At 38.7% G+C, this 72,089-nt stretch overlaps 1 protein-coding gene across 1 annotated transcript; it reads right to left on the bottom strand.

Annotated features, from left to right (window-relative positions):
- Nucleotides 1-12,290: 12,290 nt before the first annotated feature.
- On the bottom strand, nt 12,291-61,647 carry LOC139687533 (glutamate-gated chloride channel-like). Its single transcript, XM_071584734.1, has 9 exons — nt 61,287-61,647; nt 40,210-40,307; nt 19,743-19,846; nt 17,614-17,680; nt 16,539-16,692; nt 16,349-16,431; nt 15,241-15,375; nt 14,687-15,087; nt 12,291-13,309 (listed from the first exon to the last, which is right to left on the bottom strand). Exons 1-9 carry the CDS (start codon nt 61,358-61,360, stop codon nt 13,088-13,090), a joined length of 1,338 nt encoding a protein of 445 aa, XP_071440835.1. The 5' UTR covers nt 61,361-61,647; the 3' UTR covers nt 12,291-13,087.
- Nucleotides 61,648-72,089: the final 10,442 nt, after the last annotated feature.

The raw sequence follows: 72,089 nt of genomic DNA, 5'->3' as shown, positions 1-72,089 counted from the left end.
TGGTGAATATTTGTAATGACATTTGTTTATTAGTCATACTTGACCAAACTGAAGTAATTGAACTTTAAAATTACCATGTCGAAAAACAATGCAATCCAATTAAAAGTTTGGATTCTTATTTAAAATTCCTTGATAAATAGATTCCCAAATTTGGCTAAATATATTTATGAAGTCATTTAAAAATATCTTCATGGAAAAACTGAATTTTGCATCTTTTTGAAATAATATGTGAGTATATACTCGTTAGGAAATAAAATCATGGTTGTGATGTCGGTAAAACTTTTATGAATCTGAATTACCTATATATTTAAGTTGCAAGTTGATGTGTGGTGAAGTGTAAGCATCTTAAGCAAATGCCCCAATTAAGGGAATTTTTTTTTCATCATATGGACATCAGCCCAAGGTGTCTTTCTAGAAGCTGGCAATGTCATTCCCTATTTAGACTCATTATCTTGATGTATTGGGTACACTAACCCTCATTTCATCATTTCTACTACTCCCACCTATTGGACTAAGGTCTTTTATTTCATAGATTTTCCCACACAGTCTGATTCAGACAGCTTATTTTTTCTAATAGCCTGTCCCATTTTTGCATATCTAGTTATACAATAAATAGGTACCAAAAACACCAGGGACTTGTATAACTCTATGATTTGTTTTCATTACACATTTTTATTATGGATAGCAAATGGGTATTGACTAGACCCACTACTTGACCCAGGTCTAAGCATTTACATGGTCTTACTTCTTGGATAGAAACTCTAGGCTTGTGGTTGCCAAGGGAAAAAACTCAGTGGGCAATTTTGATGAAAAATTCTCCCAAAGTTATCTCTTGTCTATTGGGATTTCATAATAAATTACAAATTGTAAGTTTAATGAATCTCACAGTGTTCACAATGTTTTGTCTAGTGGCATTGCCCATTTTATGTTGCAGCGTGAGGAATAGAGTAGGGAGGGCAGTGTGGGTGGGGAAGCACTGACTAAGATCTAAAAAAGGGAATGAGTGATGAATAGATAGCGATAAACTGCAGTGAAATATCATGCATTAGTATCCCTAAGCCTTCCATTGCAAGAAATCTAAATCCTTTTTCCCCCATCCTGTGTGCTGTGGTAAGAAAGTCACTCAAGAGACATTGTCCCTTTGGCTTTTTTTAATTTTCCTATTCAAGATAAGTACAATGTTCTTCCATCTTTACAGTACTAATCAGAGTGGTCAGTCATATTCTCCAAAGGACCTTGTGCTCTTGCAAATGATAACTTATTTTAGCAAGATATAGAGAAACATGCATTATGTATTCATTGAAAAGTATTGGGTGAGTATGATTACTTGAAAGACTATAGGTATGCAATAAAAGGTGATGTTCCAATATCCCCTATTACACATCATTGTGGTGGACCAATGGATATGGCAAAATTGTATATGGGTTAAAGAAAAGATAATAAAATACAGTTACATATACTACCTTGATCAAAAGGTTCCCGGAATAACCACCGTGTGGCGCTCCCATCGTTCCGATTTGAGTTCTGTTTTTTTTTGTTAAATTGGTACATCTGTTGTTGATATTCCCTTTAAATCTTAGTGTCATAACTTGACATTTGCAAAAGTTACGTAGCCAAGAGTACATCTATCTCTGTGTGTGTTGGCGATTTTTTACAATTTCAGAAATGGATTTAAATTTGCAACAACGAACTTGGATTAAATTTTGCGTAAAAAACGGATTTAGTGGCGCACGGACGTTGGAAATGTTGGAAAAGTGTTTCGGCAACGATTCTCTAAAAAAAACGGTCGTTTACCAGTGGCACGAGCGGTTCAGAAGTGGTCGTGAGTCAATCGAAGATGATGAACGCAGTGGCAGACCATCGACATCGAAAGTCGGTGAAAAAATGGATAAAGTAAAAGAAATGTTGGTCAATAACCGCAAATTAACCATCAGAGAAATAGCGGAGGACTTGAACATTGCCTATGGATCCGCCCAAGACATTGTGGTTAATGATTTGGGTTTCCGTCGTGTAGCAGCAAAGTTGGTTCCAAAAGACCTCAATTTCATGCAAAAAAGAGACCGTGTTGACGTCGCAAAAGACATGATTTGCGAGGCTGAATCCGATCCCACATTCATCAAAAGGATCATTACTGGAGACGAGACGTGGGTTTATGAGTACGACACGCAATCCAGACATCAGGCAAGTGAATGGCGTTCACCAAATGAGCCGAGACCAAAAAAACCACGTCGTTTTCAGTCAAAAAAGAAGGCAATGCTGACGGTTTTCATGGATTACAACGGTGTAGTGCATCATGAATTTTTGCCAGAAGGCCAGACAGTAAACAAAGAGTATTATTTGGGCGTTATGAGACGTTTGCGTGAAGCAATTCGCCGAAAGAGACCAGAAATGTGGGCAGAAAACTCGTGGATTTTGCACCATGATAACGCACCGTCGCACAGTGCTATCATTATTCGTAATTTTTTGACGAAAAATGCAACAAATACCATCCAACAGCCACCGAATTCACCTGATTTGGCTCCCTGTGACTTCTTTCTGTTCAATCGAGTTAAAAAACCATTACGGGGAACGCGTTTTAGCAGCCGAGAGGAAGTAATGGAAAAATCGCAGGAAGCACTGATGGACATACCAAAAACCGAATATAAAAATGTTTCGAGGATTGGATCAAGCGCTGGCATAAGTGTGTTGCAGTCGATGGGGATTACTTTGAAGGGGACAATATAGATTTAGATGAATAAACTTGTATTTTTAATTTTCTGAATAAATTCCGGGAAATTTTTGATCAAGGTAGTATATCAGTACTTTTAATTCTCTAGTACTCTTTAATGAATAGAGATCAAGTTAATGACTTCACCTTACATTTTTACATTTTTTTATTAACATAAGGATTGATCATAAAGGTATGAAACATTTCTGACCCTATTAATGAAATTCATGTAGAATAATTGTATTAATAGGAATTTGAGGAATTAAAAATGTAAAAAGAGCATTAGTGTATGTTTTTTACATCTGAAATGCAATCATTGAAAACATTAGTTTCTCACCAGTCTACTCATTGCGATGCTATCCACGTGAATAGGAAGATATATACTATTGTATACCCACCACCTAAAAGCTTGCATTTAAATTGCAAAAGGCAAATTCTGAGGGATTTGGTGGGATTCAAATTGAAAAGTCGATATTTGGATACAAATGAAGTGGGAGGTGTGTAAGGCCATTTCCTTTTTTTGGGCTTTACCATTAAAAACAGCAATGCACCAAAGCAAAAGGCTTAGCCTTGAGCTCAGAATTATAGGAGAAATATGATGGCACTAAAAAAAATTACCTTGAAAACTAATAGTTATTCATGTCAGAGTCCATCAATAAAACAATGGTTAAAAATATGTGGCGATACCTAAAATCTAATTCAATTTTCCAATATATGTTGAGATATAAGATAATACTCATACACATGGATATTTATGCATATATATATATATATATATATATATATATATATATATATATATATATATATATATATATATATATATATATATATATATATATATATATATATATATATATATACAGTCTCTCAAATTCATCCTCAAAGACCTATTCCCCATCCTCAAAAATCACAGCACTTCCTCCAACCTTCTTCCCAAATGCCCCTCTGTCACCTTCAAACGTCCCGCCAACCTAGCAGATATCCTCAAATCCACCAGGCCGCTCTCAAAATCCCCTCACACCCCCAGAGCCATACCCACTCCATGTCATCGAGCAAGATGCAAAACCTGCCCTATTTTCACCACTCCATCCCACCATTTAACTCTCTCCTGCCCTTCCCCTATTCCTCTTGCACTTCCAAGAATGTTGTTTATCTTCTAACCTGTAAACTCTGCCCGTCCTTTTACATAGGCCAATGTTCCACACCACTTAACATTAGGATTAATAACCACCGCGCCTCGTGCAATCCCTCCTCCCCGTCCGCGGGTCTCCCCATCCCTAAACATGCTTCCCATCATAATACCCCTTCCAACCAGTGTTACAATGTTTCCGTCCTAGCGTCCCTTCCCACATCCGATAACCCTATAGAATTAAAAACTCTTGAAATGGCATTCATTTACATCTGTATGGCCTATCAGCATCTGGGCCTCAATGTCGTTCACTGATGGGAGTGACCTAAAATTGTTACTTTGTGGAAGCGATGCATATCGGAGGGTGAACACTGTGTTTTTCTGCATGAGTTTTGGTGTACTTGGCCTTTGTTTTGACTTGCGAAGTCTTGATCAATACTTTGTAGGTTGAAACCTAGGTCTCGTATGTTGCAATAGTTGCAGTGAGCATGTTGTACTATTTTCCGATTTTGTGTCAATTCCACCTCCTCCCTCTCCCTCATTGCCTATCTCCGCTCCCCTCTAGCCTCTCCTCTCCCTTTCCTCTCCCCAACCATTCCTCTCACCCCTCCTCCGCCTCCCGTTCTCCCCTTTCCCTGGCCCCCTTCCCTTTCTCTTGCACCCCTCACCTCTACAATTCCAGCAGTCATTACTTCTATATCTTCAGATGAAGACGGAGTGTTTCCCTCGAAATATCAAGAAATAACGTGTGAGTGTTCTTCTTTTTTTTGTGTTTCCATATTTCTATATTGTGTGTTACTGTGTATTGTACTATTCGGCACTTTCGTGTTACGTCTACAAAAGCATATATATATATATATATATATATATATATATATATATATATATATATATATATATATATATATATATATAGTATATTAGGAAAAGGGATAGGGACACAAATAAAGGACAAACACAGGAGAGGTAGGGAATGCTGAGTCAAGCAGATCACAAGTGCAACAATATTTCCTTGACTGGGACTCAAGCACCAGATCTTTCAACTTGCCAGGTCGATGCTCTAATCAATTGAGCTCTCGAGGAAACGTAATTTACACTGAAATCTGTGGAGGTCATGTAACCAAGTGCCCAAGTTCTTTGGCCAGGGGATGGGGTTAGGGAGCTGTTTCACCCAGCAAAGGAGAAATGATTGTAGCTAAAGCAGTCATACAATGTCGTAAAGGATAGGAACAATGCGTTTTGTGGCAGTGCCACAAGTGTGTCACTATGTGTTTTACAGTGATGGGTGCCATTGCCGTCAAGGTTACCCAGCTTATTAGTCCCATAGGTCCTATACTGAGGTAGATCCCATAGTCCAAAGCCACTTAATCTGATGCCAACTCACCAGGTTAAACAGAAATACCAAAAAAAGAAGACAGTTGCAAATAATGCGCATAGACAAAGATGGAGAGCAAAACCAATGGGGAAATCTAGCGTAGATATACCACTTTATTGTTATGATCAAGCAAATGGTTAAGTGATAATGGAATAAATCCGTTTTTCTCATGATATTTACTATTGAGCATGGCAATACATTTTGATAAGTCAACCTAAAAGCTCAAAACAAATGAAAAATAAACCCCATTTTAGGACACCAGGGCCATGAATTGGAAGTAGTATTTTGGATTTTAACTATGGAGGTTTCATGTAGGGAAGGGCTTTTCTGAAAATCATCATTTCATCAAGGGAACGAACACTTTGAAGTATTCCTAGAGCCAAAAGAGATTGTAATAATGAGGTTCGCACAAGCTAGCAAGATGCGCCTGGAACAGATGCCACCTTGCAGTGCACGTATGTAAACGTTGGTTGCAGAAATATGACAACTGCGTGTTGCAAAGTTAAACTGTCGGTAACGTTTGTTTATTCAACGACCAATGTTTATTTGTATTTTCTTCGTGTGAATAAAAAGGTGCATGAAATCTTAGTTTTATAGTCACTATATTGTTTAAAGTAGAGGGACCTTGTTGCAGAGTATGATGTTGGGTTTTGTTTTGTTAGGAGAGACAAGATATTATTTGGCAGTTGTGACCGTTCAAAACCTACCCTTAAGAGTAGATTACTTATAATAATAATTGTTGAAAGGTGGAGGCTTCAGGTTTTACATAGAATATTAGCTATGGAACTTGATGAAAAGTAATTAATTTCAATTGGCTGAATTGCAGTATATTTAGTTACAATGGTTGAGGGAGCTATTTTCCTCATGAATGATCAGGCAGTTTTAAATTTATTTTGACAGCGATCAATAAAACCTCCAGTGGCATTGCATTTAACCAATGTTAGCTCCTTATAGTATTCCCTATTGAGCTCATTGTAAATTTTAAGGCTATCATTAGTTGACTTACTTTTAGCATCATGATAGTACCACAACAGATTTCCTCTTAACTGTACAAGTTCAGGTGTAAGTCAATTGTTTTGTTTATTAATTGACTTAAGCTTAATTAATTTTAGTGATAATGCTTAATTGAATATTAAAATTAATGCAACAATTTCAGAGCGTAAAAATCATTCGCCTTGACTGGGACTCGAACCCAGATCCCTCAATATCCGGTCGAGTGCTTTAGCCACTTAAGCTACCGAGGCGTCTTCTTAAACTCTGAAATTTTTTTTTTTGGGGCTTTTAAAGGAACTAGATGTTATGACGAAATACCGTACATACAATGTCACATGCATTCGTAGTCGTGCGCGAGGCGCCACTGTCCACGAGGTTAAAAACCAACTTTAAACACGTATGGTGTTTTCCCTTTGACAAATTCCAAAGAAACTGCGGGAGATGCCGCAACAGTAACTTTTAACGGAGTCATCCGCTAATGTGCATTTTAATGCAACAATTTCATTAATGTTTCTAAGGACAAGCTTAAGCTCTAAGAATTTCTCAACAACCACCTCATCTGACCTGGTTGCACTATTAATCAGTTCTTCACATACAGTCATGGGAGCCGTAAGCTTGGAAGAAAGTCTTCCCTGAATGATAATTCTCACTGTGAAAGTTATTGATGGGGAATTTCTAACAAAGATATTTAACTGTGTCATCAGACGTAGTATCAGGATTAACCCACCCAACATGCAAATGTAACTTACATGGGTTACCTGAGAAGGTTGATTCCTCCTTTATGAAAAAATTATTCCTGATCACGGCATTCAGCTTTTTCCACTTACAAATTAAGATTTAAACATTAAACATTGTTTCCCATGATTGAAACTTGACATTTTCATTAAGTAATGAACCATAAGGTGGATGTAAATGAGATGATTACTTCTTGACAAGTGCAAAATGGTTGGCCGGTTACAGAACTTCCATGCTAGTAAAAAAATAAGGAAATTCTCAATCCTACTTGCTGTAATTAATTTATCATTTCCAGAGTCATTTTTATGATTTATTTTTATCTAGGTTTCGCATATTTTGAAAACCTTCAAAATTGTGATAAATTTAACCCTATCTTAGAACTCCTCTCACCTATGTCAATTGGGTCAAAATTTCTAGAACCATATAGTTTTTCTATCCCACATGATTGGCACAACATTCATTCGTATCAGTACTTAGCAGCCATAATATTGATTGACCAAAACAAATAACTCCAACCTGCCTTAATGAGTCACTTAATTTCATTTTAATTCTGTATATTCAAGTCCCTGCATAAAGGATCACTTTCTTCCCACTCTTCCTTCATTCTATTAATGCATTAGAAGGCAATGGTGCCTAAAAGATATCCATTATTGCTTCATTTTCTTCATGTGGTTCTCAACACTATCATCTATCGATTCAAACTTAAGCATGAAAGTCATATAGGTATTGTTTGTCTCTTTCCTGTAGCTTTAATCAGTGGATGTTTCAAGACTGGAATGATACAGCTGAAATGCTTTGCCCAATAAAAGCTATTCAAGTGGATGCTTGTAGGTGTTATTTTAAATTAAATTAAAACTATAAAAATCGATGTGCAGGTTCATTTGATAGATGACGGTAGAGCTTACCTCACATTAAGCCCTATTTATCATACCAAATTCACATCATTTGAGTATGGAAGGTAGTTTCTTTTCTTGGACCGCCAATGGTTTCCTAGGGAGATCTGGTATCCAAAATACTTACACAGTTTGGGTGAACCTGAGGGTCGCCAGAGGCATGCATCACTCTCTGCTCAGTAGCAAAGGTCTCTCTACTCACTGGACCACCATTCCCTAAGAAAAAGAATAACTTTCGGTGACATGGCCAATTTAAGATTTTTGGGATGAAAATAGATGTTATTTTAAGAATATTAGCAGAAAAAGATATTGCCAAAAGAAGAATTTGTCAAAGAGAGGGAAATGATGAATAGGACACCAAGTGGAACTGTAAAGAAAAGGTTGTCGATGCAAAGTGCACTAATTAAAGATTGCCTCAATACATCTCCTGCTCCTACTGAAACTTTTAGCTGGAAATAGGTCTCTGAATCTGAAATAGTGAGATTAGTTACCAAATTTAAGGGATCAAAAAGTAGAGATGTGTATGGTCTCTCTAATGATATTATTAAGCTCATTTTTTATCAAATTTCTCTCCCACTTCCAATAAACTGTAGGAGATGCTGCGATAATAACTTTTAAAGGAGTCATCTGCCATATGTGCATTACAATGTAACAATTTTAGAGTGTAAAAATCATTCACCTTGACCCTCATGGACTGTGGAGCATTGCACATGACTGCAAATGCCTGTTACAATTGTATTCATGTCATTTTGCCTCAATATCTTGTTCCTTTTGAGCCCCCAAAAATTTGAAGGGTAAGAGGATGCCTTGATAGCTAAATTGGCTAAAGCACTTGGCCGGACATTGAGGGGTCTGGGTTTCAATCCCAGTCAAGGCGAATGATTGTTACACTCTGAAATTGTTGCGCTGTTCCTTCCCACTGTCTGTGGCCATTAATTCCTCTTTCTGGTGTGGACCTGATATCCTAAAATACTTCAAGGTAATATCAAGGCAATTTATAAGCAGGGTGGTAAATAAGACCCAAAAAATGACAATCCCATTTCCATTATTCCTGTGATTGGCAAAGTCATTGGGGATATTGATCATGCCCAAATACTTACATATTTAGAAAGTAAGAACTTACTCGGTTCTTCACAATTTAGATTTAAACCAGGAAAGTCTATGGGGCAAGCTGTGGAAAATGTCTTAAAACAAGTAGTTTGCGCTTTCAAAGATAGGTTGTGCTTATCTCTCTCATTGTTAGACCTCTTCTCAGCACCACCCAATCCTCATTAAAAAATTACCCTATTATATGGCATCCAGAGTTCTGAACTAAAATTCATTACCTCATATTTAAGAAACCATAGACAAATGGTAGAAATAAAAGTTGAAATTTCTGCAAATAAAAAAATGGTGTCCCCCAGAGGTCTATATTTGGCCCACTGCCATTTTTTCTGATCATCAATGAATTACCAAGTGACATACCTACTGATTATATTCTGTATGCTAACAACACTATACACTTTAATAAATAAATATAAAAATCCTGAAAAGGCATGTGAAGAAATGAAAGATGTGCAACAACAAGCTAGTGGCAGGTTCTCATCTATTCTAACTATTTTAAAACTGGGAAAAAACACTATCTTACCTTAGAATAGCTTACATAGCTCATTGCATTTTTCGAAAGTCACCTAAGTTATGGCCTAAGACTTAAAGGACATGGAAGAGACAAAAAACCTCCGCTTATGTTACAAAAGAAAGCAGTTAGAATTATAAACAATTCTGACCATAGTGATCACTATTACATACTATTTGATAGGCTAGGAGTGATGATGGTATTTAAATTATACATTTCACAATACTTAATTCATGTAAAAGATAATATATGTAAATAACTTTGTATTAAGAGGCATATATACACAGCCATAATACAAGGTCAAGAAATATGTTAGATAGAACCCAATGCAGATTGTGCAAAACCTTCAACCAACCGAATAACCTAGCCTTAAAATTCTATAACAAACTTCCCCATAATGCAAGAATGATTAGCTGTATGCAATAAAAAAAATAAATGAGGATTGTTTGATTTTGAAACCCTTGTATTCTTTAAGGGAATATTTTTAACTAAAATTTTTAAGTATGGCATTATAATACAGGGAGGAGCAGAATGGACTCCCTGATTTGGCGGGTAAATTGTAAAAAAGCCAACCAAGATAATTAAAAAAAATTTTATATCTGAAAACTGCATTCAATTTCATTTTATTTTCATTATGTTTTGAAAATTATTTCATACAGCTGATGACCTTGGTGAGCGATGCACATGTTGAGTCGATCAAAAATGTTTTTTAAAACTCTTCTCAGCATTTCTTGCATTATTCTTGCAATGACATCTGTAATAGCCTCCTTAAGAGCTTCCAAGGTCCATGGTCAAACTTTGCAAACCTCAGCTTTGAGATATCCTCATAGAAAAAAATTCACATGGGCTCAAATCCAGGGAACATCCCCTCATAAGGAGATCCAGGAAATTGTTCTTGCATGATTTTGCGTGAATGACGGGCGGTATGAGCTGTGGCACCATCCAGTTGAAATTGAAAGGCTTCTGTGCCATATTCCTCACTATACTCATCCATTTTGTGGGGTAAAAAATTCTCCAGCATCTCACAGTAGCGTACGGAGTTCACAGCAACAGTTGAACCTCGAGATTCAAAAAAGTAAGGGCCAATAATGCCTATCGAGGAAACTGCTCATCAAGATTTCACTTTGGGGCTATGAAGAGGTCTTAGGTGAAGTTTGCAAGGGTTGTTAATCGCCCAGTAATGAAAGTTTTGCTTATTTACTGAAGCGGAGAGATGAAAATGCACTTCATCGCTAGGCCACAGAATAGTGATGGGTTGCACAGAGGTTGAGATTGCGTTGCAAGCATCAGGACATTTCACTCAGTCTTCTGCACTCAATTCTTGAACAACCATTAACTTGTAGGGGTGTAAATGAAGGTCAGAGTGTAAAATTTGCCTTACCGCTCTGAGTGATATTCCAAGAGCAGCAGCATGTTTCCATGCAAAGCGAGATGGAAACTGTTCAATGGATGCTCTAACTGCCACAATGTTTTCAAGTGTCTGCACACTTTTAGGTCACCCAGCTAGTTTTCTAGGAAGTGCATATCCTGTCGCCCGTACATTAGTAATCCATTTCCTAATAATGGTGAATCAAGCCAAACTGCCAACGAAAAACCCTTTGCGTTGCCACCACATTATCATTATTTTTAAATAACGTTTCTGTGACAAAGCCTTGATGTTCATCAAACCACTGCATGGTAATTAATAAAAATGGGGTTGTTTACCTCAGTTAACGTTACCATTCTCAATCTGCAAATTTACCTGCAAGCTCTTCAGTGATTTTTTGAAGTCTGGTCTCAGAAATAGCCCATTAAATCCTCAAATAATAAAAGTGCTGTTAAACTATTTGAATGTGGGAAAGCAATGGTTGATGAATTATATCTGACTTATTGCCAATCCTTCTGGCTTTGTGAGTTACATGTGAGAAGTGAGGCATTGGAATATTCATTGGGATTTGAATTTCACTCCACATAAATGATTTTCATGCATATAAAATGTACATATGAGTGAATGTATGTATCTTGCATGTGTATATTGTTTTGTTGTGAGCAAGTCCACATAAAGTGTAACCAGTAAATGGATTAAATTTATAAATGAGAGTTCAATGTATAATTAACTCTCATGGGTCCATAATCATTCATGTTTTATAACTTATTCCTTTCCCATCCTACTATCCAGCTTCAAATAGTTGTGACTTTATTGGGAATGATATAATTGTGTGGTAATGAACATGCATGAGCCATAAACAATGAGGATTTGAATGAAACATGGGAGCATGACATATACTATTTATGAACTATAAATATGAAAGTTCCATGAGAAAAAATAGTATATATTGCATACATTATAATAGGTCAAGGTCATTAAAATATAGGGATGCACTCGAATTTTTTAATCTGATTTCAATGAGTTCATTCAAGGTTATGTACTGTTTAATGACAATATGCAAGGAAAATGCTATGAAGTGGATATTTTGCAAATATTCCCATGTTTATTAGCTGATGGAAACATAGGTACTCTACAAAGATAAACAACCAGTTGATACTTACCTAAAATTGCCTCAGTATTAGATTGAGATAGAGTATCGGAATGAAAAATGATTTCCACATTCAATTGAGGGAAATTGATTATTCTTCTGAGTCTAATTTTGCCACAGAGTAACTTTTCTGAGGCCAATTACACGTAGACTCATCTGAAATAACATACATCATCTCTTAAAACTATGGAACATAGTACTCTCATTAATTCTTTCCAATGTTCCCTCATTCTCATTCAGCCAAGTTGGATTTAGAGTGTGCCATTTAGAAATGATAGATTCAACTTTGTAAATAACTTTTATTCATATTGAGACATCTTTTTATTTACAGATGAAGAAAGAAATAGATATGAACAATTTGGACTAATTCCTAATTTAACCATGAATGAATGTATGAATGAAAGTTGTACATCTTCCAAATCCTTTTTTAGAGTGCAATTGTATTCTCTCAGCAACAGTGAAGAGTAGTAGAATTGAGCATATGTTTTATATGCACTATGCCCCCTTATACTTCATTAAACTATTCTTGATAAACTAATTTCTACACTCCACCTGGTAAAAATTTACAATTTCATCCAAAATTATGAAAAATGAATTTTTAAAGTATAAAAAATGCAAAGTCTCTTAAATATTATTCCATGTTTGTGTAATTGTTTATCATGAAGTGGACCATTAAAAGCATTCATCAACACCTAACTAACTAAACTCAAATTCACTTAAGGTATTGTCTACACAACAGACATTTCTTAAATATTAGGAAAACAGTTTCACATCAGATACATTTTCTCAAATTTGACTAACTACTTACAGGCAAAATTTATTGAGGAACACAGAATAATCTGTGCAGTCACTTACTTTTCTCTATTTCACACTTACACTTGAAGATTGAGTTAAACTTGACAAAAAAAAGAAATTCTAATTTTATTTTGAAAGAAGATGATTTTAAAATCTCTTCAAATTACTTGCCACTGCTTGTTTTGGCAACAAATTTGTATCATAGGCAGTTTAAACATGTTCTTAGAAGTGATAAGAGACCAATGGTGGTGAATCTGTACTCTTAAAACTTCAAGCAATATACTTTAGCTTTTGTGTTTTTCTCCCTTCATCTCTGATTGCAATGTTTAATATGGAATTTTCTTGATTGATGAGAGTGAACGAAGCCCCATGTAATCGGCATAGGTGGACCAATAAGTTATGTTGAATATTATGAAGACCACTGGGAAAATGATGCGACAGATCACATCTATTCGCTGTCCAGCAGTTGGCCAACCCATCAACCACTTCTTCAGTAGGTTTGGCTGTGGACCACCCTTGGCCTCTCCTGCCTCCCCACCATCAGCACTCTGGAAAAAGAGAGAGAGATTTGTATTCCAATCCACAATATACTACACTTTCTGCACCACCTCTCATGTTACAGTGATTAGACATTTGTGGAACCAATTACATCAAGGGAAACAATCAGTCACTTAATGGGCTACAGCAGACACAATCAGAAGTTTATCATTTTAATTCATGTAAAATTGAAAAGATTACTTTATCATAACATATGCATCAACAACAACAAAGAACAGAAAGGTAAAAGAGAATTTAAAAAGACATTGTTTATGGCTGTGCTTGAGGCCCAGGTTACTGATGAAATGTTAAATCCAATCATTAATTTATGTAAATGCCAACTTAACCCAGAGATAACCAAAAAATCCAATTTTATAAACAAATAAACTTGCTAATTATTAAATTTGAATATTGTAACCATACTAACATAGCCTTTCAGTTACGGAGCTGTTTAACAGTTGAATTTGAACTTAACTAGTGGTCATAAACTGAGTTTTGGCCTGGCTAAAATATGCTGGAGTTTCAAGTTAATTTTCAGTTAAATGAACACTACAAAACCTGGCGTAAGCTCCACAATGAAGAGTAAATGTTTATTTATCTTTTAAAAGTCTTGATAGAGCATGTAAAAAAATGAAATTTTTATCACCTAATAATCTTTTTCATTATCACTTAATGACTAATCAAGAGAGTAGCATGATGAATGATTCTTTTCAAAGATTAAGCTCAACCTAAGGTAAAAAGTCTTCACCCATTTTAAACATTTTTGGCAGGATTCTTAATAAACTTGGATGGCACATTTAAAATAATCCTCATTTTAATGAGTCTTTCAAGTCAACCACTAATTTACCTCATAAGTCAGAATATATTTTCTGCAGCAATAAATATACCATATAAAATGTAATAAGATGGATTCATTTTTCTCATTTGGAAAAGTGAACTCAATCCCACCCCTGTGCATAGGTCACTCATGGATCATGTCAAGCATTAAACACCCATCATAATCATAATGTTTCAAAAGATCAAATCATTTGTGAGTTTGAAAACATACATCACTGTGCAGCATTTACACAGAATATGTGAATAAAGGCCAATGGAAATGATGACCATTTTGATGACATTATCCATCAGGTTAAACTCACCTGTACTTAAAGGTGACTAAACTTGTTATTGTTACACATTTTAAAACGCTCTGAAAAGATGTGGCAGTCTCATATAAAAAAACTTATAAAAATACTACTAGTTAAAATTGGTATACATTTATTAAGCAGGAAATAACCAGGAGGGTTTTCATGTTCATTAAACTGGACATCAAAATTAATTAAAGGATTAAGATTAATAATTGAGAGGCTATAATGGTGGTATGGTGCATTTTCCTGAGATGTACATACCGTTGGAGAGCGTCCAGCACCTTCTGCTGCGGCAGCATTGCGATGACGTTCACGTCGCCAGCGGTCAATAACAGCGACAATGATTACCTCCAAGAGGACCAAGGCCACGAATGTCTGGCACCAAGTCGTCCAACTATCAATAGCGCGGGCATCTCCAGAGGAGGGTGGTGCATAAGTTGAGACACGGGCTGCCTCTATGATCGTGGCAAGCAGGCAGAGGAGGGCAATCAGACAGCGTCCCACCACACCTAACACAGGAGCACCATCCTCTCCATAGAAGTCCAACCAGAATGGTGCCCAGGAGGAAGCCACAAGGAGTCCAAGTGGCAAGTACAGGTGGAGAATATAATTGTGGACCAAACGCTTGAATAAGAATTCTGTTCTCAAGCAACTGTATTCACCTGGAACACAAATTCATCATTAAAATGATTAATATGTCACAAAAATATAAAATAGATTATTTATTTAAAAAAGATGGGGTCACCTATCATCTGAAGTGAAACAAACACATCTGCCAGTGAAGAAAAATAATTTTGGATGATTGATTACTTTACCTGTGCTTGTCTTGGAGTTGCAGTAGTCAATGCCAAAGCCTTGCATGACAAAAGGACTCATGTCAAGGTCCACAACAGACTGAACTGGATCATCATCTTTCCACAAGAATATGAGGTCATTTGTAGTATAGGCATCTGGAAGCAAAATATAAATACATCTTTATTTCCTTCATGTTTGATTGATTGATATGGAGGGCCCCATCAAACTCACAGCCCATAATTTCACAAGTTCCTTACTTTGAGGTCTATAATAGATTCAAAATGTATACGAGCTCTGGTGAAAAGATGTTTTACATATGAAAAAAGATTGCTAAGGACAACTAAAATCTATTATTTTTTGTATTACAGGCTTTTATTGTCCACTACTAGAGTGTAAGTGGACTCCATATTTGAATCAATTTTAAAATGTCTTTGAAAACATTAATTTCTATTTTGTTTTTGTCTTAATGGTGGGTCAATTGTACGATAAAATCTGATAACATTCAACCATAAACATTTCAAATATTTCATCAATTACAAAACCATTTTTTTAACCACATAATGGATCACCTAAATTACAAAAAATCAGCCAACATAAAGAACTGGGAAACTAACACCAATATTTCAAATTTTGTTCATTCCATAAGTCATATTTTCCGAAATCAAAGTCTTCTCAAGAGTATCATAGCAGTGAGTTCCTGAGAACTATTAGACTAACATTTTATGACTGTTTTCAAAAAATACTTTCTCTTAAAAGTTCATCAGTTAAAGTACTGTCAAATATTTTGTCTAAATATGTCACATAATGATTAAAAATAATAACTATAATAAACTTAGCTGTATTTAAGAAAAATAACTATTTTCATTTACAAAATGGCACAGAAATCAAAATGTATCTTTCATTGGAAAATGTCTGTTATTACCTTTCATAATTTTATTAAAAATGATTTCAAATTCTAATCATTCCTTGGTAAAATAAATTGCAAAATTATTTAGCATTGTTTTTAAATTTAATTCTTTTAAAACTCCTTTATTGCTTGAATATTCAGCCATTACCTTTAGCTACAAATTTCTCATTAAAATTCTGGACTCAGATGCACGCAAATTTGCACTCAGTGCAAATACTTACAACTAGCCATCCTAATGAAGCATGTCTGCTTGTCCATGGGGAAGTTGGTTAAATCCATTGGGCAGGAGAGTTTCAAGGAGACCCTTTTGAAAGGAAATTGAACATTCTTGTTAGCATGATTAGAGAACCTTTTTAGTATGCCTCATTATTTCACAAAATGTGCCACTAACAAACCCTGGAAACCACACACCTGGTACTGTAGAGCACATCACCCTCAGGTGATATTCTGACTAGTGAGTTGCGGTGGAGCAGTTCATGGATATGCCCTTCCTTTTCGTTCGAGAAGAACAAGTCAGGGGACCAAATGTCTTCATCACTTGTTAGGAGAATGTACTTCAGATCATCTGTAAAATTAGGAAGTGCTTAAAGAATACAAATTAACAATGGGTATCTCCACCTAATTAAATTTCTGAAGAAAACCTCAACACTTTCCTCCGATCATTTCATTTTCCATTTCCATATTATTGGGCGAAATCATATTGAAATGCAATGGTAATACATACATTTAAAAAACTGAAATGAAATAGATGAAACTATAATAATGGTAAATAAATGGTAAAATAAATAAGAGCATACCTATGCATTCTAGATTTATTGTAAATATTAACTGATTCCTCTTCAATGCATTAGATCAGGACTGCCTAAGTGCTTCAGCAGAAAGATCATTTTGTCTTTTGTTTAATATTTTCTTGAATAATACTCGAATTGAAATGATGGCTCTGGGATTAAACATGCAGGGGGTAGAGGATGGCTACATAAAATGAGTATTTTGCGTAAAAATATGTAGCTACTGACTTTTTTGATTTGAAGGAATATGAAACATTGGGTGATCTTTTACTAATAGGTATTTTTCATCATTGCCATTCACTCTTTCTATGATAACCCCCAGGTGCTTTTTTCTTTCTAATAATACACCTCAGGGAAATAAGCCAGAATAAATACCCTAAGTTAAATTCCAAATACTATCAACCGTATATGAAGTTATCTAAAATGCCCAATCAAATAATACCCCCTACTTCATTTACTTCTATTTCCATGACAATATTTATTTTAATGTGACAAGGTTGACTTTGTTACCTTAAAATTTTTATTTGAAGTTAAGTTTTACCCTCAATCCATTTTCTTCCCTCACTACATAAAATAGTTTCGTCTGAATTCCTGAATGCTTGCCTTAGCTAAGTACACCAGGTTCAATTTTGATCATCATATAGAATAAGGCATTTAAATCTTCACTTTAAAGAAATTCAACATGCTGAGACACTCACCATGTGGACTGAATTTCAACCTCTTGTCATTCCAATTCTGCCTCAGTGTCATGGAAACTCTATATTCCTGGAAAATAAATTTGAAATATGAACTTAGAATTTCAACACTCACTAGTTTGAAGCTGTGACGTAACTTAGCTATTGTCTTTTTTATATGGTCTATATGAATATATCTATCTACATCTTTATGCACATATAATAACATTGATATGAGGTACTAACAGCTGATGTGAGAATTTTCTGTCTACTGCCAACAATCATCCAGCTGATAACAACTCAAAGAGGTAAACCATGCAAATTAATTTTTGTTTAGTCTCATTAACATGAGGAGCATGGGTGCAACTTATGTTTGATTTCATTATTATTTAAGTCTAACATTTTTCTAGTTAAATTAATATAAAAATATATTAAATAGGAACCATGATAAAAGGATGGGAAACAGTAAACTGGACATATTGAAAAGTACAGCTACTGAAGATTTGAGTATAACCACTTGAGTATAACCACTATTCCAGTGGTTAATGAGCGTGTCTGTAATAAATAGGCCACAGCTTTACACTGGCTCCAGTTCAATGATGAATTTTAAAATGCTTATAACCCAGTAGCAATCCATTCCTGAATACTGAATATTTATTCGAAGCATATTTTTGAAAATTTATGACTCTTTATGCTGTGTGAGAATGAGTCCCCTCCTCATTCATGGGTGTCAGTCTAAGTATCATGCTTCAGCCTAGTAGAAACCTGATAACAAGGTACTTATTACAATGACAAGAATATGTCAGGATTCAATTAAAGGGATCCAAATCAATCAATTCAATTCAAAAATATAAGAGGAATGATTCAAAAATGGCATGGATTCTCAGCACTGGGAATTATCAAATCAAGTGTTAACTCATTGCCATACATCACTCCTTTAAAAATTACGACTAGATTGTGGAGTCCATGGCAAAACTTAAATAGCACACCCATGATAAGCTGTGCAATAATAAGCTAAAATGTTGCCCATTTGAAATCAAACATCAAACTCAATATGAATTTTCTCCCAATTGAATGAATTTTGTTTGAACACCCATGTTATATTCCAAAAATGTTATGCACTTCTTTCATATTTGTCGTATGTAGGTGACACAGGCACTCATTGTGACCCTGGGAATACTTACTCTCAATGAGCACATCCTAAATTAAGTTAAATCAATTGGATAAAATGCGTGATAATTACATTATTATATCAATATAAATTACTTTTATTGGCATTTTACTATGGTACATAAAAATGGGCCAACAATTAATTTTTTTGATGAACAGAATTGATCAGCGTAACCTTTTCCGAAGAACCAAATAAAAGTGAATTATGATATATGGTATGGGTGTAATACCTCTTTTCATTTCCTGATCCAAAATCCAACATTACTACAAGCCAAATAAAAGGCATGCATGTTCCACTCATCTTCTTTGTGTTTGTACATATATTATCTCATGAATTATACCTTGGCAATAATGATGCGATTATTACTATTGTCATTTTCGTGAGAAATCCTCCACATCCGGAGTCTCTTGCAAACATCAGGTTTCATTGCGTTCAAACCAGCGTGATGTTACTATGAGGTTGGCATATGCCACAGCCAGATAGGAGGATACCATGGTAGACTTTGGTGGACCAAGTGGTTAGATTCCTGATGCCTACCTAACACGACACTAAATATTACAATTAGTCATTTTTTGGCTCCAAAACATTCTACCTCCCTTTCTACCTCGCCGGATTTGTGGAAATAAAAACCGCGGAAAAGTATCATGCCCATCGCTTGTTTGAATATAACAATAGTTTTAATGTTTTACTGCAAATAAAAGACATGTATTTCAACCTTAACGCAAAAAATATTCGAACAAAAAACCCTTATGAAAGAAACAATCGAGTAAACATCACCGTGCAACATAAAGCACGTATTTCGGGACAAATACAATCACGTAGAAATAAAATATATTTAAATCACCTGAAAAAATATACGTAGTTAAGATCATTCATTCACTGAATAACGTTTTAGCATCGGGTTTTCGAAAATATTCAAAATTTTACTCGACATTAGCTAATAATGAGTTTAAACGGAGGAGAAGACGGAGTGGGTACTTACCTTATTACGGTCATCAATTTGACCAACGGATCGGATGAATGCATTGACCTTCACAATGACTGGGTCGCCCGTGACTTTTTGTGGTTGGTCAAAGAGTGTCACATCTGGAGATAAAAAGAATGAGTTCGTGAGGTCACGTATAAATGGGCGATTAGGCAGTGGTCGAAAATTTATGGAGGCGAACAACAGTGAAGGGAGCACACAGAAAATTTGCATCAGCAATGACAACAGGCTTCAAGGCACAGGAGCAATGCCATCGTTTTAAAATAATGCAAATAAACGACTGCAGTTTAGTCGGTTTTTTGAATTTCCCGCAATGCTTAAGCCTTTCATGTTCGGATATGCCTTTTATGCATTCACTTGCTTAGGAAAAGAAAATGGCACATGAGTGTCGTAGCAAAATTAATTAGATGAAACGCGAAAAAGGCGAGAAAATGACTTTTAAAGTCTAATTTTCTTGGACCCGAAGATATTGTACTCGGGAGTTTAATAAGTTATCATTAAAATGGAAAATATCCTCCAAATTTTCAAGACCGCGAGCCGCGCAAATTTCAGATTTGTGTATTGGTTACAGGTTGCATAATTAAGTGAAAGGAGATGCATAAGAGTATTTACAATCACGTTAACCCCAGCTTGGAACAGCCGGGGTTTACGTGATTACGTATAATTCTCTTATTTATTTGATCGATTCCAAACTGCGAACACATTTCCCTTTTTTCTTGGTGAATTGGTACCCGGTGAATGCAATGTAGTTTTAAAAATCTGATGGTTGTTATTTTTAAAAGAGCAATATTTAAGGTTTTTGGATCTTGAATTTCACTTTAAATTGAACTTTCTAAATTATTCTATACTTGTATTAATAACGATTTATCTTTCTATATATCTATTAATATCGACAAGATCGTCTATATCGTAATATTGGTCTTGTTGTCCACATCGAACATCAAAAGTATCGTCCATATATTGGCTCTTCGGTCAAATCCACAGGTACAGTACATAAACATAAAAGGTTAATGGACACTCTTTTATGCGTGCATCCAATATATCACCGGAACGACCTTAAATGCGTAAACACGCTATTAATATCGTTCATATTGTACGCTTTGCGTATACCTAACTACAAATATATTGTCAATAATACCATATGGAAACTATCATCCACATAGCCAAATTGGCTATTTCCCCTTATCAACAATACTTATTGACACTACATATTCCGACTGTTTGAAATCATCCAAAACGACCTGTTCAAAATAAAAAAATGTCCACCTGGTATCGATATATCGTCATTACGCACCATCCTATGGGTTATTGCATATCATAGGAAGCCAAAAGATCGAACCTCGATCCTTGGGAGTAAGCCACCTAACGCTCTCCAATTAGTGACCGCTTTCATCAAAAGTTTTTGGCTACGGTGCAAGAAGATTCCGTTTTGTCTCGGCGCGGGACGGCGATAGCGGCACTGGACGAGGGAGCTGGTTGGCGCCTTTCGCCCACGCCGCCGGCACAATAGCCTGGCACAGAAAACCAGCCGAAAAAAGATTCCTCATTATGCTACTCTCCTAATCTGGGCTTTTTACGCTCGCTTTACCAACCCGCCACCCACTCCAGGGGAGGGTGCGGGGGAAGGAACTCGGCGCTGTCCGGAGAAACATTCTCTGGGTCCTCATTAGTTGGCTGCGAGAAGCCGATTAGTTGCGTCTCGATTAAGTGACCATTTCCACACAGAAAAAAATATGAAATTAAAACCATGTTGCCACATCATTATTTATATTAAAGGGTCTATATTAAGATCTTGATGACGAGACAAACCAGCTGTGGTCCCTGAGGCTCGAAAACAGCTAGCGTCAGTCCGATCCCATCCTTCAATTAAATGCCAAATATTCCATTTCGAGGGTTGCTTAAACAATTAATGGTTGAAATAAACACGTCGTTGTTGAACCCGAGCAAAATTGTGCAAACACAGGCAGATTAGCACGTACATTTGTTTAATAAGTAGTTTCTATGACAACTTCTAACTAGCGATTTTCTTCCTCTACAAGAGCAATACGAGGTTAAGTCAATAACTAACTCACAAAACTGGATAGTGGCAATAATAATCAAAGTAACTTCCTGAAATTTACTTCACTTTTTTGCACATTCACCCTGAACAGTCACTCATCCCATCAGTTTCAAATTCCTTGATGGCCGGCAGCAAACCGTCGACCACCCAAATGATTTTTTATGAGTCCAAAAAGATGAAAATCACCGGGAGCTGAGGTGGGACAGTACGGTGGGCTTTCCAAGCGTTCCCAATGAAATATTCGTAACAGCTCCTGCGTTTGTCTTGCTGACGTTTTCGATTTATTTATTGAATTACCCTCATATTATTTGACGCTGAAATCGAACTTGATTGACGGATCGATTAGTCCAGTGATTGATAGAACACCCTTCCACTTCCAACGTTTAGTGGATTCGCATCATCCTCCCTATAGCGGTGGGAATCATTATGAAGCTCGTTGAACCTGTTCACGCTTGGAAATGATCATATACGCTGAAGTATCTCAAATTCAATCAGCACTCAGCAATCACAATTCTCCCCACCGACTACAATCTTGGCGTGGTGATGGGCTTGTGCGTTCTGATGACCCCTTGAGCTGTTATGACGGGAAAAAATGGTAATTGATCCTGTTAGGCTTATTCATCACCGAGAGATAGGTCTAAGGGTAGAATTCAGGCGCGTCTCTTCTTCTGTTGAGGCTGCTGCAAAAGGCGTCTGACCCCGGTGGTGGGACCAATAGAGTGATGTTGCCATGTTATAAAACATCATTGAGGAAGGAAACGGGAGACCACCTCAATTATCCTTACCCCAACAAAAATGTAAACAAATAAGAGCTAAATCAATATGAAATAAGTATGTTTCCAAGCATTAACGGTGGTCCTTATGAAAATATTTCTAGGCAGTAAATGACAATTGCTTGTTTACGGCTCGTTTACGTGCGTGTGCCACTTGAAATAGGGATATTTTAAATTCACAGCTTGCTGGGCGGAGACGAAGTTGTCAGCTGGGACCAAAGGGAAATACGTATATAGTACGACCATATAACTCTTTTATGCTTTTTTTCCTCTTACCAAAAGATGAATTTCCTGACCAAGATTAGTTCTCAAACAAATTAATCATCAGTTAAATATGTTGTTTTGATTTATTCGAACTTTGTCGATTGAAAATAATCAATGTTATCAAATATTAATCATTAATTTATTTTTTTAAGATTTCAGGACGAAATAATTTTATGAACGGCTGGAAATATTTAATACGCAACTGCAGCGGTTGAGAAAAAATCCGCAACTTTAGATTCCATTCATAAATAAACTTCGACACTATGTTCTCTCGTGACATCCGTTACTTTTAGAATATATATCTGCGTTCCCTGAACAGAGAGCAACAAATCAGTGTACGACATTAACGTACCTGTTCCGACCTCTCGAACGAATTTCGAGGGGTTGAACAGATACGTTATACCCTAAATGGCAATCAGTACCACATGCTTTATTGACACTTAAACCTGGTCCGAAGCTACAGTGAAGAGCTTGCTGATAATTCGATCGATATATGGAGACAACTTCAACCTTTTCTGAAAAATCACATTGTAAAAAATTAACATGGGACGAGAATCATTTTCCATCCTATCTTTCGCTCTATTTTCTCAGTAAAGTTCTCAAATGAAACTAAAAAAAATTAACATCACTCAAAATCGGCGAAACACCAAAGGAACAACCTTTGCCTTAAGCAAATTTTATTGACGGCTCTCTCTTGGTCACTTAGTTTAATCGCCTGGGTCAGTGGTTCGGAGGCCTGGAAGGGGATTCCAAAGGCAACATCTCATAGTTTATCGGGTAAAGGTCAGATTCCAATAGTACTCAGAGAACCTTGACTTATAAATCGTTATGGATGTTCACCGTTCCTTTCTATTTTGCATGGGATAGGGGGATGATACACATTTATAAATGTAAGGAATGGTCCAATAAATAACGCTTACTACTAGAGCAATTGGGAAATGTATCTCGTTGTACCAAAAAAAATCTCTGTATACAGAGGAAATACGTACTAGAAGAAAAAGACCTTCCCGATTGTTAATGATACACAAATAAATTGCTTAAGGTGCGCGTATTAATATACCCTGACATATTACACCAAGTAAAACCATGAAATATACGCATGGGAGATTAAAATTCCATATGTACACGTTGGTCTTGTACTTTTTAATAATGTGCAAGATGACACCAATAGTAAAATATCGGTATTAATTATAATGTTTTCATTAAAAGTTAGTGTAACGCCCACGCAGGATTGGAGCAAAAAATTAATATCTCTCTGAATACTCAATTCTTTTCCAGTACCCACTCTTTCTCCAACTCATCTCCTCCATTCAGGGTCGTTCGTTCTGCACCGAAATTCTGGAATTTTTGGTACCAGGGATGAAAACATGTACATTTTTACCCTGGAATACTTTCACCCTGCCTTGATCTATTTCATAACCGATGCCAGAGATTTATAAATTCTTCTGACGGACACCTCTTTGACTATAAACATTTCCGATCGCCTTTATTAAGTATCGTTTCAAGAAATCACGAAATCAGCTGCGGGGAACGACGAGCTAAAGAAGTCGAAGCCTTTAACGTTTACTGAAATGTTTGAGAAACACGTGATCATTAGCAAAAAGTAAGTGCAGTAACTAAATACTTCTACTAAATGACAAAACGTAATGACTATTGGAACACTAATGCAATCGTGGGGAACTTCATAGTATGTAAAAAGGGTGTAAAGATAAGCTTTTCGCTTTAAAAATTTTTTTTTGCAACTTTACGGCACCAACCATACCGTGATCCAACGGAATTCCATGGGCTCAGGAAGAATTGTTCGACCAAAAATATTCATGCGAAAGTCAATGATCTTTATACAGCGTCTTCCAGAATTTCTACTCTCGCGGCACGAACGAAAGTGCGTATCCTGTGCATACCGCAACACGCATACCTAGTTCTCCTCTTTCCCCCCTTCCCCCGCGCCGCCGACAACAAGCATTCAGCTGGGGAATGCCGTCCCTGCACCCTCCCCTCCCCTCCCTCGTCTTCTCCTCATGCTCGACTTTGTGCACACGTACGTGCGTATGCATGCACGTACTTGCACTCTAAGAGTGCTTTACTATTCTTTTGGCCGCGTAATCTATTCTCAGCCGCCCTCCGCATTCCTATCCTCTCCGCCCTCCCTCTCACTCATGTTGTGCCACACGATAAAGACTCTGAAGATAGGTTGACCTAAAGGAATACAGTCGGCAAATAAAACTTTACACGGCTGTGACATAACGATGACGTCATCAACCTCCATGACGCCATTTCCTCCGCACAAAGAAAATTTTCTGTTAAGAACGAAGAGCGGACTAATTATTGCCTGATATTTTTTACGTCGGAACGGAACGACATGGTGTTTCTGTCTAAGAAAGAGAAGATTTTTATGTGACGTATCACTCATGCCGCCCACACACAGATTGAACCCGACAGTGAGGATTCACATTTTAAGCACAACTTGTCATGACTGTTTTGTCACTATCTCCATTAAATCACGGGGATCGAGATGGTGCGGGAGAAGCTAACGTATTGGCTTCCCACCTAGAGGGTCCGGGTTAGAATCCCGGCGGTGTTGAATATTTTTTAGAGGTATCTCGATCCCTACTTGAGGTGCTTTGTGGAGGACACTTTGAGTGAGTACGCCGTCTGTTGGATGGGACGTTAAGCTGCGGACCTCATGGCGCCTTTCGTAAAGAGTAGGCTAATACCGACGCCGGGTTTTTCTCCACCTATGGCGCAAATGACCTCAGCTGTCGGTCGCCTCCCCTCAATACTACTACAACTCAATGAAATCACACTATCTAACTATTAATGAAGCCAGCTGAATATAGCAAGAAGATTAATATAGCAACGATATATTACGTTACAGATGTAGACAGGAGACTAATATAGCTGAAAAAAGCTATGTGATGACGTATATGTAACGCAAGAGATCATGGAAAGGTTAAAAAAATGATGGATTCTTGGATAAACTGAAGATTTTGATCTTATCACTATGCAAAGTGGTTCAATTAAAATTTGGCAGATTAAGCTTCTACCGAAAGGTGAACATTTTCAAGTGATAAAAAAAGTGTCCTAAGTCAAAGGACCGTCGGCTTTATCTTCTCCGACATCTTTCGAAAAATGCCATTCTATAGAGCGGAATATCGCCAATCCAGTCACACTTCCGATACAAAAAATAGTATTTACGATGAAAATGATTAATCTTTTGAGCAAGAAAATAAACCCATGACTTATCAGGATCGAATTTTACATAATTGTATTTCTGTAATGCATGTTGTTTTGAAATATTTCTCACGTGATGTCCGTTATTTGGTCACGTAAGATGTTAATGTACTTTATTGAGCTATCCTCAAGAGAATGAACAAACGACCAAAAATGGGATCGGATTAATGAGGTGACTGGAGTAAAGGCATCCTACACCCAGGGGACTCAGTACTCTACCCGTTAAACTGTGCGACACCTTGTAGTATTTCGTTATGAGCAGGATAACGCTAAGAACACGTTTCTATCTACCTTTAATCCGCGCTCTAAAATCTACAGATTCTTCCTAAATTCCATCCCCGTCCTTATTGGCCTCAACTGCGGATCACTCTCCCTAATGAAAATGACAAGAACTATTTAACGTACAAAGCGAACGAGTAGGCTGTAAATACTCTTCTGGGAACAAAAGATATAGGTACCATAGTGTGAGATGGGATTTTCATATACTCGATATGAAACTCACTGTTTTTCTGAATTATTTATTATATTTAAAGATAGGGTTACGACTTTCCATATTTTATCCAATTGGAAAAAAACTCCTTATGGTCATTCTCGTAATTTGCGAAAAGACCCACCGTAACAGTCGGCCACACAGTGTGCGGTGAACCGGACCTTGGCCCCGCCATATCCCGACTGGGGGGAGAAAGAGTTGAATCACCCCCGGAGTCGTTGCAATGCAAGCCATGTCGCGCCAACCGCTTTCCCCATCCCCCACCCACCCCCTGTCACCCCCGCGGCGCGAGTTAGCTCACTTAGAATGACTTGAGCAATTTCGAAGGGACGCGATGCGCGTGGTATTCCGTCGCGCGGTGTTTTTTTTAATCATGGTTTGTTCCCCTCGTGGTCACTCCTCCAGCCATGGACGATAGTGTGGCGCCCTCAAACATTTCGCGCCACCGTTTCACTTTTTGTTTCTTGAGCGTCAAGGGCAAGTGGACACGCAAAAATATCTTCGGGGTCAGTGGCGGGGTCGCCGTTCTTTCAGTTCGCACTGGTGGTGTTTCTAGAATGGTCGAGAGTTGGCAGCACGATTCCATAACGCAACAATACGGCACGACAACAGAGTAAAGATGGCCGCTTTACTTGAAAACCTACAATACACAGGAACAACGTTCAATCAATCGTTTTCGTAATTCGTCACCGACGAATGAAAGGTCGGTGTGCTGATACACGTATCTCACGCCAGAAGGTTTACATGAGGACTAGGAGTTTCCTCAATGGCGTTAATCCTGTCACAGATTCTCCTTGATCAGCCCAGGCACGTAAAGTTGTGTAGAATCGATAGGTGTAAGATATCATTTTCCCCACGAATAATAAGGGATCAGAATAATATCATCCGACCCTGCTGAGGAGGGATTTTTCTTTTATCATTCTAAGTAACCTTGCATGTTATCATTATTTCATTTAATCTTAGTTTATTGTCCTTCTTGTTGCAAGTAGTTCGTCTCTAATTTGTAGAGAAGCGTTCCGAGCTTAGATACGGTAGCGTATGTAATTGTAATTATCATTATCTACGTAACTTGAATAGTTTTACATATTTATTCCAGCTAAAAATAAAGAAAAGCTTAATTTTTGATGTTGCATGTTTGGTGCTGAACCTAATTCAATGGACACGCGTATGGCTCATGCATACGCCAGTCTTTTTATGGGTAAACTTGAGCATATCTTTCTCCATCAAAAAGTCCTTAGACCACTCTTCTGGGCCCGTTACATTGACGACATTTTCTTCCTTTGGTCCCACGGACGCGAAACTTCACCCTCCATCATTTCCTCTCACAACTCCTCCATCTCAGTATCTTTCTCTTCATCCATATCTGATTCTAATATTACTTTCCTAGATATCAACATTCACCTCCAGAACAATATATTCAACACCTCAGTCTACATTAAACAGACCAACAACCAACAAACAATACCTTCATTTCAATAGCTGCCACCCATCACATACAAAATGCTCCATCTCTTTCTCACTCTCAGTTCGTAGCCTCCAAGTCTCCAACAACATCCCCTCACAACAGAAATATATGGATCAGCTACATGACTCTCTCAGGAAATGCGGGTTCCCTGAAAAACTACTGAACCGTGAGTTCTCAAACCGTCAACCCAATACACTCCTCTCCAAACCAAACGGCTCAAAATGCCCGAACCTTATCATCACTTTCTTCCCCGGAACCCCCAAAATAAAACATATAATCCGTAAACTCTTTCCAATTATCAATAATAGTCAGTCCACATCACTTTAATTCCCACATCGTCCCTCCGTTACGTTTAAACGCCCGTCGAACTTGTACGACATCTTCAAGTCAACAAGACCACCTCCGGGCACCCCTGTCTCTTCTCCGCTCCTGTCCGCAACATGCAACTGCCCACGCTGCAAAGTCCGCCATCTTCTAAGACCCGCCACTTACCTTTCTACCAATTCCCAACCTGACGCCACCTGCACCTCAAAAATATTATATACCGCCTCTCCTGTAACTTCTACCCTGCCTTCTACGCGGGTGAATGCACCCTTTCTCTCCGCATGAATAACCACCGCTATTTCACCAAATCTACCATCTCCCTTAATTATCCCATTCTTATCCACACTGCTTCCCACGATCAATCTTTCGATGACTGCTTCTCTGTTTCGGTGATTGAAACCCTTTATAAACCTGCAAATATCATAGAGGTGAGAACCCGCGAGATGGCGCATATTTGGGTGCTCCAGTCATTTAAACCTCCTGGGCTGAATTAAGCCTACTGAATCCATCAAATAGCCGCCTACATATACCTTCCCACCCCTTGTCCGTTTCCTATTCGTCCCTTGCATCTCCTCCCCTCACCCTTTTCCACACATATCCTTTCTTCTCGTCCCCCGAGAACGGCATTCTGATAATGACGGCCGTGCCGTCGAAACGTCAAAACTACATATGAGCGTGCTTTCTTTGTGTTTCGATGTTTAAAAAAATCTATATCAGTGTTTATATATATATATTATATATATATTATATATTTTATATATATATATTTTATATATATATATATATATATAATATCGATTATACGGAAACACTCACACGAGCAACATAATAATGGGACCCTCAAGTAAGTGAAGAAGGCCTCGGAGAAGGCCGAAAGCTCAAACATTTTACCTTGTGAGTGTCCTTTTAAATGTAACTATTTTATTTGTGTTCTATTGTGCCGTCCCATTATTGTATACACACACACACAAACACACACACACATACACACACACACACACACACACACATATATATATATATATATATATATATATATATACTATATATATATATCTTTTCTTCCTTGAGAAAGGTGGCTTGGACCACCAAAAATTCGAAACCTAGTGAGTTTCTTTTCTTTTTTGTGTGTTTCTGTCTGTGCCCACTAGTGCTAACTTTTCTACATTATGCATATATAAATATATATATATATATATATATATATATATATATATATATATATATATATATTTTTTTTTTTTTTAAGGTATCTACCGGTTAAGGTAGGTTTTTGGATGGACACAACTAACTACCAAACAGATATTTTATTACTCCTAACAAAACACAAAATCCATCATCCTACTCTATATCAGGTCCCTCTTCATCTCTGAGTACTTTCTTCCTCCCTTCATCCTGTCCAACATCCCTATCCTGTTCCTTCCCTTTCCTCTTTTGCCCAACATTCTACCCTCTATCACAGTCTTCAACATCCCACTGCCGGTCAACACCCCCTTCATCCACTTTTCCTGCCATAGGATTGCTCCCAACAAACCCCTCTCTTCGCCCACCATACCAAGTACTTCCTCATTTGTTTTCTTCTCTGTCCATTTCACCTTTTCCATTCTTCTCCACACTCACATTTCAAAAGCCTCCAATCTACGTCTATCCTCCTGCTTCAATGACCACGTTTCCGCACCGTACATAGCTACGCTCCATATCAAAGTTTTTACGAGTCTTTTCCTAACATCCTTACTCAAGGTCCCTGTCATCAACTCCCTCCTCCTTGTGAAAGCCTCTTTGCCTAGCGCAATTCTTCTCCTTACGTCCCTACTACTTTGACCGTGTTGGTCCAAAACACTACCGATATACGTAAACTGTTCTACCTGTTCTAGTTTTTGCCCTCCTATTTTAATGTTAAGCTTGGCCTTTTTCTTTCTAGAAAATCGCATAACCTTTGTTTTATTAATATTGATTCTCATCCCATACCTGTCGCACTGAATTTCCAATTCACTCAGCAATGCTTGCAGCCCCTTGGCTGACCGACAAACTAAAGCTTGGTCATCAGCAAACCTAACTGATTTTACGAATTCCCCGCCCACTTTCATTCCTACCTCCAGTTCTTCCCATGCCTCTTTAATCATTTCCTCTGCATACAGGTTGAACAGCAACGGTGATAATGGGCAACCCTGCCTTACACCCCTTCCTAACACTGCCCATCCTGACTCCCCGTTTCCCACCCGCACCTGAGCAGTCTGAGACATGTACAGGTTGCGGATTAGCCTCCTTTCTCTCCAATCTATTCCTATTTTCTGCAGAATACTCATTAGTTTTTCCCAATTCACTCTATCAAACGCTTTTTCGAAATCTACGAAACAGGCAAATACCTCCTGGTTGTGTTCTATATTCCTCTCGATTAATAATCTCATTACTGCAATGGCATCAAGCGTACCTCTCCCCTTCCTAAACCCAAACTGATCATCCCCAAAGTAATCATTTGCCCTACTCTCTATCCTTTTGTTTATGATCCTGAGAACAACTTTAGCTGCGTGGGATATCAAACTAATTGTCCTATAGTCCTCACATGACGTGGCCTTTACCTTTTTCGGAATAGGAACTAAAACTGATCTCACAAAGTCTTCCGGCCAGATTCCCTCCTCATAAATGCTACGGATCAGCCCATATAGCCTCTTCCTCCCACATTTTCCTAAGCATTTTAAAAGTTCCACGGGAATGTTATCTACCCCCACGGCCTTATTTAGTTTCATCTCCCTTAATGCCCTTTCTATCTCATTGTCTAGTATGCCTGGACCTAAGCTGTCTTCCTCTACGTCATTTTCTTTTTCAGTGTCTAACTTTGTTGGTCTGAGTTCTTTACTATACAGTTCTTCTATATACTCCTTCCATCTCTCTTGGATCTTTCCTGCGTCAACTATTACCTTACCCGCCTTATCTCTAACTGTTAGCATAGCTCTTCCTTTCTTACTTCCCGATAACGATTTAACTTTGCTGTACAGCGCACCGATTTCACCCTTCCTCTGCAGACTTTCCATATCCTCGCACTGCGTCTTCCACCATGCTTCTTTTGGTTTATTTGTTGCCCGCCTCAATGTATTGTTCAATTCTTTGTACTTCATTTTGCCTAATTCTGTATATATATATATATATATATATTATATAATTATATTATAATTATGTATATTATATATATATATATATATATTATAATTATATTATATTATATATAATATATAATTATATATATTATTTTATATATATATATATAATTCTGTATATATATATATCTTCGAAATGGAACGCTCTTCGGCGACGCACAAATATATAAGAACACGGATGTAGACTTGAAGAATATAGAGACACAAAGAAAGGACACTCACAATATGTTATTTGACGTTTCGACTGCTCGGCTGTCGTCTTTAGAAGCCTTTAGAAGAGTCTGAAGTCAGTCTTAAGAAGATTCTTAAGACGACAGCCGAGCTGTCGAAACGTCAAATAACATATTGTGAGTGTCCTTTCTTTGTGTCTCTATATTCTAAAAATCTACATCCGTGTTTTTATATATTTGTGCGTCGCCGAAGAGCGTTCCATTTCGAAGATATATATATATATATATATATATATATATATATATATATATATATATATATATATATATACATACATACACACACACACACACACCCACAACAACCCCATCTGCCTTCTATGAATCAACCCCAACGTCTCATTTCTCTTTCTTCATCCACACCACTTGCTCACTTGCCTCTCTATCACCCAAGAAGATGAATACTAGAGCACTATGGTTTCGGACGGTCGAATTTCAATAGAAATTCCAATTTGCGAAGAACGTAATTACGGCAGTACCTAGTTTCTCTCTAGTCACAATCATCAACTGGTAGGTTGGTTTTTGGTGGTTAAGCACGGGACTCATTTTACACACATACCAAGTCTTCAAAAAGTATTGGGCTGCGACCAGCCGGCCTCTGATTCGTCTGCAATCATCGCAATTACTTCGTTTTCCGATAAATTTCAAAATGTTAAATACAATTACAAACGTCAGTTTGTTAGTTGATTTATGCATCTACAAATTCTAACAAATAAATAAAATGCAAGAGATGAGTTCCATAATTATTACACCATTTTCCGTCCGCCAGCCCGGAAAATATCTGCTGATACACAAGAGGTCCTGAAAAACTGACTTACACCGTGTTGAATCAACGCAGAGTCGGGGGACCAACCAGATCCTTTCCCTCTGCCCTCCTTCCAGCTTCCCAAAAAGGTCTTATTGCCATACATGGTAACTTCGCTCAGAAAATTACATGCAAGCCTAGACTCAGACAGTGGGCGGGGAAGCCCAGTTTCGAAACATATCCCACATTCCTGTTAGTTCTGAGTTTTAAGGACCGAGCAACAGGTCACTCCATTCTTGAGCACGAAATTTTCCGCGAAAACGAAATCGCGTCTCGCCCAGCGCTGTTGGCGGCAGGAGAGGCGAGGAAACGGCTCGGAGAAACGTACGTGGCTGTATTCTATTTTTCGGATGGCGACCTAAAACCCCCCGCCACATACCCTTGCGGCGGTTTGCGGGGTATTGTGTGGATGTAGATGAAATGAAGAGACGTATTACCACGGAATGACGCCGGAACCGAGGGAAGGGAGGGTGCCGAATTTTCGCCCGCTCCTGACCACCCGAGACAGTCTCTCAAAGCCCTCCTCAGCGGTGATAGTGAGGAGAAGGAGGGGAGAGAGAATGGACCGGAGACGCAGTCGCTCCAGTCTGCCCCTCACTGATTACCGTGCGAATCTCTTCGCCGCCGTCAACCAGGGTGCTAAACACGACGTCAGCTCCCTCCCTCGCGCCCTCATCCGACCACTCCCATCCTTCCCTCTCTCTTTCACTCCACCCCCAACCATCATCCTTCACCGCCCCCTCCTCAGAGTGGCCGCGTGAACGGAGGCTGGAGGTGGTGACGTTTGGGAGAGAGATGTGCGCTCCGTCTTCTCCATTGCACTCGTTAAAGGCGTTCAACTTCACTCAAAGACAACGTCTTATAAACGCCGCGACTCGGTAGGAATGCGGGCATTCTTAACCATTGCCCCGAATAAACAAAGTGATCCTCTAACCCCGCGGAGGTTAAAACACCGACTCCCTCGTCTCCTTGGGCGGGGACCGCTCCGCTTCACGTCGAGGAAGAAAGAGGCCTTTTCTTGGGCCGATTGCAGTTTCTTGTAAGGTTATGACATTCAGAGAAATCACAACCACTGGATTTTGTAGAACGACACATTAATGTGTGCACTGGGGTCCCTTCAAGAATTATGGGGGTGCTACTTGGCTGATCAAATTGCAAAATACCGGTTTGGAATGTGATACAACCAAAAACTTGTACTTGAGAACCAACCGCAGGGGCGTATTTACCAGTACACCAACTACGCCATGGCGAGGGCGGCAGCTCCCAGGGGGTGGCACAAGTCCCGGAATTTTTATTTCATCAGTTTTTTCAATTTTTTTTAATGCGAACATATTGATTCAAAATCCCGCGCGTTTTCTTTTTTAGAAAAAAGATTCCACCATAGGCCGCCAGGAGCGCGAATCCTGTGTTTACATTAGTCATTGTCTTGCGAATGATCACGCTATTCCTTTTTTCGCTAGTGCCTATTGGTAGGCGCGAGGACAAATTCAATGTGCCCTTGTGGGCACATTGAATTTGGTTCGCATTATTTAGAAAATTAATTCCTTAAGGGGGCGGCAGACATTGACTATAGCGTAGGGCGGCAAATGGGGTTAATACGCCCCTGCCTAACAGTGAAGGTTACAGGACTTTTACAACGGAATGGGATGGAACAACACGTCAGACTACATTTTCAACTCTTGCTAATAAGTTGGCGTATTGTCCTGTATGCAGCCACATGGGCCTCTGGCAAGAGTTTTAAGATCACCCATGAGCCACTAATGTATTTCTTTATTTTAGTGCAAAATTATGAAGTAAAAATTTGTTTTTCATAGCTTCGAGTGGACCTAGGTGCGCGTCGTTTTCAACCCATGTGATCGTGAACTATGCAATGTAAAAGAACTCCAATTAGAGTTTGTCCATTAATATATTTATCTTAACACTCCATTATGGTCTCGCCTACCAATGTAATTCGGGGATGCAATTATTCCCCTTGAGTCAACATTCAACTCTTTTATGTTTTTATTTCTAATGTAGGTTAAGGCGTACGTGGAATGCTCGTGCTTTAGCGACATTATCAACAAAATTGTGAAGAGATGTTTGCAAAAAATATGGAGAAATAAATATTGAAATGGGATACCAAATTTCAGAGAGGCCGAGTGTTTCCACACGCCGAGCTACCCTCAACTTGTTCGCGTCCACCAATTACCGCAGTCTCGCGCTCCATTTTACGACGTTACAACACTTATCCGTTCAGTGGATAATGGCCGCGAGCGAGTTGAATGGGGAAGTGAGGGGATGAGGGGAGGGGGAAATGCTTGGCGACAATGATGGCGGCGACCGCGGTTTGACGGTCGACGTCCGCGAGGACGCAAAAATACCCATGCAGTCGACAACGAGGGCGGAGGAGGGGGAGGATGGGGCGGGAAGGGGAGAATCTTTTGGGATGCGTTTGCTCCTGGTGGCTTGCCCGCTGGGCGTACGGGGACCCTCTTTCGCGGATACCCGTGGGGCGTGCAGGGGTGAGGCGAGCGGAGATGGGGGAATGGGGGTTGACATAACGAAGCCGGCCTTGGCAGAGAGGTGGTGGACTTGAGGAAGGAATTGCATTAAGCCCGAGAGGGGATTACGGGATTTATAATTAGGGACAGGACGGGCGAAAAGGTGCGTGAGAAAGCGCGTGGAGCCCCTGGGTCCGCGGTCGTAGGCGGGAAAGCGACGAGGGACTCCTCTCGCAGCGACGATGGTGCAGGGGCCGGTCAAAGATTGCCCGGACCTCTCCCGCCTCTCAAATCAAATATTACAAATTTCACTCCACACGCATATCGTTCAATTCATTGCCTGCGTAGCCACTAATATGAAGGTTTTAGAACATTCTCAGGGTATATCTTGGTAATTATCGTTCGGAATTAGGCTTGTGATGAACCCAAACAACTATTATGAAATGCAGTGATTCTCTTCAGAACTAAGCATTCCTACCTTGATATTTCGCAATACTCACTCACAGCTTGAATTTCTCAGTTGAACATGCTTACTGGTCCCATTCAAGCAGTCTGAAATGATGCTCTACATTCCCTCCTTCCCTCTACCTTGCCCACCCAACTTTCCATACCCTGTCGCAACATTGAAAATCCCAAAGATCCCAGATGCACAAAACACTACTGTTTCAGTATTTATATAGAATCTATATAAATACAGGAGGTATTGCTTCCTTTACTGGAGGTACTTTTTTCTAGGGTCCCCACTCTCAGTTTCGCAACGTATTTGACGCAAGAGCTGCCAATGTGTCAAATTTCAACTTCCTGAATCTCCGGAAAGTAGGTTAAACATTTTATGAGACCCATATATACATGCAGATAATTTTTATAAATGAATAGAAATAAATATTGACAGGATCCTCCTCTATAAATCACATAAGCGAGGTATCAGTATTTAATGATTGTTAATCTGGAAATACCACAAAAATTGACAATGGTGTTATCTGCATGATGCGGAAACCAGTCAGAATCGGAAATATGGCAATATTAATGTATAATGATCACCTTATTTACAGGTCCATCTCAAAGACAAAACCTCAAAGATGGAAATCACTCTCCGCGCAATTTTTCTAACTGCATGAGTTGACTGCATCTATTTGAATCTTAGAGAGGACAATTCAAAATTTCAGGTGCAAATTTTGGAAAATAATATCTTTCCGGGCTTTGAGGTTTCCATGTTTTATAATTCCCACACACAGTATTGAACTACTGATTTTTTAAATTACTAATATGTTTTTCTGAACTAAAAACTTGGAAAGGAGAATGCACACCTATCAATTAAATTCTAACTTTCATATTTTAAAATTTACACCCAGAAGGACCTTCATACCCACTTTTTTTTAACCTATCGAAGGTTAAAAACCTGCTATCCTCGAAAATATCGTGTGATTCCGAACAATTCCGCTACTTGGATGATTTCCTGATATTGCTGACCTTTCATGGCCAGTATTTAATTTGAAGAATGTTAGGCACAGCCCTGATATCTCCTCTATGCCATTTAAATTCATTAATTACCTAGCTTAATATTCTCGCACATTTCTTAACTTAATCGAAGTATTTTTCCCTTTTTCTTGCATTTGTTCTTATCCCATCTAATTTTCCTTCCATTATATGAGTTGTAGCAGACAGAAAAGCGAATTAAGGAACCTTTGCCGAACCGTGAGGTACAGAAAAATTTTCTCGCTTTAATATTTTTTTCTTCACAAACCTTTATTTTCCAGCGAACGATAATGGATAAGGATTACTGCAAGCGGCCATGCAAAGATACAAAAGCTTTCTACGTAGCCCAGAACATACATTATTTCATCCTTATTTGATAGTATTTTACTACCAGCAGGTTTGGCATCCATGAAGAAATGTTATTCACTCATAAACCGAGATGCTTGTACCTGTTGTAAAAACTGTTCCTTTTGCTTGAATCATTTGACATGTCTGTGGCAACAAAAATTTAAGCAGCCCTTCATCTTGAAGTTGCAAGTCTGGTATGGAATCACCCTAAGTTATACACCCTAGTGATACCATGTAGATGAAAACCCCAGACCTGTTCTTCGCTTAAGTACATCCGATTTTCCTTTTACACGCAAGAGGTGGACACAAAAACATTATACCACCCCGTTGAGAGAACGAGGACATTTCATTTAGGAGTCAGGGGTATTTAATTGGTTTTGATGGCATGGGGGGGGAATCAAAGGCCAGCGGCCCGGGTACCGGGGCGGTTTAAAAAGTCTTGCGGGCGGAAAGGAAGGCGTCGTGTGAATGGTCAAAGCCCTTCCTTTCATCTTCGCTCTCGCCCCGCCTTGGCCCAAGTCCCCGTTCAGCACCTCATTAGCATCGCTAGGCCCGCGACCGCCGAGCGCGTCTATGGGAAAAATTTTTCCACTTTCCGCTCAACTCATTTCTCGTATCCATGACACACTCGTGCTTCAGCGACGATCACAGGGGTGCCAGAACACACGCCAGGGAATTAACGAACTTCTTCGTGTCACATTTCATATGGGATTAAATATTTGGGGATGAGGTAGTCTAGTGGGTAGATCGCTGGTCTATAGACAAGAGGATCGTCTGATTCGATTCCGGATGACGCCTCTGGGAACCTTCAGCTTCATCTTAGCTGTGTAATTGTTTTCGCGTTCTAGAGATCTTCCTGAGAAACCACATAGGCGGCACAGAGGGAAACGAACTCCTATCCTGATGTGCGAATCTCACACACCGTGTAGGGCTTATTAAGCGAGCTCTATTCTCTCATATCGAACTAAATTTGGGGTGATTACAGTGGTTATATCTCACTTAGTAGATTCAATTTTCATTACTTTGTTTAATACCCACCACGAAAAAGATTTTCATAAAATTAGCTGTTCCAGACGTCACTACGCAGAATTTCCTCATGATGAAATGAGACGAAACCCTTGGTTGTGAATAATCAATTTTATTTGTGGAATACATAGTTACTTTGATTTAATTTATTGTTTGAATTGGTTTGCCTTAAGTCGATATTAAAATCGATTCGTTTTGCACGAGCAACAATATTATTTCGTTACATTTACTCTCGGACGTTAAGAAAGCTCGCTCTTCACCAATGATGGTCATTTTGCCACTCGCGTTTCCCTGCTCTGACCTTGATAGTAAAGAGGAATAAACAAAACCCACGGCATAATTAGCATCTGCTGTAAGTGTTCCTTCGTTGTGTGATGAGGTGTTCCTGTTTTTTTCCCTCTTTCACAATTGCTTTCGCTTCCCATCGCGTCTTTGTTTCATATCAGAAGAGCTCTCGATGCACTTGGGTTTTGTACGTTCAAATCCAAGGCCGTCTTTTTATTCGGTCAAAAATTCACGGAAACTAACTCGGAAAATAGATCCGCGTTCTAATTCCAACGAACTCACCATGCGCGCAAGGCCGGGAACGTCTGAGTTTCATTACTGCGCTCTGTAAACGTAAGCGAAGTCGTTTGTAAACCCGCGCTTGCCCGAGCGTCGCAGTGAGAAAGAAATGCGTCGTTCAGAACGGTTTTCAAACGATTGCCTACCGACCACCCACGCAGTGGGGAGAGAGGGAGGATGAGGGTGCGAAAGGGGCTCCTTCCTGGGATATAGTGAGACATATCTATTGATGAAATGATACCATCTCTATCATTCGACGGATTCCTTTCGTTCTGAACGGTGAAGGACGCACGGCTTGGTTTTCAAAATCCCTACACCGGTGAACGATTCGATTTGCGAGGGATATTTTGAGAAATAAATGTTTCGAACGGCATAGATCTTTTCAAAGTTTACCAAAACCACGTATCCGTTCAATGGGGTGGAAAAGGTCAATTCCAGATTTTCTACCTTTAGTAGAAATAGCACCTAGATCAAATCTTTACGTGCAACCATCTTATGCAACACATCTTATGAGGTCGACAAAGAACCTCTGTTGAGAATATCTACTACAGGGTTCGTCCGGAAAATAAGTGTACTGATTTTTTCCCGCCGCTCCAGGCGCGCCCAGCACCGCTCTGACGGGCTGCGATTGGAGGGGGGTATGTTGGCAAGCGACGCTGAAAAAGGCAGTCGGCTCTGAGCTGTGGTGTAGTGAGGAGCTCTGTTAACGCGAACCTCCACGCTCGACCCACGTCACGGAACGCGATGCCGAAGTTTTTGGAGCAGCGTTATTCCATCAAATTTGCGGTAAGGCTTGGGAAATCGTCTACCGAAACTGTCGGTATGATTAACCAGGCTTACGGGGAGTCAGCCATGTCCAGAAACATGATCTTTCGGTGGCACAAGATGTTCGTGGAGGGCAGAGAAGAGGTCGACGACGAACCACGGCCTGGACGCCCATCAACGACACTCACCGACGAAAATGTGCGAAAAGTTCGCGATGTACTGAACTCTGATCGTCGTCTTAGTGTTTGGATGATAGCAGAGCAGTGTAATGTGCCAAAAACAATAGTGCCTAGCCTATCATATGTCCTATTTTGAGGAATATTAGCTTAAGATATGTAAAAGTGTAATAAATTTTTTTTCCTGAGCTCAGTACACTTATTTTCCGGAAGAACATTGTAGGTTGTAATCCTTAAGTTTAAAGGAATTTATTTTTTCCATATTTGTTTCTGTGAATACGTAATGAATCCACATGTAAAAATAAATAATTTTTACTTTACTTCAGATCTATGAAATTAACAGAGCTCATCTACGATCTCCAGCACCTGCGTTGAGGGTTTTTAGAAGAAAGGAAATTCATTTAAAAATAATTAGTAACGCAACACGGAGAAGTATTGGCAAGGGGTCATTCTGATGTCTCAATGATATTACCATGGACTACGGTGGGAGAGTTAAAAGTTAAAAAAAAACCATATGCGACGCATTTTTATAAATCGTCCAGTGTGGAGCTATTTTATAAGAAAAATCCGAGTGCCAGGAATATTTGAGACCGCGGAAGCAAATTAATGGACACTTATGCACAAAAAGTTTTCTATGAGGTAAAATTAAATTCTCCTTCTTTCGAACATGGTCCATTTAAAATTCGTATCAAATGCAACTGAGAAACGGGGATTGCTAGCTGTTTATCGTTAACATTTGTCGAAATGGGAATAAAATATATATTTCTCGTTGCCCCGTGCAATGTCATTGGCTTGGGCCACTGAGGTTTGAGGGACAAGTTGGAATCACTTACTTGTTGTGTTATCTCCAGGCGGCCTGATCCTTTTATCGTATCTCTCAGGGTTCAGCAGCAACTTGATAATCTCAGCCTCGGCATTGCGAGGATCCTTCCTGTTGGAGATAAGGGGAGAAAGGTCATTAACTTGTTCCTATCTCCAATAATAGTTACATGGATTTAAACAATCGCGGTGACGAAGACGTAGTCACCAGGACTATCGGAGCTATTCTTTCTAAAGTAAGGTATGATATCTTGGTTAGACATTATTTTCAGGCGAAAAGAACGACCCTTAACACACATAATATATAGTAAATAATCTCAGCTGCCACTTCGACATCTCTCACACTGACAGGCCTACACATTTCTAATATAATGTTTACTTGGCGGCATCAAAATCCTTGGTAGAAATGAAGCGACTCATTGGTCAATTCTAATAACTTTTGGGGAAAAATATTCCCAACATAAAAAATAAGGAGCAAAACCAGAATATTTATGCGAGAGGATATCAGTCATTTGTTCTTCCAAAAAACTATTCGTCTTCGCAACTTTCTCTTTCCACCCCATATCTGATTTAAACATGGCTCTTGAGTATAAAGCTGTGTACAGACTCGTCATTTAGGCACCTTAATCGCCCGATTTAGTGTAGACAACATATTGAAGGGTGTCCAAACTCATTAGGTAGCGAGAGGGCGTATATTTAGGTAACTATTTCGGCCCCCGGATTCAGGACACAATAAGTACATCCTAAATACGCCATATTGCAACCCTATAATTCCAAGTGCTGGAAGCAAGACAACTAGTCGAAGAGTAATCACCATGAAGGGAGTGTATAATATTTTATGGTTACAATTACAGTGATTATTTCTTTGAGAGAATATTTACTCGTAGAAGAAACAAAGGGCTTTATAAATACGAGGTCGGAAAAGTTAGAGCTTTTCAAAGGAAAGAGAAATATGGCGCCTTCCGCATCAATATAGCTTCTTGTAATAACTTTAATTTATCAAGTTATTGGATACAGATATTTGGAATGTAGAGGTAAGAACACATTTCTTTGTTTGATGCTTCATTTCAAGACTAAGAACATCGTCTTTGTCATCCTGTTTGTATCCAGGCCTCGTTTGTGTGCTCGTTAAATCTTATTTTGGCGTATAAACGATACGGAAAATAATCTTCAAGCGTAAAAATATAGCTGTCTGCATGAATCCAACTGTGTAATCATTGGTCGTGCGTCAAACCTTTGCAAAAGGAGCCACCGTTTCCCTAAGTGGGACCACAAACTAATAAAACCAACAAAAATGAAGAAAAAAACGCTAAGGAAGACTAATTGTAGGATAAATCTTGAATTGACACTAAGCTGAACTTATAAAGATAAAACATTTAGCAAGAAAAGTACGCATAAATATAAATTAACTAGACACGGCACAAAGAAAATCTTAAAACAATTACTGACAAGGATTAATGACCGAAAAATTACTCTGGAGTAAAATACCGTATAAATAAGATAAAAAGTTTTAAGCCATTGAAGAGTAACACTATCTGACCTAATCACTAAAGCAAAATAGAAAAACAAGGAAAATCCAGACAGTTAAATGTAGTCCGATAAGAGAAAATGAATACGAAACTAGAGCAAAAATCGCCCAAGCTATTATATTAAAAGAGAGAAATGGAAAAATTTAATAAAACTTTGCCGCATGAATTATGAAGGGAACTCAGAATTACGCAGGAAACGTTATGCTGCTTTGTAACTACACACATTTTTGCAGATAATATCTCAAATATCAAAATATTTAAATTCGGACATCCCTTATTCCTTATCCCTTATTTATAGCTTTATTTGTTTATCCCTTATTCTTAGCTACACAGGTGGCAGTACTACTGCGTAGGGTGTCCAAACTCAAGCGGTCATACCATTAGGTGCCTTACATTTGGGCACCTAAATGCTGCTCTCTAATGCTTGTGTCTGGACGTAGCTTATAAATCTCATTCACCTAATTCGCATCTATGGAAAAGTTTTCGACGACAGGTCTTCACTCTCCTTCCACGACGTAGAATCTAAATCTGGCGTGGCACTAGATTTAGAAGTCGAATTGAAATGTAATGCGTGATTTTGTGCGTGTAAATAAGGAATGTAGTTAACTATTGTGCCAATATTGCCCATTGTAACCTTAAATGTGACAGGCATAGTTTGATATGTTATAATGCACCTGTCAAATAACATGTATCGTGAGAAAAGACTATTGCCATCATAATGTTTCGACTTCGATCGCATTATAACATTATGATATCTCAGGACTGCAGAACATTTGAATGCATACCATAGTCTTACGAAGAAAAGCCATGGTAACATTTCTTGCCGGACACCCTCATTTGCGCATTTTTCACATATCCCCGTTCAGCCTAAGAGCGGTCCCGACCGAATAAGGGAACAGGGTGGTCCAAAAATGTCCTTGCAACACAGCTGAAGAATCTCAATGTTAGCCGTATTTAAAAAATTAGCTTTCGGTTCCGATTGAAGGTCATCATTAAAGTCACAATTCATACATATATTTCCTACATTTATGCTTATGAATGGTTACACGTCTGCGTATAGTAATTATTGAATTTGATATTCTTGGTACATCTTGCAGGTATATAAATCTGAAATTCGAGGGACAAGCATAGGACATATTTGCCTTTAAATCTCATATAATTCTGTGAGAATTCTAATATTGAAATGCATTTCTTTTAATTTTGCCTAAACACAAATATAAATACTTTTTGAACATATTAAACTTATGATTTATTATATTTGGATCTAATTCCATTTCTGCCAGCTGAAGCAGGCAGAGGAAGTAAGCTCTATAATTTGTTACAAAGGATTTTTTGGCGGTAGATGGTGACAAAGTGCTCAACTTTCAGAAAATTCTGTCAGTTTTACGAGAATAATACCAGATTTTTTCCATCAAACTTCCAGAAGAATAAAATACTGGAGGCAAGAGATACGAGACTTACAGAATTTGAGATTAAATTAACGCAAACATGGTATTGATTAACAAATACAAAAGATATTGACCGAAGATTTAAGTCTTTCTACCTCAGCCCCTCGAGGTTACACTCCTGAACAGAGTGCATGAATTCGCAAATGGAACGCAAGAAAGTAGAACTAGAAAAATCGATTCATTAAAAACAGATTCCTTGAGAAATTAACTTTAGAATTACACCCACCAGCACGTAAGACCTTCCAAAATATTTGAGATTTCCAGATCAAATTTTTGCACATAATTTAAAATATTAAGATCACAGTTTCGAAAACATTGTTCAAGAATTAGTCCGAATGGAGAGAAAATAATCAAATTTCTACGCAAGCTCTACATCTTAAAAATGCAAACAAACAGTTTCGAGAAAAATTGCGAAAAATACGAGGCAAAATCTCAGATATTTTCGGCTGTCACGTCCGTTATTTCGAATTTTCCAATAATTAAGTTTCACGCTTTAAATTTATTCGATATTATTTCAAATATGATGAAAGAGTAATATCCGAAAAGCGTTAATTAGCAAAATTTAGGGCCACAAATGAAGGATAGATTGCGCCAAAGAGTAGGTTTTCACATTATGCACTTAGTCTCAAACGCAATCACATCAATTTCTGGTGACTATGAACGAAGTTACAGGACAGTGCAACAATTTCGAAGTGTAAAAAAAAGCATTCGCCTAGACCGAGATTCGAAGCCGGATCCCTTGATATCCGGCCGAATGCTTTAGCCAGTTAAGCTACCGAGGCGTCCTTTTAAACTTTGAAATTTTATAATTAATTTACACTTTGAAATTGTTGCATTTTAATTTGTATCAGCGGACAACTCCGTTAATAGTTACTGTTACGGCATCTCCCACAGTTTCTTTGGATAGTTACCGGAGTTTTCGTAATTTTAGGCAAAATATTATCACTATACCTGATCAATCATAATTATTTTGAAAATCGTGAGATTACTTGATCATTAGTTTGGTCAAATAGAAGGGAATATAGTATGTAATTGGAATTAAACGGTGAGTTATGTGTGGTATGCGATAGGAAAAAGAGGAGAAGAAACGCACATGCATTCTAATATAAAAAATAAAATCAAAATGACTAAAATATGACATTATTTTCGGAAGAATAAAACTTTATTTCCCCAAAAATATTTCAACAGTGGCTCTACCGCAAAGCAGTGGCTCAACCGCAAGAAATCAAAGTCCCGAACTTCAACGGAACCGAACAACGTTTTAAATGTCTACAGGGTTGTTTTTCAACCTAACGGTGTCAGAGTAAGATGATCAGACTTTTAAACCCAACTGAAACTTTAAAAGCCACACTAATGTCTTAAGCGCGAAATATAGAGAATCGAGAGTGGCGAACATATAAAAAAAAAGATATTTTGTCAAGACCAATGCGGGAACCACAACATTGCTCTATAAGTGATGAAAAACTGCGGCTCACATCAGGACCCAAATTTCCAGGGATAAACTTGGCTCGAGCCAATTTATTTCCTTGTTGTAGGCAAGACGGCGGAGATATTTTTGGGCAGAGCTAAAATAAATAATAAAAAAAAGGGTTCACAGTGGGTGTTTCCGCGAGAGCGAAAGGAACCCTTGGGTGAGGGGGGGCGGAGGAAACAAAGGTAAAGCAATCCGTATGACCTTCATCGTACGCGTTCGAGATAATTACGCTTGCTTCCGGAACAATTACTCGCCAAACGCCTCACGTGCCTCCCCCACCCGCGGGTGGATATCGCGCCCCCGGATATCGTATCCAATCGCCGAGGTTCCAGACGAGAAAATAAATAGTGGGGAGGGGGGGATGGTGGTGGTTGGCCAAACATAATATGTGCACTTGTGAAATAGCGGTTGATGCCTCCGGACGTTGTCTCGATTTGTTTTATTTCTTTTGATCGTTTACTCATGCTCGCCACTCACGCACCCCTCCTCATCCACTATCTCCTCCCCAATTTGTGCTCTCCCGCGCGCGTATCGTTTGACTCCGAGGCTTCCGAAATAGCTGCGAACGCTACGTCGTCCCGCGGGGATATCCGCTTGGAGATTTCCGACCCCGGATTAGCGCTCCAGAAGCGTTGAAGAAGTTCGTCCGAAGCGATTGAAAAAACTTGGCCTAGTGAAGATGGCGTTTGGTGAAAAATCCAACTTACGTCCTCATATCTTTAAAGAAGGCACAGCATTTTTTTTTAATATGCCTTTTTTACAATGGGGTAGTTTCATGAAAGTTACTAATTCATGAAAAATTTTTATAATATTCTTACTTTTACGCTCAGACTTCTTGCAACTTGCGACAAAGTTCCAAACAAAAATTTATTTACGAGTGGCATATCCATTTTGATGCAAAAGCACAGGAAATCCGAATTGACGTTTTGCCTTACATGGAATACGGACGCTATCGTAATATTCAGTAGCTTTTTGTGAAATTAGCTTTGGCGGTTGGTTTTAGTTCCAGGCGTGGATCCAGATGGTAGGACCCCCGCCCCCGGGTCCCCGCCACACACTCTTGTGGCGGCTTGCGGGGTAATGTAGATGTAGGCTCGCAGGGGTGGCGCCCCATTCTTCAAGAGAAAGGAAGGGAAAGTAGTTTTTTTAAATGTTGAAGTGGAAGGGAAAATTTCTTTCAAATGTCCCAATAAAAATTGAAGTCCGTTGACAAAATAATTTATTTTTTAGCCACTATGGCAATTGGGCGGGGCGTGGTGGTCCAGTGGGTAGTGTGCTGGTTTAATGACCAACCAGGTTTGACTCCGGCTGGCATTTCATGGTACCCTCAAATTCGCACAAGTTGCGCGATTTTTCTGGCTCCAGATCTTCCCGGGAAACCTCAGGTGGCAGAGAGAAAGAAACTGGCCCCCTTCCTACCCTGATGAGCGAATTTCACATGCCATTGTAGGTCTTATTAAGAGATAAGTTCTACCCTCATCTACATCAAATCAACCTTTGGATTGATTACTGGCTTACTTGTAATATATTGTCTTAGTTATTCGTTCTCTTTCCCTTATTTACTTGCATCCCTATTTTTTACATTCAAGACTGTTTGGAAAAGGAAAATTGTAAGGGAATCAACAGAAAATATTTAACTGAATAATATGAAGCTAAATTTGATTAGCCAGGTGTATTGAATAAATGGGGAAGCAGAAAAATATAGTCAACCCTCCTCTAAAATATCCTGTATCCGCCCCAGATTTGGGTACAGTCTTTTTTAAGTGGATCGAAATCAAAAGCTCATGAGTAGATTAATCGTTTAATGAATAACCACTGTTTTTTCAGCAATGAGAATTATTGTACCATTTAAAAAACTCACAGCGGGAAACTTGGGTAAGAATGATTTAACTTGCATTAATTAATGCATTAATTTCGTTCAAATATCTGGTCATGAAGTTTTGAGACGGCATACGCTTTCCAAATTGACTTGACGACTTCTGTCAAAATTAACAATTTTTATGGAACACCGATCATAATGAAATTGACGCCGCGTTTTGAACCTATCTTCGGAGTAATTAAGATTGATGATATCGTCCTACCAGAAACTGAAATATTTAAATACAATATGGCAAAATTAAAGTTATCTAGTACAAATATAAGCATTTTTTGCCTGAAGACATCATTATCATAAGCTGTTACGATTGCCGTTAAAAATATGAGGCGACACAATCTCCCTTGCTCCCTTTAAGTTGATAATCTTAGTAGCTAGGGGGATAACTTATGAAAAAAATAACACGGTAAAAAGCTTTCAGGCTGTCACTTGAAACGTTACACGAATGTTGTCTTCTGAAAAAATTGGTATTGCGTGGGAACCTCGGTCATATGTGAAACGTCTGCCATGATTGCAGTGTCCACATGGGAAAAATATAATTAACTCTCTCGTCATATTGAAATTGAATGAAGTGAAGAAGAAATACCTTAGAGAAGTGTTGAAAAAATAAAACCCTTGTTTAAGATGAAATTAATAACAGGTTGTAGATTTATAAATAAAAAACTCTCCTCTTAAAAACCCATAGAAATGCTGTGAGACACCTTTCTAACAGTCCAACGGAGGTAATGTTAAAATTAAAAGATGATTGTATTTTTTGAATAACTAAAAAAATAATAAAATCCTCAACGAGTAGTTTTTTATTACTTCAAGAAGTAGAGACCATTGATTGTGAAGCCCCAGTTGTGTTTTTACTACTCGCGATAACTGGCAAACGAGATAAGTTCCAAAAAACGATGCGAGAAAATTTTCCCAGAGGTTTGAACATTCGATCTGAATTTTATTAAAACACAGAGGGAAATCACCCTAGGAATGAAAAATAAAATAGAAATCCTTAATTGTATTGGATTTGAATGCTATTCCCAGTCTCCTCTTAAAAATTGAACTTTGGTAACCATATATTTTCACTCGTATGCACAAGCTTCTATGAACCCTCCACACCCAACGGATGAACTTGTTAGAGTAAGACAACAGAGTCTCAGAGCACCCCAAACCTCTCCTTCCCCACCTATCATCGGATCCCTCCACAAGGTCCTTCTAAGCAAGACAAACGGTATACGAATGCCGTTCGATAAAAAACGACCATTTATTTTATGGTCGAATAATTTATTGCGAGAAAATTTAATTTGATTTTACATTCAGTTCTGTAAGGTTCAGAAGCCGTTTATGCTGGAGAATAAACCCGGCTCCGGTGGCGGCGGGGTAAAGTCCTCGTCTGCTAAGCCCACGGGTTGCGGGTTCAATTCCCTCCGGAGTGAGTTTTTCTCCACCTAGGGCATGGGTATTTGTAAGAGTGTCCATTGTTATCATTGCTACATCTGTGCGCTATTTACTATCGGTACACTATTTACTATTACAATTAATGGTGTACCGGCTTAGTGTGGGGTTTTACCATACACCCTACTCTAGTTCAAGCCTTAACAAACTTAGCATAAAATCTTCATGAACCCATATTGCAAAAACTCATTCTTTAGCGCTGCACACTTTCAACCTCGGTTCATTCCATCCAAATCATATTCTATTCCTCCCTCTATCTGGCTTTCCCAGCATTCTACTTTTATCTATCACCGTCTTTAGCATCCCATCGTCAAATGATGATTTTTGGTTTAATTTGTAATAAATCTGCGGTACAAGTATCATTGTTTAGACTCCAGTATTGCGCCAGCGGGACCTGTTTGCAAGTTGAAACACGTTCAGTTCACCCATGGCAACGATTGTGCTAACACAGGATACTCCATTGAAATTTTGCTTTTGTTTGGACAAAATTATGATAATAGGCCTGAAGGAGGAAAAGAAGGGTGTAATCTAATAGGGGAGGAAAGAAGGAGGAAAAGAAGGGTGTAATAGGCTTATGGGGAGTCTGCCCTATCCTAGAGTGGATATAGAAGACGGTTAAAAACATTTACGGAGAGGAGTCAATCAATTAAATAGAAAGGTGGACCCAGAACTCCAGTATTTGGTCTAAAGCAAATAAACATATACACTTCTGCTGCCATTTTGAGAGAAGATCGTCAACTAACGTCAAGATCATTATGAGATATAGTGAAACTTTTATTGGATGCCATCCACACGGTGGTAACAGAAAAACTGCACACGAGACGTGTTTGTATGCGGTGGGTTCCGAGATTGCACATGCCCGAACAACAAGACGTTCTGTCAATGGTTTGTTTGCACCTAACGTTGATGCTGCAAAAAAATATGAGTTTCTTTCGAAGGTTATCACTGCAGATAAAACTTGGCTACATGGTTTTGATTCTAAGGGCAAACAAGAAAGCTGTATGGGTGGAAATCTTCGGCTTCGCCAATACTAAAAAAAGATAAAGTGAGAAAGAAAAATCAACATGAAGTGTGTTCCTGATCATCCCTATATTCCAGACCTAGCCCCATGTTATTTATTTATGTTCCCCGACGTGAATACACACATTTGTTGTCAGCATTTGAAATTATCAGCAGCAGTAGTGGTGGCTGCTCAGGCGATTTTGAAGAAGTTATCGAAGAATGGCTTCCAACATGTTATCGAAGACTGGAAAAACGATGGGAAGGGGTCAATGCATCCAAAGGTGTGTACTTTGAGAAGCAGCATAAATTCTTTTAGAAAAAGCAAAGGTATATTGTTAAGAAAAAGAGTATCGATCTTAATTAAGCACCCCTCGTACACACATGTAGGGCAGAAAATTATGTACTCGCTCACCTGATTAATCATTAATCATCAGGTAAGCAAGGCATCTGATAAGTTTCAGGTATCGGAACGTCTGTCGCGTTTGCAATTCACAAAAAATGGAAAATTCCATATTTGTTGTCATTAACTTCAACTGAATGTTCCCCCATGTTATGCCTTAAACGCTGATGTAATCACGATGCCTTAACGTTGTCCATAGCCACTCAGAGCGCAAGGTATATTAGATTTGCGTTCACGCATTGTGACCGTCTTCTCATTGGAGCAACTAAATCGGCCGTAGGGAACCTCTTGTCATTCATTACGTCCGCCGCCGCTGCCTTTCGTTTCTCCGTCCCTTCTATGTGGCAAGCACCCACCCAGGTCTAAAAATATAACACGGAAATTTATTTAGTGTGGAGACTGCCAACATCCTTTTTCAAGGATCACCTGGGTTCAACGACAACTTGAAGGCCCGTGTCATATTAAACGTTCGTCGCCCACGTGTCACCCTGGAGAAGTTTCGCCTAAAATTTTCCCTTTCCAGGCTGAATAATTGGGGGGCGGGGGAGGAAGCCGCGAAGAACCTGGAGCACATTTCTCAAACGCTACACGCCAGTTCATAAGGCTTAATAATTTACACACAAGGGTCCTGCTGATGGTAATTAATGGTGGAGCACTTGTCACCTGCCTACATTACACTGCTTTCAAATTTGAAAGTTACATATCAAATTTAAATCTGTTTCCAGAGTGATTGTAAATCGACTTGTAACTTTGAAAAATGAGCTCCTGGATAGGTTACTTAGACAAAAAACCAAGTACCCTAAGATATGAGTAAATAATTTCTTTATGTTATTGTATTAAATATAGTAGTGGTCGAATACGTCCAAAAAGTCCACGAAATGCAATTTTATTTTTAATTTTTCTGTTCAGCGAACAACAAAAATCCGACAACATTGATGAAACGGTCATTCGCGCGGTGTTGGATCAAGATTTCCAACAGTTTAATAATTATTAAGGTCTGAAATTCATTCCCTGGGAGTCTTTGTCTACTTGGGGCGAATAGGTCAGCGTTGGCTTGAAGAAACCAGTACGCTGCACCACAGCAGTGTGCAATGGCAGATTAGTGTCCGGAGGGAAATATGGATAATTTCTAAACCATACAATTTAAGCTAGATTATCTTTCCTCTCATAGAAAAGCCATAGAAATATAATTGGCAATATATGTCTTAACTAAACGTTTAGCTATGACGGTAAGACGTTCATTTTTTCTTTATTGTTACTCAAGTATAATTTGAGGCCCGTTTCTCAAAGCTATATGTCAATTTGCAAGCCTTTGTGACTTGCTAATATAGAGGCTTCCCACTGAATGAACTCTGTTCCAGCCATTAATCACATATTTCTCATGATAAGGGGTTCATAATGCTCCATATGTCATTTACGACTGTTTCTTTAAGCTCAAGTATATGGATTTACATCTTTGAGAAATATGATTTTATAAAGCACGGCTCAACTTCACGTTGGCAATAGGCAGTTTAGGGATTCTTTCAGAAAGTAGCATACTTAAGTATATAAAAATATATGTATATGTATATGTATATATATATATATATATATATATATATATATATATATATATATATATATATATATATATATATGTATGTGTGTGTGTGCGTGTATGTTTATACATTCACACATGTATTTTATAGCATGCCCAAGAGTGGAAAACATAATTGTACCTACGAAAAGTGAAGAGTCAGGCGTGATGTTGTGGAATCGAGACATTATAAAATCTTTGTTGCAATTTTCCACAATTAAAACTTTATTTCGACCATGGTTTCGATACACTGTATCATCATCAGGTCTGATGATGATGCAGTGTATCGAAACTATGGTCGAAATAAAGTTTTAATTGTGGAAAATTGCAACAAAGTTTTTATTATAATTTTACCTCATGATAAAAGATTTTTGGTAAATTGTAATGTATAAATTTTATACAGATCGATAACTTGTATCAAATGGTATAAGATAAATGGCATGTATTCTTGTTCCTGAACGTAAATTTTAAGAAGGATATTTCGTGAGAGCACCAAATATTCCTCAATATCTAGACCCGTTAGTTGCGAGAGAGAATTGGAGGTTTAAGATGAGCAAATGTAAGAAGACAATACTACTACCTTTGAATAGAGACATGTAGCGAAGATTTGTATAGAAAATTTACCCATAAAATGTTCTCATAAAGTTCCAGTGTGAAATGTACTTGATCTCTCAAAGATATGAAGTCATATGGAAATCATATAAGTAACGGATCATAACGGAAAGATTTATCACGTGTTCTAAGGATTTGGACCCTATGACGGATTAAGACTTTTTCATTTGAACCCTTACTTTTTGACATTCTTACACCCCTCCATGACTACTCGTATAAAGATTGAAACGACAATTCGTTTAACAAAGGACGGAGGATTCATGTGTACTAGACGTAATACATATAATTTTCAATTGTTTCAAGGAGAATTTCAAAGTAATCTTTTTAATTCAGGTATTTAAGTACCTATAGATTTCCTAGAGTGTTGCTGGCATCCACAGTGTTTTTCTTTCTTCATTTTTTTATAAGGGAAGCAGAAGTAAATAAGAAGGTAAAAATAGGAATAATCCATCCTACAAAATCATTACTGCACAGAAAAAAGAAGCCACGGAATAGGTAATTCCGTTTAGGGACCTGTTGTCACACTTTTTTATACACGAATCCACTCATCTCTCCCATTATTCCTATAGATGGCTAATTCAGACAATTTACTTTCAGAAAGGTCTTACGAATTTTCCAGATAAATAAAGCACAAATAAAGCACAACCGCAAAATTTCCTTTCGAGGAAGAAGCTTTGTATTTCACATCAAAGAGTAGAACGGAATGACTTGAATTATTACGATGGCGGGAGTTTCACAGCAAAATCCAATGGTCACTACATCTGTTTTCACTATTTTGTCACACGCATTGTCAATAATGAATATTTTCCAGAGGTACGACCGGTAACTGGTTTGTCGGTGACAGTGATGAGCACCCGGATTACTCAAGAGACATAAACTTAACATTGATTTGTTTTCGTGGAGATATCTTTTAATGGGCCTTGGTGAAAACCGTGGGTGCCGGAAAGCGGGGCAACGAGTCCCCCCCAACCCAACCCTTAGATTTACCGACCCATTTAAGGCTTCCAAGAATATGTTCTGGAAGGAAGAAAATGGCACGGCTGGAGGAGGAGTGAGGGGCAGGCAATGATTAATGAGGAGGCTTCGTTAGTTTTTCGTTACTACCCACAGATTTTAACCTGACAGCGACCATTGAGGGTATTAGGCCTTGGCTTTCTCGGCGTGGGAGGGGTTAACGCGGTGAAGGTATAACTTGCGCATGGTGAGTTAACGACTTGTCCAGTATTCTAAAATAGGAATTCTCACATGACTGATTGGTATATTTGCCCTTCCAGAAGAATATTTTACCATTACTCAGGATAAATTTTTTTTTCATGAGTATCGGAAATTGAAGAGATTTCTTCCCACCTCTAGTACAGATCTTCGACGGTTTGTTTTTGTTTAGATTGGTCCACGCAGCAACATCAACGAGGAAAACACAAAAATTTTATCGGTGAGAGTCGAGCAAGTCCACCACCGTAAGTATCGCCTAACGCAAGAAATCAACTTAACATTTAAATAAATATTGGGTATTATTATTATTGCTTGCGTATTAGGTAATTTGACTGCTCTCCTTTCTTACGCCGTCGTGGTACACGAGTATCATCATCTTCATCGCCAATATGAGGGAGATGCAAAAAGCAACGCCCACGCTGGGATGACAAACTTCCCCGAGATCTCTGAGAGATTGGCGTAAGCCGGCCAGAATTGCACAACCCTTTTAGATCCGTGCCCAACTAACATTCAAAATAGCTTAGAAGTTTTTCTATGTTTAATAATACTACTTCGCGTTCCCTTCGTCAGTCTATTATAAGTTGGTCCCATCCAACATTTTCGTGGAGAATTGAAAGAAAGTATTTTTTCCTCAAATTACGCAAATATGAGTCAGTTTTAAACAAGAGAGAACGATTATTAATTTAATATCATCAAGTGGAGTAAAATGACAAACGTGGAAAGAAATGGGAGGATTGATTGTCCATCAAATCTTTTAACTAAACCAAACTTCTCGAAACGATGTTGGCTAATCGAATGGTGATACGAAGAAATCCTAGGCTTCGTACATAGAAGTATGTGTCTACCGTGGTCAAGTAATTAATGCTTAAATGTATAAACATGAGATGCTGTCTCGTGCTTTGGTCATCGGTGACCGTCATCATTGAGCTTGGTGTATATAAATGAAGCACAGCACTATTAAAAAAATAACGATAGTGCAAAGCTCACGCAAAAGACTCTCAAAACTTTCGAAACAGCAACTATTTTCAAAGGTAGGAAAAAGACTGGAAGCTCACAGCAGGAGGGGAAGGTAGATGTAGGAAAATGGGAGGGGAGACAGGGGGCTCGATGAGCGTTTGAAAATTCATCGGGTGGTAAGGGGGGAGGGTGCCCCTAGGAAGTTCTGCAGTTCTGTCCTTCTCCTCCTTGAGAAAGGTGGCTTGGGCCACCAAAAATTCGAAACCTAGTGAGTTTCTTTTCTTTTTTGTGTGTTTCTGTGTTTTTGTCTGTGCCCAATAGTGCTAACTTTTCTACATTATGCATATATATATATATATATATATATATATATATATATATATATATATATATATATATATATATATATATATATATAATTGTATATGGGGGTCTGCGGTAACCCAACGGGTAGAGCGCTGAGCTAAGTCCAGGTTCCATTCCAGGGGATCCCTCTATGCACTCTCAGCTTCACACAAACTTTGTGATTTTTCGGGTCCCAGGTCTTTCTTGGCAACTATAACCGGCAAAGAGAAAGGAACCGGTCCCCATACCCTGATGTGTAAATCTCACACGCCGTCGGGCTTAGTACTGGGTGAACTCGACCATCACCTACCAAACTGACCTTCGGGTTGATTACTGTGTACATGTAGATGGGCGAGTGATCCGAATCCATTTAAATGTCTTCGCCTGGGACATCCATTTGTAGTAAATTGAGACGCGGGGCTGGAAAGGGAGAAAGACCCGGCCCAAAGAGCACTCCGGGGGCCGACAGTTCGGACTGAAATTCCTTCGGAACCCTTTGGGACGTCTTCTTCCTCACCCCAAAACCCATCTCATTCGCCTTCCTCCGAGTCAATAAACCCCTTCCCATGCAGTCCACGCTTTTATTTATTCCTTATTTATCATACACCCCACCCCTCCCTTCGGAGCCCTCGGCCGGCTCTCTCCCTCTCTCTCAATGACTGACGGATACATTCCATGAAGGGATCTTTTTCTTCCGTTTTGAGTCGAAAGGGCGACGACGGTCACCCTCTCGCGTTAACGAACCGAATGGGAGGGGGCGTGGTTGTTTGTGTGTCAGCGAAAAATAGTGGCTTCGGATGTGGTCCGAGATCCTCTTCACCCTCCCTCACTCCACCGAGTCCCGTCCCCGTACTTGCGTTTCGATCACTCCCTCTCCGGACATAGTTTACGTTTGTTAAAAATGGGTGACACTGAAGCCGGTAACCATGCCAGAAGCAATTGGTGGCGATGTTATTCTGTTTATGTCCCACGCACAGGGGCCTGTTTCTCTAAACATCGCTTTGAAAGACCTTTGAAAACAGTCTTAAAGACGCAATGTAATAATTTCAAATATATGCATTGCATAATAATGGAGAGTGGCAAGTGTTGCAGTGTTTATTTTCCGATGCAGACGCCGTGTGTGAAAATTACAAGGACTTGCAAACTGATTGGTAGTTTGAGAACCGGTTCCATATCGTTCGGTTCACGATACTGACTGTGTCTTTTGTCAGTTATCTATCGCTTTTGTCTTGCGAAAAATGCGAAATGATATATATCAGTTTTGAGACTACACATCAGTCAGTTGTGTTAATTTTTAGGGACAAACAATGAAAAGAACAGGTGCTGGGGTTTTTCTTACAGAACGCTTAAGGTCAAATTGTCGGTTATTTATCTTAGTAAAATATAAGGGAATCCTGATTGGGGTTCAATACGCCGGCTCATTTATATTTACATATTTAAATAATGTCATTAATAATGACATATGTCAAATTATATCTCGCCAGCTCGTTGAAGATTCCATTCAGACCACGAAACGATCCCAATATGTCACACTTTATGAATGGAATATGCATTCATTAAAATATTTTGGACTTCAGAAGAATGATCTCCTCCAAAGACACTTTCTTTTTCACGAAGTTTTAAAATTATTCCATCTTCATGGTGATGATAAGCGGAAAATTACCATTAAGTTCCGCACTTACAATTTAAGAAGAAATTTTGAGCTGCCCAGCCCCAAGTAGCCACACGCAGTGCTATTATCTATTTTTTAGAATTTTTAACGAAACGATTTTAAAACGTCAATTTGATTGTGTTATTCCTTAGGAGAAATTAAACTGTTTTAATATCTAAATTGAGATTTTTTTTAAAATTTAGCATAGTCGTAACTTTTTGCTGTTAATAACTGTGTATAAGAAAACCTGTCACAGTTTTGGCGGTATCCCGAATCCAGATATTTTTTAAAGGACCTAACTTTCACCAATGGCCACAATATTTTCTAAGACGATTACCATCCCTTTCGAAAGATTCGGTTGATATCGTGAACCCGACAATTATCTGGAACCGAACCGAATCCTGGAACCTGTTTCTCAAAGCTACAAATCAGTTTTGAAGTCCTTATACTTTGCAAATACGCTGTTTCCTCGATAAAATAAACTGCGCAAAACTTTCTACTTTACGGTTAGTTTTGGAGAAAATAAATACACCTAAACACCTACGTTTGAATGAAAGCACCATACAATTCCAGTTTCGACCGACCACCCTAAATGCGATAATTGTACCTAAAGGTCCAAAAGTAAAAAAAAAATGAACTGGAAGATGAGCCAGGATTCAGTCAATATCGTTCTTCTCTCAAGCTGCTCAAAGCAGAAAGGAATTCCGGCTGTATACATCCGTACATTAAATTTTGACTACCGTCGTTTAACATTGCAGCACCAGAAGTCAAAAGAGCTGGAAAGACCATAAGATATAACAGTTGGAGGCAATAATGACGAGCCTTAATGAAGGGAGTAACTTCGTGCTAATTCATTCAGGGATGATAAACCCAGACACCTACGCTTTCGTGGCCCAGGCGTTCCTCGACCCCATTGGAAAAACAAACAAACGAATGTAGAGGTGCTGTTGGCCAGCTTCCGTCTTCCGTTTTAAGTGGACAAAAAAAAGTGGAGCAGTGTGCGACTACGTAAAAATAAAACTCTATGACGCGGAACTGCTCTGGATCATCACTTCGGGCCATTACAAAATAATCATAATCACTTTCATTCGAGCAGGTGTTAGTTCCTGAAGGTTTTCCGCGGGAATCATCACGTGTGTGCAACAAGAAAGAAACAGCTTTCCACCCGTGGAAGAAATATTTCAGTGTTGAAGTTCATCGGAGAATTACGATCAACATATGGTGATAATGCACGACTTTCCTGTGCATTTCCAGGATAAAATGGTTTTTCTGCCTAAAAGAAACATATCGGAAAGGAAAAGTATTGTATTTGACAAACGTGCTTGAGCTAAAAATTGTGTTTTGTGACTTTGTTTCTGAGATTTAGAGTGATATGCGGGGCGTTTATTCGAAAGCATGATAGAGCTCAGGTAGAAATACATTCCACGTCTAAAATGTTTGGACATCTAATAAGTTATTCTGAAAGATTTATAAAAACCCGGTAAACATCATAGAAGTCGTACTGATGTTGTAAAATAAATACTGCTCTGAACTATGCTTAACTTTATCTGATTGTTTATAGCTTGCGTTGAATTTCATGAAGTCTTGAGTTTTCCCTCCACCAGGAGAAATGTTACTCGAGTGATGGGACATTGCTGGTAAGGAAAATCATAGCAAAACCCATTCTGTGATCCCACTTCTTAGAGAGAGCTAATTGTCACTGAATGAAGGAAATTAGAAGCAATTTATTCACAGGGCCGATTTGATAAACATTTTAACTCAGAACTGACTCAATTAAGGAGCGCCCACGAACAAAGATTACCGAAGAAATCCATGTTCAAAAAGACAGAGCTGAGATACTATATATAAAAAATTAATCCCACATTCAACATTTGAATTTTTTTCGAGCTTTAAAAAAATAAATCAGAGGAAAGGGGCGATTCTATTGCACTTCGTAGTATATCATGAATAAACCTTACGTGAATGTTATCAATTTGGGTTCAGGTACGAAAATTATAGCAAGGGTCCCTCGAGGGATCACGTATAACTCTAACCTACGGACCTACGTACGCTAATGGCAAATTTTAGATTCATTATTGACCCACGGGGAAGAGTGCTCGTACAACATGCGCTATTTTACCGAGGGCGTCGCCTTTATAACTTATTTATTCATACGCTTTCAGTATGCCTAACTGAAACGATAACTTAAGCTTTTACAGACAACATTTTTTGTCGGATATTATCTCCTTTAGCCTCAGCGTTCAGCTAGAACAGAAGCAGTTCAGTTCTTGTTGATTGCGTTTCCCGTGATGAGCCAAAATTGACCTCACAACTGTCTTTTATCGATGTCCATCTCACATAGTCGACTATAAAGACAAAGTACATGCATGCCTTGCCATCTTACAGCGTTTGACTGAGGATGATGTAGGTCTAATTTAAAATAAATTTTGTGATATTCTCTCATTTCATCCAGTCGGCTGGCTTATCGTATGAACGGTACGCTTAACTTGAGAGTCTCGGCTGAAAATACTCTGACAAAAGGTATAATGACGACGGAAATTCACGTAAAAATCTCGAAGGGCAGCGGTCGTCCCTCGCAAGATCTTGGGTGGATTTACCGGGTGAACCCGCTCTATTGAAAGCCCATTGCCATTAATTATGTAAATTATCTCGGTGTACCGATCGTGTGCCGCTGAGAATATTAATGATAAGTAGGGCAGTGCAATCAGCTGCTTCATAATTGAGACGCCGGAAATTTTGAAAGCCCATTAGATCGTTAATGATGGTAGGAGAAAAAAAGTCCTATTGAGTCCAATGCTGGTCCACCATTAGGGGTCAACGCACTTGTCAGTCTTCATGTTCGCTCTAAAGGGAGCAACGCAAAGAGGAGGTAAATTGCACATAGGCTGACCAAACGGTGTCATTTGGAGTGCAATCATATTTAGTCACACCCGGGATGAGTTCCCCCCTCCCTCCCTTTTGCAAGTTGAAGTAAGAAGTTTTCAAAGCCTTTCATTAGCACAAGTAAAATATCAGCTAAAAGGAAATTTTTAGGTGAAGAATATAGTAAACACGATATTCGGGATTAAGGAAAAATAAAATGATCCTCAGGAATTTCCCGAGTGTAGGAACCGTAATCTATCCAGAGGGAAAAATAATTCAAACATAATGCTATACGGACGGCGAATGATTCGTTCATTCATATCGAACATTACATTCTATTTTTATATGGACGCTACCGATCTCATGAATAAAAACCGTCTAGTTCATGTAACTGTAGTAACATTAATCAAAATGAATCGGGAAAACGTTGGATTCGCGCGCGAAATTGTATTAGGTATTTTTTAAATGCGTGAATGAATTGGCTGTTTTTCGATACAAATACCGCGCAGAATGGAACTTCATTAGGTCAGGATAAAAGTACGGGATTCGGCAGAAAATAATGCACCATTTTGATCGAATGAAATATTTCATGCAAGGGAGAATCGGTACAATTTATGCATTTGTTGTTTGCAATTTATGCGTCTGTTTTTTCGATGGCAGGGTATATTTTTTTTACTTATTTTTCGATCTGGATTCTAACAGGGGCGCATACTAGCGCAAATATTCCATCGCGAACTTAAAATTAAAACTCTATAGCCACATACTTCCCAACAAATATAAACTGATAATATTACGAAAAAGTTGAATTCGTGACATTTTCATGCCTAATTGTTTACCTTCGCGTTCATTGACGCGACATTCAAATTTTGTCTCCTGAAGCTGGAATCAAAGGTATTCTTTGGTCACCCATTGCTGATGACGAATAATTTATGTGAATTGCGTTTTAAGCCAAAGGGAAATTGTTCACAGGTTTCTGTTGATTAGGGGAACAGGCATTTCTTTACGCAAACGGAGGTAGGCTGAATCCTACGGAGGAAAAAGATAACTGTCTTTATTTTGGGGCGAGATTATGACTAAGGAGTCTCTTCTACCAAACATAACCCCTCGTCACAAATTTACAAGAATATAGTTATAGATAGAATTTACATACCATATATATATATATGTATATATATATATATGTATATATGTATATATATATATATGTATATATGTATATATATATGTATATATGTATGTATATATATATATATATATATATATATATATATATATATATATATAATTCGTAAATACGATATCCTAGGACTAACATACAATAAAACATTATATTAGCTGTTTAGTACAATAACTAACTATATGTAACACAATCCATACAACATACAAACGTACAATACACACATACAAATAGCGTCCTTTTTTACCAATTTGACTATTGCCGAAATTTGGAACCAACTTATATACACTATTCCAATAAAAACCAGTCATCATGATCTCACGCTTCCATTTATTGAATAACTAAAATCTCCTCTCCTAGCACACGGATACACGACATTATTGTACGAACGACAGGAAAAAAAAGATCACCCGATGATTGTATTCATGGTCTCAAAAATCATCGGTCTTTCGGAAGAGCCTCATAAGGGTAGGGTGATGATTTTAGATAGTCACAATTGAAATGCCTTAGATGAGACTCAAGTACGACTTCATCAAAAGTATTCATTACTTCAACCCCATTGTTACTTTAAAATTCAATAATCATAGAGTCTGAAGAGGAGGGTCATCGTGGCACATTAGAGCCGCTCCCATTAAATCTGTATTAAAACAATTAAAAAAAAGCAACAAATTATCGCAAACTGGAACGGAGTGGTGAGATCAAAGGGAGAGAATAAATATTCATGGTATTATTCCTTACTTTTCCTAAATTAGAGTTAAACACAGAGAGAAAGCACAATTTTACCAATGCGACACTCGCAACTCACACATAGGAAGAATGGTATCAACATGTATCCAACAAATACAACCCGCGAACTGTTACAAAGTACTTATTCTTTGAGAATAATGGAAGTCGGAAAAATTAGAATTTACTGTGGAAGATATATTCTATAGGTGATTAAGTTACTTCATTACATACCTGATTTTTGTCACATTCAATCTGCGCACCCTTTCACAGAATCAACTTTGGATTAAAAAGCGCTCATTTTTTTAAACAGACACATACTATGGGTGACTTTTGGAAACTTTCATATATTTTAACTAATTTGAAATATCATTTGACATAATTTAATAGGCCAATGCTAAAAGTTAATATATAGTCTCCTAGGTTTTTCAAACCACATTCTAATGATAGCAGACATGTGAATGGAGGCGGAAAAATATGAAGTATGGTTAATAGAATATGGAAGATATTGCTACAATAAGAGTTATTGTCCCGTCATAACCGATAGTTGGTCTGGTTTTGACGTTGTCGAATCCAAAAGAATAACGTCGGAAGTGGCGCTTATATTCAAAAAGCCATGAGAAATACATGCGTAACGCTGAAGATCTGAACTCGGTGAGGGAGGTACTCGGACACACTCGTCGACGAGGGATAGGTGGGATGTTATAAGTGGAGCGTCTAACACAGCCTTCGGAATCAACGCCGGCAGTAATTAAGTGAGACGAGAAGTTCAGGAAGGTAGAGGGTCGGATTCCAACCCCCTCCCAAAATGCCTACCTGACCGCAGCCACGCCGGCAATCACGAAGGTGAACAGGGCAGCCAGCACCCATAAGAAGTTCTTCCCGGCCATGTCGACTCCTACTCTTTCCAGCCGCACCCCCTTCAAAGCACCCGAAACACACGCGTGGGAGTGGTGCAAACACACGACCAACCGTCCCGGCGGCGTAGGCGACGAGGTCCGGAAGCTCTTTTGACCGCGGCGACGAACAAAACCCTTCGCTTCCACACGGAAGGGAGGAGAGGACGGGAGCGAGGAGGCTGCCCTCGCGGTGGAAGACGTGTGTGTGTGCTCGTGGGGTGGGACTTTGCTCTCTCTCACTTCACACTCCGTCCCTGTTGATCCCCAGTGCGCGTCTCTCTTTGGACTGCGCGCGCCAAGACGAAGTCAACGGCGGCGTCGCGCCGAAAACCAACGGCCTCTCTCTCCTCCCATCAACCTCCATCCCCCCCTCTTCGACTCCATTCTCCCCCCACCGTCCCCTCTCTCTCTCTCTCCCCGCTTCCTACCCGCACCCACCCCTCCCCACTGGCTCTCGTAAAACTCTCTCCCTCACTCTCTCCCACCCCCACTCCCTTACTCTCTCCCACCCCCACTCCCTTACTCTCTCCCACCCCCACTCCCTTACTCTCTCCAACCACTCGGGATCCTCCCGTTGAATACCTCATCTATTCCCTCTTTCTCTCCCTCGCGCGCTCTGTTCGCCAAGGACTCTTTTTCTCGATACGAGTGACTCTACTTTCTTTCTGTTCATGCCTAAGTTATCTCTTTCCACCTTTTCTCTCTTCATCCCTTCCTCTCCAACACCCCCACCCCATCTGAAACCCGATCTGCAATTTCATCTGATGGTGGTTGCGGTCGTGGTGGTCGAGAGGCTGGAGCGAAGTATTACTCTCTCCCGATGGGTCGACAAACCCGCGAAGGGCTTCGTTGTGTCACATATACAGTGTGCACATACTGTCATTTACAAAAAAAAAAGTCAAGAGTCATCGGCGCATCGAGATTTGGGGTGAAGTTGAAAACCTTCGTTATGTTGGTATCCAGAGTGGATGGCAGTCAATTGGACTGAGTTTTTAAGTCGCCCTGTGAGGCTGGAGTGCCTGCCAGCCATCGATATATGCCAACCAAACGTTTTCACTTTTTAGAAATTCTCAGAGAACCGGAAAACTAAGCCTTTTGCAAATGGTACTCGTAGTACCACACCTGGAAACGATTTTCGCAGAAAGTGATGACTTAGAAAGTGTGAATATGAATTTACGAGTGCAAGATTATTTCTCTTGACCCACCAACAACGTTTTCCTAAGTTCCTTGCCAGTTTTCTTATCTTGGAGCAATCTTCGCCAAAAAATCGAAGGTTATTGTTACAATTTTCAATAGTTTTCACTTTCGAGGGAAATATCCATTGTTTTCAAAATGTTATTGAAAGAGCTATGAGTTACTGAAATGTCCAGATGGGGAACACAACCCATGGAGACCAATGGAAAAATATATAGAGAAAGTGAAGGAATAAAGTAAGACGCAATATGGTGGAAGGAAAGAAAATTTTGGAGGGCTGCAGTCAACCAATCTTGGAATTGAAATACTGATGGTGATTCCAGGGTGTTCGAAACGTGTCGAATTCGGATTGATTATTCCTAATCGTATCATAAGGAAGTCTTTAAAACATAAATTTAAAAAAGTAATTTTTAATTGTTCAACAAACAAGTCCGATTGTGTTGTGCTCGTGGTAGCGTGACCTCATTGGTCAACTCCCGATATTTTTCAGTGAAGAGCTGTCATTGGTCAACTCTCGATCGGAAAAACATCGCCGAAAAAGAACGTCGAGCCTAATGATTGATTTATTAAAAACTGGTATAGTGTTGAAGATTTTTTAGTTCAAAAAGATTCTGTAAAACTGATATATCGACTCCAAAAACTGTTTTTGGATTTGAGTAAAAGGAAAAACGAAACTTTTCGGCAATCGTCGACTTTGATTTTTGTGTTACGAAGTCATAGTTTTCCATTTCATTATATTGGAAGAATAAACACTATTTGTTACTTACATTTGAATTCCTGAAGATCGAACAAGAAAAAAATTTCAAACGGTGGATATCCGTTTTTGAGTAATTATATTCAATCGGAACTCGAGCGATGGCGAGTAGGGATGATTATGTCTGTTCCAAGGAAAACTGTTTTCTCGTCAGATGGCAAAAAAAGCTTCAATAGCCCCGCAGCGCAAAGTTTGTCAATACTTTTGATGTATTCAGAGAAAAACGATGCATTCAAAAGTAAAAATCTGATCTTGAAGTTCAAATGGTTATGATAGTTTCATCGACGTAGTTTTATGCATATGGTTTTGGCGGGGACCACGAGAAGGAATCGGGCCCCCTATCGAGCAAAAGTTTCGAGGGACACCAGGTATTGGGGCGTCGACAGTGCATCTCATCGATAAACGTTTTCTCCACCGATTCCAATTGTATAGACAAAGTGCTGGAGGTGCCGGTAGTCAATACTGTGAAGTAGTGGTGCTCAAACCTCATAGGAGTGGGATTTAATTTCGGCTTCGGTCCTTTCTTCGTAGTTGAGATGGAATGGAGAGAACAATCGGAAGCACGAGCCCAATTCGCAGTTTGCATTCAGAGGCATGCGAAACGCGAGTACGCGATTGTTCTACTGACGGCACTCGATGTTTTAAGGTAGTGCAAGGACGACGGTTGGAAAAAATCAGTGTTTTAGCGTTCGATATTTTAAACGCAGTGCAGCAACTTTAAACGGGATGAGAAGCCGAAAATATTATCGGTTTTCGAAAACGGTTATCGTAGGTACGATAGCAGAAAAGCCTATAGGAAAAAATTGATTTTCGATTACAATAAGCAATTGTCTTTCAATAACATCTATTTCGACTCAATACCCCACAAGCCACCGAAAAGGAGAATGGCGGAGGGTGTTAGTTCACCAGCCGTGCAAGCATACATATTAGGTCATACATGCATTTCAATATATGTATTCTCATGTGCAAAAAGACTCGTGCACATTCACACATTCGCGCATATATCATGAAAACATTAGTATTTGAAGATATACCTACACTTTGATATTAAATGAATACATTCGGATGGTTCGGTGTAAATTTGTTATGGCTGTCCATCATGATAGCTTAAAAATGAGCAATTGAATCTGACGGTGACGGTCTCTCTCTCTTATTTGATCTCAGTGGTCGAATATACCGATTCAATTCGGGGCTATAATAATCCACTTGGTGCAGCAAGAAACCTCAGTTGTCCTGTGCATTTCTGAAAGTCTGACTTTCCTGATATATCCGTAAACCAATAGGCTCTAAACCTAAATCCTACAACATGCCTACTCTTTCCTCGTAGGAATTTTCGGATATGGCGTTTCTTAACCATATGAGCCTGTAGCCACACAGAAGCTTCCGGGATCGTAGTCGCTTGGCTGGCTTCTTTGCGCGTGGACATCCAATGGACCAAAAGAAATTAAACAAATACGGGATTTCACATTTAATTTCCAATGCATTACGCAGAACACTTCATGTACAGCAGAGCACCGGGCGTGACGGATGGGGCATGAATCGAGAATTTACCCCGTACCTTTTCCCCATTCCTTAATTAATCCGGGAAAATTGCCGTGGATACAAATGTGGCCTAAGAGCAAAGACCTAAAGAGGCACAAAGCAATGTATCCTGCATTACCTAGATGTGAGCGAGGGACGACTGTAGTACTTCAGATTACTCCGAATCAACGCCGCCGAAGCGCTTGCTCTCTTTCTGCCGCGGTAGTTTCCGGTCCATCGGCACTCTTGAGGCAGAGAACCTCGGACTAACCCTCCGTACGCCGCCTTTCCGAGCATGCGAGAGGACCAAGAGCTTTCAACCAATGCCCACACACACACACGACCCCTTTAACATCACTGAACACAACACCGCCTCTCAAACATTTACTCTCAATCGATAAAAGATCGCGCCAACAACTCGATAAATCGAATAATCGATTTATTAGCAACTGAACCTTCAAGAGAAGTCAGTAGTTCGTAAAATGCTTTCTAGGAAACCTAATACATTCCACTTAAAAAATAACTTTAGGGGATTTGAACAGTCGAAATACGTAAATATACAGGCCCAAGGAGGATATTTATTTTTTCGTTGAAAACCAATTTCACGAAAAAAATAGTATTGAAAGTAATAGGGGAAGTGAAGAAATTATAGCAATTTCGAATTCCGTATGTATCTGGAAATATCAGAGGTGTGGTAGTTCGCAGGGTAGAGCATTCGGTTATAGACTAGAGGACCAACTGTGGTCTCTTGGAAAAAAAGGTAATATAGGCCATTCTAGGTAGAAATATGACCATTACAAGTTCCATGTTGGTCTATTGGTCTTGGAAATCTCCTTCGACACTTATATACGGTGGTATCCGCCACATTTTGATCCTATGCAGTTGATCACCATGCATTCAACCACTTTCAGTGTTAATTTCTCACCCCAAGGGCACATTGGTCCCAAACCTCTACTCGCTCATTCCGCTCTCCTAAGATGTCTTTGGCACTCGGTAGAGGTATTTAACCCTGAAGAAATTGGGTCCTTATTTGCTGCTTTTTACGCAAACGTTGCCTCTTAAACACCACGATGATATGAGAAATTTTCCCTACAGCAGGATTAGGGCCATTTTGTTTTCTCCTGATTCTTCCAGCGACTCTGGAGAGAAAATTGTGGCAGTGCACAGTGAAAAGGAAGAGAAGAGATAGCGGGGAACACATTTAAGTATTGAGCAAGGTCTCACACAAAATCCACAATACGGGGGAAGATAGAGGGGGAGGACAGAATTACAATATCTTCAACAAGTGAGGAAGTATCTAGGAACGTCTCACGAGGAAATAAATAGAAAGGATCAGAAAAGAGACCACTGGAGGTCTACATTCAAACCAATCTTAACGGTATCCGACTCCTTGAATATAGAAATACATATATATATATACCTATATATGTAATATATATATTATATATATGTGTAATATATATATTATATATATATATGTAATATATATATGTAATATATATATTATATATATATGTAATATATATATATATATGTAATATATATATATATATGTAATATATATATTATATATATGTTTATATATAGGTATATATATATTTCTATCCTTCCTCATCTATCCTTCATATTTACCTCTAATTAATAAATTCTTCATTAAGAATTATTGCTTTGATTATTTCTGGGCTGAGCTAACTAATAATGAACTTAAGCATTCGACTTAAGAGTTCCTCTTTTTGTAGAGAATCTCATTAATTTTATTCTATTATGGTTTATCCTCATCACAAAACCCTCACTCTGTAAAAAGCTCAGTAATGACTGCAATACCGTGGCTGAATGGTTAGCTCGAAGTTGATCAACCACACGTCTGAATGACTTCGTATTCATCAACCCGTCTACTGTCATTCTCACCCCAGTCCTTACCATTCCTCATTTACCATTTCCTGTGTGTGTTACCAAGGCACGCATGGATTTTGGAAGAGGTGAATTATAAATAACCTGACGAATGCATCCATCCCTTCTGATTTCCTCTAAGATTCGGTGTCTCGTCTGTTAATTCCTCAAAGGTGAAGCATCCCCAGCGGTGTGTGTGTTGGGGTTTCAGGGCGCGAGACTTCCGCCTTCCGGCGACGCCGACCTGCCCTCAACAGCGATGAGTGAAGGGAATTAATCGCCCTGCACTGGAAGGATATTTCCGCTCAATGGTCTCACTGTTTGCATTCCTGAGAGGCTTTCGGTTCTTTCTCATCGCCCTCGCGCCTTCATCTTTAGGGGAAGTGCAGCGCACCAGAAAATTTTTCCTTTCTATTCTACCATTCTACCATCAATTATAAAATAGGTAATATCATGATTACCTCTGGAGGCTTACCTGAAATACTTTCCCGAGGCAGAAAATGCTGCTGATAACATAATATTTTACTCATTTTTTTAAACAACAGTTGCACATAAGTTTCACCAATGGAAGCATCACAGTATACTCAGTGTAAAGAAAAGTGAGAAACTTAAATGTAGTTCTAATAAGATGCATTCATGACTTCTTGAGTGCAATGTATAATATTAAATATTAATATCAGGGACCTAGTAATGTTTTTATATGAAGGGACAATTACTAGACAAGAAAATCATGAAAACACCAACAACAAATTATTTTTTAAGCATAATTCCTCGTAGCATATTTATTACCTTACTAAGTACCAGGTAGGTGCTTACAGAAATGTTCTATAAACAATCTGGATATACTTTAGTATCTAGATTTTTAAAATTTAAAGACTTAATTCAAATCGTCTTGTCTCTCAAAATATGCAGTACAAAAATACATCTTAAGGGTTTATTAAATTATAATATTTCAATGAATAGATGAAAGATTCAATGAAATTTTTGGATACATCATTCCGCGTACTTATCAAATAAGCTCCAACGATTGAAAAATTTATGGATTCTCTCGAAAAACTTGCAGACATTTCCGATTCGTGAAAAATGTTTAAATACAATGTTTGTCTATGAGGGAACAAAACAAAATTTAAAAGATATATATTTAAAATATCTACTGAGAAAGTTTTTCTAAATATTTTAATTAAAGTACCAATAATTAATGAACTCGTCATTTGCTTAACATCTCGCACCAATTAAGCCGTCAAAAATGCAGAGGAGTACGTACATTGCGCATTTTTTTTGTGGTGAAAAATTTTCTTTGCCTTTACACTGCTTACATAACACTCGTCGCCGAACTACAGAATGGAGATCGGAAGGAGGGGGAGGCTCAAGATGACGGTATGGCATCAGAAATCCGCCCATATGTCCCCCTCTTCCGGGAGGTGAGGATCGGTCCTCCTCAATTCATCTCAGCTCGCATTATTTTCAAGAGAATCGTCAACCGCCGCTCGGTGGAGACATTCTCAATCTGCCTACCCCTCTTCTTCCCCGCAAAAGTCTACAGATATTACGCCTGCAGCCTCAAAAAATTTCACAAGATTTAAACGATAACATGGAGCATTTAATAGGAGCTTTCCGATATACATTTTCCAATAACGGCCTTCGACATATAGCAAAGATGAAGGCGGTATCTATGCATCAATTTGGTGATAGTTATCCAGGTATCTATCCAGTAGGTATTTCGAGAAACATCGATAGTATCGGATGAATCGAGGATTATCGTGAATATCAGGTGATATTGATCGTACTTATCGGACATGCAGAGAAATGATTACTGTATTTGGCGCAACTAGCAATATTGCGTGCAAAGAATATCGAGAATATCAAAAGATATCACGTAATATCGAGTATATGTACGAATATCGTACACCTATATCGATTACATCACCAAGACTATAATAATGACAATATCGCCCATTATTTTCGACCTATGAATTTTATGTTCCTTAAACCTATCCATATCGGCCTGGTTGATATGAAAAATAAATATCAACTTCTGTGGAGATCCCGTCGATTCTTTTTTCTCGCTCTCCCTCCTCGCGCCCTCCTCCTCTTTTCGTCGCCTCCCCGCGTCCGCCGAGGGTGGCCTCGGGAGTGTCCCGCACATCGTCCCACCTCGAGGGCAATCACATCCCATCCACTCCACACGGGAGTCAACCGGGGATCGCAGCGTCGGGCCGGGACACGAGGCGTGAGACAAATGGAGAGAGAATTCCCTGCGGTGCAAAACCTAGACGATTGACTAAGTAAATGAGCAAGGGATTCGGGAATGACTCTACGAAGTAATCTTTTGAAATTTTGGAAATCATCTACAGGAGCCGCTTGGAATCATAAATATGACTGTCGGATGAAGATCAGAATAGAGGTTTAAATGAATGGAATTTTTTCAAATGAGTCCGCTGAATTTCAACTCCTGAGGGAAACAACATAAAATAATATTGAAGTGAAAATGGATAGTTTAGACCGTTAAATATCCAACTCTTTATGTGATTATCACCTTAATGTTTACTTTACGTTGCTTAAAAGTGATGTGAGGCAATGCAATGCGTGTGCGATTTCAAAACAGCCATAAAGTTTCAGCCAACCATTAGTCAGGACATTCATTTTTAGATGGTGAGGTAAATAAATTACCGTATTCGTGGTGGTATATAATATATTATGATTATGTAAATTGCTCACATCACCCTCAAGCCTCCGATTACACTTGTTCACTTACTTAATGAATATATTTCCGCCACAAGATGTGCAATCATTACAAAGTGGTACTCAAACGCCCAAATATTTGTTTTTATGGACCAATATTTAATAATTAGTCAATGCGCCATTTATTATATTATTTATAAAGGCATTTGTGTTTATAAATGTGAACAAATGCTTGTGTATATGAGCAAATATATATTCAAACACGCTATTGCGACTGCTTGCGGGTTACTTTGTAGACGTAAATACAAATAACACGAGAACTACAATTATACCCACCGTTTAAAATCCGGCTGAATTGATAATCATTACTAACATACTCGGAAGGCTTAACTATTGTGTCCACCCGCTCTCTATTTGGACGTTTATTGATTAACAAGTGAATCGAGTAAATGAAATAACCCAGCAACATAGGACTATGCAAATGAATGTTCAGAGGGGAAAAGGTAGGTGAAACATACAAAAATACATATCAACTTCAAAGAAAAGTCCAGGGGAGTAAATTCAAAGAACTATCCAAAATGTGTAGCTATATTCCTTAAATAGCAAACTGTCATCGGCACGTGAGACACACTCGTGACAAAACCGTTGGATTAGTAAAATGTTAATGATAATCCGTTGTATAGAATGGTAAACCCTTAACCAAAATCCATACCTTCATTATTACCCGAATTATTTTCACGAAACGAGGCAGCCAATACTTGGTAGAGCGCCTTCGCAAATTAAATACAATAAGATTTTCGCATGAGCAAACTTTTAATGAACCCCCTTATTTAGATGAAACGAAAAACCTGGGGAGCAGATACTCGAACGTACAGATATGTAAGTTTCAGTTAGGAAAAAAAATACCAGCTTCATGCAAATATTCTCGTTTATAACGGCTGAAAACTTCATGCGTAAAGAAAGAAACAAAATATCAGGAGAGAGAGAGAGCGCGCCTCGCTCCTGAACGAGTACTCGAAATAAGTACAAAGAGAAGAAACTGCCCGCTTAATAAAACGCGGAGAAAGATGTAAAAAACCCACGGAAAAATCTCACTCGTGGGCTAATGTGGCAATATACATATAAGATTTAATTCCATTACAAAACGTGAATATATATATATATATATATATATTAGCGTTTCCAACAGAATTCACGCTTTATAATTTCTTCTTTCATATCGTGAGGACATCAGAAATCCTTTCCTAGGATTCCAATTACACGTGGAGTGCACAAATCCCCATTCGACTAATGAGGACGTGAGCTCAATATAAAAAAAGGAGTGAATTTGTAAGAATATTCCATTTCCATTCAGGGAATGACCATATCGCCATGAAATACAAGGAGCACTGTATATGTGCACCACACAAAACGTTTTAAAGAATATCTTGGGAAATGGTCATTAGTTCGCTGGGTCGAGGTTAATCGGGCATTTCTCTCAGTCTTCTCCCTTCCACCAATAGAAATCTTTTAATACTACTGAATTGGGTTAAGTGTCAAAGATAACGTCCTCGATCGAAATAAAACCGCTGTTGAGTGTTTTTTAACGTGGGTACATATTTAAGTTTGTGCACGGTAAACCCCACAAAAGCTGACATCATATGGGTAACCAAACCCCAGTATCAGCCAGATAATTACTATATATATATATATATATATATATATATATATATATATATATATATATATATATATATATATATATAACACTTAGCACTAGTGGACACAGACAAAAACACAGAAACACACAAAAAAGAGACTCACTATTTTTCGAATTTTCGGTGGTCGTGACCACCTTTATCAAGGAAGAGAGGGACATAATTGCTCAGCCGTTCAGAGTAGCTCAGAACTGCTGCTCAGCAGTTCTGTCCCTCTCTTCCTTGATAAAGGTGGTCACGACCACCGAAAATTCGAAAAATAGTGAGTCTTTTTTGGGTGTTTCTGTGTTTTTGTCTGTATCCACTAGTGCTAAGTGTTATACATTATTATTCACCTCCGTGAGACTTTCAAAAAGTGTTATATATATATTTTAATTTTTTCATTATTTTAATGTTGTATATAGAGAATTTTCATTAAAACCAACGTCTTTTTCCTCCCTACATGAGTATATCGCCAGGAGCTAAATCGATGTTCTCATTAGAAAGTACACAACGTTGAGTCATTTATAAAATGCTCAATATCCAGTAATATATCCCAAAAACACACATAGAGAAAGCATTAATCGCTTTGGTATCGCTTGATATCGCAACTTTAAAATCTATTATGAATAAATTTGGTCTACGTATCAACAATTCTCCTGAGTAATGAGCATGAAGGATGAATGTACTAGGTCGAAGTTCACCTCACACTGAGCCCTGCGTTGCGTCTCGTCTTGAAGTGACGCCAAGGGGCGGGTCGTTTCCCTGCGTCTTCTGCAGTTCTTCAGGTAGTTTATCGTGCCGGAAAAATTTCGCGGCTTAGGAGAAGCCGGTAGAATCCAGAGGGACCCCACGGGTTTTGATCTCGTGCCCTTCGGCCATTAACCCATTGCTCCTTTCACTTGACTGCAATCGGGTTGCATTGTCAAACGTTTATTTCTTCGTCAATTGAACCAAAGAGACTTCGGAGAGCCTTAGGGTCGGGACTGGGAATCTCGGTGGT

The sequence above is a fragment of the Hetaerina americana genome, unplaced genomic scaffold, assembly GCF_022747635.1.
Source record: "Hetaerina americana unplaced genomic scaffold, ioHetAmer1.1.p SCAF_2, whole genome shotgun sequence".
NCBI classification, from domain to species: Eukaryota; Metazoa; Arthropoda; class Insecta; order Odonata; family Calopterygidae; genus Hetaerina; species Hetaerina americana.
The sequence above is the reverse complement of the archived record's forward strand: the minus strand, read 5'-3'. Positions and strand labels throughout refer to the sequence as shown.

Excerpts from the sequence above, each read along its gene's own strand:
- LOC139687533 (XM_071584734.1), bottom strand. The coding sequence starts at position 61,360 with ATGGCCGGGAAGAACTTCTTATGGGTGCTGGCTGCCCTGTTCACCTTC. Across the intron at positions 40,308-61,286 it reads GCCGGCGTGGCTGCGGTCAG|GAAGGATCCTCGCAATGCCG; the intron begins GTAGGCATTTTG and ends TATCTCCAACAG. Across the intron at positions 16,693-17,613 it reads GTTGAAATTCAGTCCACATG|ATGATCTGAAGTACATTCTC; the intron begins GTGAGTGTCTCA and ends CTAATTTTACAG.